The 61241-nt window shown below is 57.1% G+C and overlaps 2 protein-coding genes across 2 annotated transcripts; one reads left to right on the top strand and one right to left on the bottom strand.

Annotated features, from left to right (window-relative positions):
- The first annotated feature begins 7305 nt into the window (after positions 1-7305).
- On the top strand, positions 7306-15362 carry LOC116831928 (chymotrypsinogen A-like). Its single transcript, XM_032792265.1, has 7 exons — positions 7306-7357; positions 10709-10812; positions 11502-11584; positions 12183-12261; positions 12968-13148; positions 14159-14292; positions 15201-15362. Exons 1-7 carry the CDS (start codon positions 7306-7308, stop codon positions 15360-15362), a joined length of 795 nt encoding a protein of 264 aa, XP_032648156.1.
- Positions 15363-19190: 3828 nt separating this feature from the next.
- BCAR1 (BCAR1 scaffold protein, Cas family member) lies at positions 19191-53760 on the bottom strand. Its single transcript, XM_032792255.2, has 6 exons — positions 53159-53760; positions 27596-27757; positions 26777-26890; positions 25087-26214; positions 22630-22719; positions 19191-20622 (listed from the first exon to the last, which is right to left on the bottom strand). Exons 1-6 carry the CDS (start codon positions 53663-53665, stop codon positions 20107-20109), a joined length of 2517 nt encoding a protein of 838 aa, XP_032648146.1. The 5' UTR covers positions 53666-53760; the 3' UTR covers positions 19191-20106.
- Between the last annotated feature and the right edge of the window lie 7481 nt (positions 53761-61241).

Genomic DNA, 61241 nt, shown 5'->3' with positions numbered 1-61241 from the left:
GCACTCCACGCCTGGCTGAGCAAACAGGAAGGGGATTTTTAAATTTCCCGGGGAATATAAAGGGCGGGTCTGATGGTTGGTCACCTGAGGCCAGGGCAGTAAAGTTCGAACTGATGACCAGAGTGGCTAGAACAGGCATTTTGGGATACTGCCGAGTACTTCTGGAGGCCAATCAGAGTGCATTGGGCGGCCACACTGGCACCTAAGTGCAGCAGCAGCAGCGCAACACTCTTTATTCCTCTTGGGGAGGTTGATCTACTGAGGTCCCTTCCAACACTAATAATCTGTGATTCTATGATTCTCTGAGTACCAGCAGCGCTGTAGCCATGGACACACAGCACTGCACGTGCCTTGCCAGTGTGGACAGGGAGTGAGGTACAGCACTGTGGGCAGCTTTATTGCGCTGTAACTCGCAAGTGTAGCCAAGGCCTAAGGTGCCACAAGAACGCCTGTTCTTTTTGCGGATACAGACTAACACGGCTGCTACTCTGAAACCTGTCGCTATGTGAATTGAAGTCTCCCAAACTTGACTGGGCCTTACTGAGAATAGTCCCTTCTCAAGAATCTCACCAAATGCTTCACTGAGGCTACTTAGAATGAAAACCCACTGAGATACAAGTACCTAGCCAATATTCATAACTTCAACTACAAAAATGATACACGCATACAGCCAGCATAATCATAACCAGCAAAGCATAACCTTCTTAGAGACACCTCACACGACAACCGTTGTATAATATTTGCTGCAAATATATAACAGTGGTTGCAACATATATGGTCATAGTTTATGTCAATAACGTCACAAGTTCTTGCTGCAGATCAAGCCCATTACATCTTGTCCTACCTTCAGTGGTCTTGGAGAACCATTGATCACTGTCCGCTTTGTAACAGACCATAACATAGTTGGACTGTTATCTGGTCCCCAACTTTTCTCCAGACTAAACTTGCCCAGGTTTTTTTACCCTTTCCTCACAGGTCAGTTTTTCTAAACCTTGGATCATTTTGTTGTTCTCTTCTGGACTCGCTCCAATTTGTTCACATCTTTGCCAAAGTGTGGTCCCCAGAACGGCACCCAGTATCCAGCTGAGGCCTCCCCGGTGCCGAGTGAGACAATGGCCTCCCGTGCCGTACATACGACACTCCTGTTAATACACCCCAAAGCCATCTTTGCCTTTTTTGCAGATCACACTGCTGACTCCTATGCAATTTGTGATCTGCTAGAACCCCAGAGCCTTTTCAGCAGTACCATCATATAAACAATTATTCCTCATTTTGTAGTTGTGCATTTGATTTTTTTTTCTTCCTAAGTGTAGCACTTTGCATTTGTTTTTATTGAATTTAATCTTGGTGATTTCACACCAATTCTCCAATTTGTTGAGGTGACTTGAATTCTAAACCTGTCCTCAAGGGTGCTTGTGACCCCTCTCCACGTGATGTTACCTGCAGATTTTAAAAACATACTCGCCATTCCATTGTCGGAGTTATTAATGAAAAGACTGACTAGTACCAGACCCAGCACTGACTCCTGCAGGACCATATATACACTGGCCCAGTTCGGCAGCAAACCATTGATAACTACTCTTTGAATACAGCCTTTCAACCAGCAATTGGTCCGTGTTCCCACTTTCTGTAGGATTCCTTTTTCCCTCAGGTCATTAACGAGCTCCATGGCATCGGGCTGTTCTTCCTATCTGTCCTTCGCAGCGAGATAGTTTGCAAGGAAGGAAAAGACTTCGGGCTGGACCACTTATGATTGCTGATACCATTTATTACCTGTATTACGGTAGTGCCTAGGCGCTTAGCTGTGGGCCAGGCACCCGCTGTCCTGGGGGTTGTACATTACTTATTAGTAAGGCTACGTTTTAGTCACAGTATTTTTAGTAAAATTCTACTATATACCCCATCTAAAAATGGGGGGGAGGGGCGGCCCGGGGGAGCTGTGGGTGCTCGGGGAGGGGGGGGCCACCCGGGACCCCACGGGTGCTAGCGGAGGGGAGATGTGGCCAGGAAGCTCTGCACGCCGCCTCCACCCAGAAAGCTGCGGCAAGGGAGCATGGTACAGGGAGCTCAGTCCCCAGCGCGAGGGGTCAGCCAACGGCAATGGGGCATGGCCTGGCAGGAGCAGCCCCACTCTGCTCAGCCCAGTGCAGGGCACTATTTACAAACTGGCAGTTGTCAGACACACAGTGGGCCGCCCAGCCTGTGCTGCCAGCGTGCCCCTTCCCCTCAGGGGCAGACCTATGCCACGCCACACAGCCTGCCCCCCACAACTCCCCATAGGCACCGACTCCATGGGTGCTCTGGGGCTGGAGCTGTGCTAAACACCTCGGCAGGCCTGCTGATCAGCTCCTTCCCCTCACCCCAGCACCTCCTGCCCGCTGCTGATCAGCTGTTCTGGGGGCAATGGGGAGGAGTAAGGGCAGGAAGAGGCAGAGTGAGGGGGGGGGCGCTCTGGGGAGGGTGCAGAATGGGGCAGGAAGAGGCGGGGTGGGGTGGGGTGGAGCGGGCGTAGAAAGAGGTGGGGCAGGGGTTGGGCCTTGGGAAAGGGTGGAGTGGGGGCAGGACATGGGGCAGAGGGGAGTCAAGCACCCCTGGGGAAATTAGAAATTCGACATCTCTGCCTCCCACTCCCTATGGCCAGATCCCCCCGACCCACTATGCCCAAAGCCCCCCAGACTCCCCCAATAATGCCCAGAGCCCTGCACAACATTATCGCTGCCCAGCACCACTGTCCCCACAGCTCCACCAGAACTGCCGAGCTCCATCCCACCAGAACCCCTACTCCCTAGTGCCCCAACACACACATATCTTCCCTGCCCCCTCACAGCCCAGCACCTTCCCAGGTCCCCCAGAGACCCACTCCCTCACACCCTGCCTCCCGGCTACACTCACCGAGCCACCAGCCCTGCTGGGAGGTGACTGTGTCTGCCAGGCGGAGCCGGCAGCGCAGCCAGGTCTAGTCCAGGGGCAGGTAATCACTCTGGCCTGCCAGGAGTGGCACAATCAGCCAGGACAGAGCCTGCCCCAGCTGGGCTCCCTCAGGACCCACTTGCCTGGATGGGACCAGCCAAGCCCCCCCCACTACCCTCCTTGCAACTGACCAAGACTGGCAGGGCCCCACAGGTAGTGGGAAGGAGAGACTGCCCAGAGGCAGGGGGCAGAGAGGAGCCGGCGGTTGGCACCAAGGGGCAGAAAGGAGTAGGCTGGCTGAGAGGAGCTAGTGGTGAGCGGGGGGAGCAGGCAGGCTGGTGGGGTCTCGGTGCGCAGGGCAAACAGAGCAAGCTGGGACCCCTCCTGAGCATGGGGCCGGCTCCATTGCACCACCAGCACCATTGTTAACCCGCTACTGCCACAGCCTTCCTCACCCCGTCCCGTGCCCCAATCCCCTGCTCCCTCCTACTCCCAAACTCTTGCTGCTGCTGGGGGAGAGGGACACAGTGGCCCAGGACTGCCCCACCAGTGGCTAGTGTGACTGACTCCTGTCTGAGCTGCCCCCAGACCAGGCACACCGGCTACTGCAGAAATCACAGAGGTCACGGAAAGTCACAAACTTGCAGCCTCATTTATTAGGTGTATGACAGTAGTGCCTAGGAGGCCAGCCATGGGCTGGGTGCCTGCTGTGCTGGGAGCTGTACATTATTTACAAGGTGTACTTCCTAGGATCCCAGCCACGGCCCATGGCGCTGTTGCGCTAGGTCCAACACAGAAAAAAACCCAGCCTCTGCCTCAGAAAGCTGCCCAGCTATTTCAGGATAGGAAAAACCCCGCAGCCTTTGGGAAAAGGACTCCTCCCGCGTTCCCCCAGCCTAGAGGCCTGCACCCAGGGTGACGGTGAGCCAGGAACAGACTGTGTAAGTGGTGTGCTGTGGTACCTGCTAGCATTGTCAGTTAGATTACAGTAGAATCTTGCCCGGACCAAGATGAGGCCCCATTGTGCTGGGTGCAGGCAGGAGTGAAAGTAACTTACAGGACTTATCGGTATTGCCAGAGTCCTGAGGGGGCGTGGCCTCATCTGGAAGAGGTGTGGCCTCAAGCAGAAGAGGCGGGGCCTCTCAAGATTTAAAGGCCCTGGGGAACAAGCTGTGGCTGGGAGACCCAGAGTCTTTAAATCAACCATGGGCTCCCAATTGCAGAGGTAGCTGGGAGCCCCCCAGGGCTTAGGGGCAAATTAAAGGGCTGGGGGCTTTGGACGCCAGGAGGAACCCCGAGCTTTGCAGGGCTGGGGCAGAGATTTAAAGGGCCCAGAGCTCCTGCCGCTGAGGGAAGCCCAGAGCCCTTTAAATCCCAGCCCCAGCCCTGTCACCAGAGCCGTGGCCGGGATTGAAAGGGCTCTGGGCTGCCCATAGCTGTGGGGAGCTCTGGGCCTTTTAAATCTCAGTCGCAGCCAGGATTTAAAGGGCTCAGGGCTGCCCACAGCTGTGGGCAGCCCAGGGCCCTTTCAATCCCCGCCGTGGAAGTCAATGTGGTCCAACACGGCATACTGGCTCTTGCCGGTACGCCGGACTGGACCGGCTTACTTTCACCTCTGACCGTATGTATGTGTACGTGTATGAATGTGTCACAAACAATACAGCTGCAACCTGCCACCAATCAGCAGCAACCCCAGCAACCGGCCCCTGTGGGCTGCTGCCTGCAGAGAGCCAGCAGGTGCCGCTGGGCTGGGTCTGCCAAGGAGTAAGTAACCAAGGCAAAAACCACAGCCAGCCAGCCAGGGAGGAGCGAGGGGCCGCGCTGGGAGGGTGGAAAGTCAGGGTGAGAAGGACAACAACTGGCGAAATAGCCTTCATGAAATATACAAGATATTTAGAGAAGTTTTATCCATTTCAGCTTCTGCACCTGCAGGCAGGACAAAACAAAAGAGATCTGAGATATTGCACCCGCTGTCCTAAGGACATTTTCAGGTGTTAAATTCAAACTTAGAAAGAGGGTGGATTGGAATGAAAACTACTTTTCTTTCAAAGGGGCAACAATAATTTCCTCTGATATATTCGTTTTCCCTCCCAATCCGTCTTGGTTTTGGGTCTATCGGGGCTATTTGCTTCCCTGTAAATCTTTGTTGCTTTTAAGCAAAATTTGCTTGGCGCCAAATAAACCCTAACATGCACTACACATCTTATCCACGATGTTCTCCAGTTTTTTGTTGTAGTTTTTTTTAAAACAAGTAAACATTTCAAAAGGATTGCAAGCAGTCTTGGACATCAAACCATTGATCCTCTGCCTGGGGAGGACTGGGATAGATTTGAACTTGGAAATGGTTTGCCTGATTTGATTGTGTGTTAGGAGATCGCCCTTATGCCCGGGCAGAAAGATGAACTGCTCTGCCAGGTCACCACAACCCAACAACTGGAGTGAATTAACAAGATGCCAGAAACAGCTCCTAATGCTGGCTGACTTCACAGAGAACAGCTGAGTTAAACTGTTCTTTTGCAGGCAGACATAGCAGGCATCTCGCCAGTCTCTACTGCAACAGCTAGGCTGGAGGAGAACCCTGCTGGGGTTGAGGGAGAACCGCAGAGCTTTGTCTCGCAGCCCTGAGCTGGAAGAGGGGGGGAAACGCAAACCAGCGTGACAGTGAGTTCCCCTTCGCTTGCTTTTATTAGCTCTGGCTTTAAGCTGTACAGCCAAATGCTTGTATTTGTTGTGTATATTAGTATTGGAGAGATCCCCTCATCCCCAGAGGCAGACAGGGACTGCCCCTGCCATGGTCAAACACACCCTCCCCTCGACCCCCTCCCCCCAGCTACTGTGAGTGAAATTAACAAGGATGCCAGAAACCTAGCCCTGGGGGCTGAACCATCAGCGAACAGCTGAGTTTAAATTATTCTTATGCAGGAAGCAGGCTTCTCTCTGTCTCCCTCATTCAGTCTCCTTTTCTTACTGATCCTCCCTATCAGCCTGTACCAGCTTACTTTCACCTCTGGGTGCAGGCCAGATGCACTGAGGGCCGGAAGCGTTAAGGGTCTCACTAGACAAGGCAAAGGGTGGGAGGGGAAAGGGAGACCCAGCGAGGGGAAGGGACTGCCCTGGGTCATGCAGCAAGGTGGTGGCTGAGCAGGGATGGAGCCCAAGTCTGCGGCGTCCGGGCGGTGCCCACAGCTGCTTGGCCATGCTGTCCCATTGAAGGCTGGGAGGGAGCATGTCTGGGCCAGGGGAAGGCCCAGCCTGAGGGCTGCTGGCTCCGTCCCACTGGCGGGGAGCTGTTGCGCCAGGCCTGCTGGGTGTGAGAAGCACAGTGCAGGGAGGCAGGTGTTGGTGTGAAGGCCAGGAGTGGTATCTCGTCCCTGCTGCCTGTGGACCACAGGTGTGCGCTGGACGCTCAGGAAGGCTGGGATAAGGCTGGGAAAGGCAGCTGCTTCTGACAGCAGCGGGGTCAGGACAGGAGAAGAGTTCATCGGCCATGCCCTGGCAATTTGGTGACCCGGGCACAGGGAGCAGGGGGATGGGGTGACAGAGGTGCAAAAGGAGGAGAGCTCCCCTCCCCTAAATGCCCCCCATCAGGGACGAGCCCAAGCCACAGTCCTGGGGCATTGGCATCCTGGTCTAGCCCTGCAGAACTGACCTTGCTGGCCGGGGGCTGTGATATCAACCGGCACCATTTCCCCTCCTGGGTGCTATGCAGGCTGGGCAGAGCACCCTGAAAGGTCCCTGAGGCTGGCCCAGGCGGTGTTGGGGGAGGGCGCACTGCCGGTGGCACCCCCGTGCAATGCAGCCTGCTACAGGGGCAGCGCTGTAAAGAGAATGCAAGGGGGCGTCTCAGCTCCGCCCCCCGCCCTTCTCTCCAGGCATGGGTCGGGGTGTCTAGTTTCCTGCTGTGAGAACCCTGCCCACCGAGATGAGTCCAGGCCCTGCCTGGGCCCCAGAAGCAGCTGATTGTGATGCTCAGTGGAACAGCAGGGGGGAGCAGATCAGGGGAGGCTCTGGTGTTCCCTTCGCACTGGGCCACCAGCAGGGCACATGCAGAGTGTCACACACCAATGCAGAGGAAAAGCCTGTTTTCCTCCTGGAAACGGGCCACATTCGGCGCCCTTCTGATGGCGGCTAACCCCTCTCTTTGCCACAGGAGCCAGCCTGGAAAGCAAACCAGCTGCCCTGCTTCTAAAAATACATCCACTTCAGGAAAAAAGTGCCCATGACTCCTGCCAATACAGTAATCAATCGCGGTATCACAGGGCGGGGGGGCATGTTTGCCTTGCAGCAGATGTTCCCATGGCCTCCAGCCCCCTCACTGGCCCTACTGGGACCCACACTGGCACTAGGGATAAAAGACCTGCAGCCTCGTCTGCCTGCCTCAGCCTCATTGCTAGCATGGCTGCTCTGTGGCTGCTCTCCTGCCTGGCGCTCCTCGGCGCAGCTCATGGTAAGCCAGGCGGGCCCTTTTCTGCTTGGGTTGCAGAATTCATTAAATGACAGCCTCATCCGGGCTCAGGAGGCCCTGTGTGGGGACATAGCAGTACATACTCTGCTGGTCAGGCTGGGAGCTAGAGAGACGCCCGGGACTGGCTGTGTCCAGGAATCGCCTTTAGCTTCATCAGCTGGAAGGCAGTGTGGCACAAGGGACAGGGCACTCTCTTGGGACATAGGAGATGTGTGTTCTATTCATGACTGTGCTGCTGGGTGACCCTAGGCATTGCACTTTCCTGCTCTGTTCCTCAGTTTCCCCTCTAATGATCCTGATCTCCCTTGTAAAGGGCTTTGATCTTGCTTGATTAAAAGCCCTTGAGTCCTGAATCTGATGCTATTGCACTTGTCAGCAGCCAAAATGCTGCACCAGGGTTGTTTAGTCCAGGCCACTTTGGCTAGTTACTTTGTGCCTCCTTCAGTGCCCCTCTGTGTGCTTAAGAAAGACAATAGTCTTCAGTGTTGTCTCTAAAATGTTGTTGGGGGGTGTTGCTGTGGGGCTGTTAAGCAGCTGCTACGTTCTGCACCATAGCTGGCTGCATTTCAACAGCAGGCCAAGCAATGGGTAATGTCTGCTGTAACAGCAGCAGTGAGTGCTGTAGATAAGGGTGCCGCTCTCACCACCTGCCTGCAGCCTGGTGCAGTAACTCTCTGGAGCTCACTCTGGGCAGCTGGAATAGCCTAGGTTTGGCCTCTGCCTAGTGGTGAACTGTGGGAAAGTGGCTCAGCTGCTTTCAGGAGTGCAGAATGGGGTATAAATACGAGGTTCTTGCTGTAAACAGCCTTTCTGTGACCAGCACGAATGGCTGGGAGCTGGCAGGTGAAATGTGGCAGTGAAATATTCCCCACTGGCTGTATCAGCACTCGCATTGTGCTTAATACCTGGGCGAGGGTTAAAATGCTACCATCCAGGCTCCCCCAGTGCTGCTACTGCGTGACGCAGCAGGGGTGGGAATGGAGCAGCGGGAACGATTCTAGCGTGGCTGAGAGCACTCAGGCTGGGAATGGGCTTGGCATGGAGCCAATCATGGTTGTGTCCTGCTCCCCTTTCATCAGCTGTGTAGCCCTGACGCCCAGGACCGTTTCTGGCACCCTAGGCGCCAGGCCATTTCGCCGCCCTGCGCGCGGGTCTTGCGGCTCCAGTGGAGCTGCTGCAGGCATGCCTGCGGCAGGTCCACCAAAGCTGCGGGACCAGCGGACCATCCGCAGAAATGCCTGCGGCAGGTCCACCGGAGCTGCGGGACCAGCGGACCATCCGCAGAAATGCCTGCGGCAGGTCCACCGGAGCCGCGGGACCAGCGGACCGTCCGCAGAAATGCCTGCGGCAGGTCCACCAGAGCCGCAAGACCAGCAGACCCTCCGCAGGTACGACTGCGGCAGCTCCACTGGAGTCGCCTGCCGCCCCCCCCCCGGCAAAATGCCGCCTCCCCCCATAATGCTGGCGCCCTAGGCGACTGCCTAAGTCACCTAAATGAAAGTGCCGGCCCTGCTGATGCCCCAAATACTGTGCTCAAGTGCGTGAATGCCGCTGGGAGGCAGCCATGTACACAGGGGAGCCTGTGCTGCACCTGAGGTTGGTGGACACTAGTCTGCACTGAGCGTGTGCCAGAGATTACTTTCCCCTCTGAACTATTAAAAAGTGCTAAGGCAGGAGAGCCTGGGTGTGCTAAGTTGAGCAGGACCTCCCAGGGCCCAGCTACCTGCTGCTCGGCTGTGGCATGGGAGCTGCTGGGCTTTCTCATGGGAGCTGTGCTCTTAGCTGCTCTGCAGCTGGGCCAGTCAAGCTCCTTCAGCTGCAAGGAGAGGGACTGCTCTGGCTGATCCCCCAGGCACGTGGCACAGGGTGCTCTGGGGCTGCCTAGCTACACCCGGACAGCCTAGGGTATTGACCAACAGCTCTTACCCTCCTTGGCCTGGGCCCCCTTGTCACTGAGGAATGCTGCCATTCTGAGCAGGTGAGATTTGCCACATAAGAACGGCCATACTGGGTCAGGTCAGACCAGTGGTCAGGCTAGTCCAGTGTCCTGTCTTCCGATAGCAGCCGGTCCAGGTGCTTCAGAGGGAATGAACAGAACCAGGCAATTATCAAAGGATCCACCCACAGTTGGCCAGCCCCCAGCTTCAAGCCAACAGAGCATGTGGTTGCATCCCTGCCCATCCTGGCTAATAGCCATCGATGGACCTATCCTGCATGAACTTAGCTAGTTCTTTTTGGAACCCTTTTATGGTCTTGGCCTTCACAACAGCCCCTGCAAAAGAGTTTCACAAGTTAACTGTGCGCTGTGTGAAGAAATCCTTCCTTTTGTTTGTTTTAAACCTGCTGCTTGTTCATTTCACCTGGTGACCTCGGTTTGTATGTTAAATGAAGGGGGAAATAACTCTTCCTTGTTCACTGTCTCTGCACCAGTTCTGATTTTATAGACCTGTAGCATATCCCCCCTCACTCTTCACCCCAGTCATCTGGTTTCCAAGCCTCATCCGGATCGTTCCAGGCCCCTCATCATTTTTGTTGCTCTTCTCTGTATCTCTTCCCGTTCTACTGTAGCTTTTCTGGGGTGGGGTGACCACATCTGCACGCAGTGTTCAAGGTGTGGACGTACTGTGGGTTTATGTAGCATTTTCTGTCTCATTATCTATCCCTTTCTTAATGACTCCCAACATTCTGTTCACTTTTTTGGCTGCCGCTGCACATTGAGTGGATGTTTTCAGCGAACTGTCCACAATGACTCCAAGGTCTCTTTCAGGAGGGGACCAGCTAAGTTAGACCCCATCATTGTGTATGTACATACACTAGCTGCACGGATGCCACAGGGGTCAGTGATGCTGCAGGGTGCCAGGCAGGCTGCCCCAGGGCCATGACTCCCAGACAGGGTCTCTGGCTTTTCATTCTGAATAGGAAGGTGTGTGGCCACAATCTCCAGGGCCGGCGCTTTCATTTAGGCGACTTAGGCAGTCGCCTAGGGCGCCAGCATTTGGGGGGGGGGGGGGGGCGGCCGGCGGCCCCGGTGGACCTGCCGCAGGCATTTCTGTGGACGGTCCACCGGAGCCGCAAGACCCGCACGCGGGATGGCAAAATGGTCCGGCACCTAGGGCGCCAGAAACCCTGGCGCCGGTCCTGACAATCTCACACTCCTCCGCGTAACCCCTTCTGGGCCAGGCTCTGGCAATCGTTCCGCAAGGCATTGCCCATGCTCTCGCCAGGCTGCAGGAGGGATACAGGCTGGAGCTGTCTCTGGTTAGCTGGCACTGCAGCCCCAAGGTGCCAGTGGGGAACGGGTGGAGACCCAGGCTGACTCCCTTTCCCTGCCAGGCTGTGGCGTGCAGGAAATCCAGCCCATCATCAGCGGCTACGCCCGCATTGTGAATGGTGAGGAGGCGGTTCCGGGATCCTGGCCCTGGCAGGTCTCCCTGCAGGTAAGGAGGGTGAGGAAGTCTCTCTGTTGGTGCTGGGTGCCCTGGCTACTCCCTTCACGCGCCCCCCCGCCCCCCCGGGGGTGACTTGAACTCTTTTCTCGCTTGGCTCTGCCGCCATGGCTCTGTCTCATCTTCAAGCCCTGCCCCCATCAGGGCCAGCTCCAGGCACATGCCTTGGGCGGCACATGCTAAGGGTGGCATTCCCTCCAGTCTTGGGGTGGCACAGTCACCAAGCAGCTTTTTTCTTTTTTTGCTTGAGGCAGCAAAAATGATAGAGCTGGCCCTGGCCCTCGTTTCACAAGCCCATCTTCCCCATTTCAGCTCCCAGCGGCTGTGCTCTTGCAGCCCAGACGCTGGGGATGAGCTCGTGGGAAGAGTGGCTCCTGGGCTGTCCTACCTCCACCCCATGGCACACTCTGGGGGAGTTATGAGCCTGTGGCTGCCCATGACAAGCACAGGCCCGTGTAGCTCTGGCAGTAGTGGCTCCTGCTCTGGGAAGGCTGCACGGAGCTTATGGCTGAGGCCAAGGGACGGTGCCCTCCTAGCTGCCCAGGGCCATGCCTAAGCTGGGCACTGCAATTGTTTTCAGTGTGGCTCGACCTTGCTGGCAATATCCGGGGGCATGGGCCCTGGGGCAGGGGGGCATTTCTAGGGTCTTACAGTCTCCCCCTGGTTGGCAATTGCAGCAGTCGGCGACAAACAGCTGGCACTTCTGTGGTGGCTCCCTGGTCAACGAGCGATGGGTGGTGACAGCTGCGCACTGTGGAGTGACGTGAGTGGGGATCCCCCCTGGGGATGGGCAGGGGGGGGCTTAGCAGCCTGTCTGGTGCTGCCTGAAGGGACAATGGGCCCCATGGGGCAGCTGAGTGCTGCTAGCCCAGAGCCAGGCTCCAGACCCAGCCATGGATATGTCACCTCCCCTTGCCCTTAGAGATCACACCTAGTGCCCGGACAGTTGTTCCTGCCCCCCACCCCGTAATGCTGGGCTGCCCCCAGCATGCCAGGCTGCATGGGCTAACCCAGCAAACAGAGCAAGGGGAAAACTGTGCCTGGTCTAGACAGGTAGCTGCCTGCATGGCAGGCCCCAGCTGTGTGCAGGGGAAGGCTCCCTGTGCACAGGTGAACAGCCCCGGGTGCACCTGGGCACTAGCCCCAGTCAGGCAGGAACCCCCGCTGCATGGCCAAGTGCACCAGCTACAGCTCACAGGCCCAATGGCATGTCAGGGAGTGCCTACAGGATCAGCAGGGAAAGGGCTAGCTTGGCACCGCTGGCTGCTAGCTCCCCATCCTACGGTGCCCCACACATTGTCCTTCACTGGGGGTGAGCCCAGCTCTCCCTGGACACTAACTGCCCTCTCTTCCGGCCCCAGAAAATCCAACGTGGTGGTGCTCGGGGAACATGACCGCAGCTCCTCCCAAGAGAAAGTGCAGAAACTGGCCATCCAGCAGGTGGGTGAGCGCTTGCTTGGTGCCAACCCACTGCAGGTGGGGGAGCCTGGCACAGATGCTGAGCCTCTGGGTACAGCCCCACGATGGGTGCCATGAGCCCCCAGGGTTGCTGTCTGCTCGCTGCCCCTGTGCAGCCCTGCTCTGCAGAGTGAGCTCTCCGGGGGTGAGATGGCGACCAGCTGGGAACTCCCATGCTAGCGTATCTGCTCCAGGCCTGGGGACATTGTGCCAGCACCACAGCCAGCTGGGGGAGTCCAGCTGGGGCAGCTACCCCTGCAGGGGTGCAATGGGGTCTCCCCTCCAAAGCCACACAATTGTGCCAGCCACTGCAGTGTCAGGCTATGGCCCTGTCTCGCCTGCCTTCTGCTGGGCACAGCCTGGCCCCCCAAGGGACCTGACTGCTGCTCTGCTCCAGCCATGTGGGGAGTGCCACTGAGTCTGCACACAGCCTGTGCCCCACGGGCCCCTGTGCCCGCCTGAGAGACTGCAGCTCCCAGCAGCCCTCTCTCGGTACAGCAGGCTCTGGGAGCGGTGGGAGGTTGCCTGCCACATGCTGCCTGCTGGCTCTAAGGAGGGGGCTCAGTGGCTGCTCCAGGCCTGGTGATGCCAGCTGGTCTCAGTGCCCGCTGAATGTACCCTGGCCAGGCGCCGTGGGGGAGGGGTGGCTGCAGGGACCTGTCCTCATGGGCCCATGTCTCTGCTGTAGGTTTTCACCCACCCGCAGTATAACTCCAATACTGTCAATAATGACGTCGCGCTCATCAAGCTGGCCACGGCCGCGGAGCTGGGCAGCACTGTGGCCCCGGTGTGCCTGGCAGCTGCCGGGGAGCAGTACCAGAGCAGCCAGCGCTGTGTCACCAGCGGCTGGGGCAAGACCCGCTACAACGGTACGTCCGCCTGGTGCCACGGAGAATGGAGCCTGCATGGCCTTAGGGTTTGGCTGTGACAGCCCTTGGAGCTGGGTCACTCACATGCATTGCGGGGTAGGGCCCAGGGCTGGAAATCACGAGATCAAGGGCGGTTAGTTACCCACCTTATGCTTCAATTGCCCCACCTGTGGGCAGGGACAGTAATGCTGACGTACCCAGCTGGGTGGCTGTGCACACTGATGATTGCAATGCACATTCAGCATGGGGAATGAGAGATGCCCTGCCCCAGCAGTACTGAGCTGTCGGCCCCCTGGGGTTCACACCCTTATTGGTATCGGGGCGTGTTTGTGTCCCCACTCCCTCGTGTGCAGAGCACTCCCTGGGGGGAGGTGTGAGAGACCATTGGGCTTTGTTCCTGTCACCAACCTGGCCTGGCCGGAGCTCCTTCTACGCAGGTGGTGAGACCCAGGACTGTGGCCCTTCTCTAGTGATGTGTCTGGTCTAGCCCCAATGTGCCAGGTGCCCACCGAGAGCCACCCATGGGCGTGGGGTTGGACCTTGAAGCAGTCGAGCATTGGGGCACTGGCAGAGCAGGGCTGGAGCTGGCCGTGGGTGGAGCTAACTCCTTGCATGCAAAGCACTGACTGGCCAGCTGGCAGGCCAGCCCGTGAGCCCACCACAGCCAGGCTGCTGTGGGATGCTGCTTGGGCAGGCCTGGCCAGCTCACCATGTGTGGGCAGGGGAATGCGAGCCAGGGTAAGTGGGGGATTGTTAGGAGCAGGGGATGCCCAGCCCCACTGGGGAGCCAGTGGTCCACTGGCCTGGGATAAGGGGTCCGTGCCTCGGGAGCAGGACGGGCTGGTCACGGGGGGCTCCTGTGCAGCTCACCTGTTCCACAGGGCGTGTTCAGCAGCACACCCAGCTCCCATATGTGGCACATGCGAGCCACACAGGCCGTGCACCATGTCACGTGGAGTGCATGTGGCCACTCCGTGGCGTGGAGTCCTGACACTGCCTTCTCTCCACAGCTTTAATCACCCCAAGCAAACTGCAGCAGACAGTGCTGCCCCTGCTGACTAACGAGGAGTGTAAAAACTACTGGGGTGACGACATCCTGGACTCAATGATCTGTGCTGGAGCAGCCGGCTCCTCCTCCTGCATGGTACGGCCCCAGGGCTGGGGCTGCCCCGTTGGCCAGCCTCCTTCCACCCCCAGCGCAGGCTCACGCCCTTTGTGTCCGCTCTGCCCCTCTACTAGTCCTGCGGCCTTGCCACACATGGCTACCTTGCTTGAGCCCTGCTGTGGTCTTCTGTTCCTGTCCGGGGGTGGGGGTGGGGCAGGGCCAACCAGAGGGTGGGGCAAGTGGGGCCGAGGACCCTGGAGCTTCTTCTGCTCTGGATCTTCTGCGGCAAGGGTCCTTCCGCCCCGGACCCGCTGCCAAGTGCCGGGTCTTTGGTGGTAATTCGGCGGTGGGGGGGCCCCCGCCGCGGGTCTTCGGGGCACTTCAGCGGCGGGCCCGGAGCAGAAGGACCCCCCACCGCCGAATTACCGCCAAAGCAGGGGCCTCCTGCCGCCGAAGACCCCAGGCCCCTTGAATCCTCTGGGTGGCCTTGGGGGGGGGAAGGGCATAGTGATCCCTTGCGGGGTGCGAGACCCTCATGCCTGTTGCATGGGCCCATAGAAGCACTGCCCAGAGCACTGACTGGCCCAGTCACTGCTGCCTGGCTAGGACGGTGCCTGGGGCCCAGGGGAAGCAGGGGAGCGTAAGCTCTTGGCCATGGTTCCCCATCATGAGGGCACCAGGCCAGGGAGAATGTGACAGTCCAGGGCCAGGGTCCTTGTCCCTCGGGGAGCAAAGGCAGGCATTCTGCCATGGGCAGGGGAGGGTCTGGTCTCTCCAGGGCAGCTCCTCCCCAGCGTGACACAGGAGGGTGACATCCAGGCTCTCAGGGGTCCCACTTTGAGAGGATTCCTGGCAGGGTGTCTGGGCAAGGAGCTGGCACTGGACGGCATGGTGCCCAGCTCTCTGAAGCCCTGGCAGCTGAGCCTGCATCTCCATCTGCTTCGCAGGGTGACTCCGGTGGCCCCCTTGTCTGCAAGGAGAACGGAGTCTGGTATCTGGTGGGCATCGTGTCCTGGGGTAGCAGCCGCTGTGCCACCACCTCGCCAGGTGTCTATGCCCGAGTGAGCCTGCTACGCCCATGGATCGACAGCATCCTGGCCAACAACTGAGCCTGTCGGGGGGGGCTCCTAGTGGCTAGGCCCCAGCCCGGCCGCTGCGGCTGTATCCTTCTCTTGCTGCTGGTGACCTAGTTCCACCTGGCTCAGACGCACCCCCGCGGCCTTCCAATAAAACCCTTCTGCAGCATGGTGCCTCTGAGTTCCTGCCATCTTCGGGGCACCAGCACACTGGGTCCACAGGACCGGGCACAGCCTGGGCACATGCCCGCTGCAGCTGACCCAGCAGGGGGCACTCACACCCACCACGCCTAGGCAGGGTCCACACCAGGTGAAGCCTTTAGGCTCCCTGCCCCTCAACTGAGCTTTGTGCCCATGGCCAGGTGGCTAGCCAGGCTGTGGCCTCTGGCATGGAACTGGGGAAGCTGATCCATGAGGGAGGGGTCCCTCCCCGTCCCGGCAGTGTATGGGGAGTAACTAAGGGTCAGGGTGCGCCCATGCTGGCTTCAAGGTCTGCACGGCTCAGCCCAACCCGCTAGGTAGCCCTGGTGTGGGTGCATGGTGCAGGGCCCAGGTCACTGGTTCGGGACATTGGCTGTGTCACAGCTCCCATGTGCCCTCATGATCACAGCAGCACAATCTTGCCTTTTCAGGCCTGGGCCACGCATTCAGTGCCATGCTTGCTGGCTGGGCTGCGTTTGGGCACCGCCCTAGCGAGCTCCCAGTGCCAGCCTCCACTGCCGGAGCTAAACACCAGCTGGTCAGTTTGGGGGTAGCAGACGCCTCAGCTGTGTACCTGGCAGGGCCAGTAGCGGGTGAGTCACACCTGGCTGTGGAGGCTGTTCAGTGCCCCCAGCCACTGCACCTAATGGTGCCCCAGAGAAGCCATCGCCGAGTAAAGCCAGCTCCATGGCTACAGTTGCAGCCTCATGACGCACTTACCTGGTGCAGTCACTGGAAGGAGACACGGCCACGCTGCACTCGGGTGCGACGGTGCACCTCCAAGAGCCGTGATGGCTCCAGCCACAGCCTGTGCAGGGGGTGAACTCAGAGCTGGTGCTAGCAGGTGCCCTAGATGGGACTGGGTCTGCACGCCAAAGTGCAGCCCTCACAGCTTGTGCATGGCGGTGGCGGCTTGTGGGCATCTTGCTCAGGATTGTGGCGCTCAGACCCAGCTCGCCCAGCCTCTTGGAGAGGTTCCCCTAGCTCTCAGGGCACTAGCATAGTGAAAGCTGTGTGCTTTGCCCAGCTCTGCAAGCAGCCTGGAGCCCTCTGAAGAAAACCGTGCTCTGTCCTCCTTGTCTGGACCGGCACTTAGCATTCCTATCTGCTGTTACCCAGCCAGCACGCTCCACACTCGAGGTGGCTGCAATTCAGTGCTGGATGAACAATCCATGTCTAGCGACCAACCGGTGCTCTGGGAGGGACAGCCCTCTAGAAATGCAAGTCCTTGGCTGGCCACTTGTTTCCTCCGTTCCCCAGTGCTGCACCATGTATAACCAATCCAGCTTCTGGTCACCCTGGAGTCACTGTCTCTACCTCCTCCACAGCCCCTTCTCCACCTCTGGTCTGCTGAGCCCACCTGCTTGTCCCAGTGACACCACCCCATGTTGCACTCCCAGACCTATTATCCCCCTCCCTGCCCGGGGCAGTTCCCCAGCAGCCTGCACCGCTTGGCCCCAGTGTCCCCTTCCCCGCTGGTTCCCAGCACTACTGGTTTTGGATGGAAAAACGGCTGTTTTGGGAGCATGGGACAGGGCCCCTTTCAGCTCCCTGGTGGGGTTTCCTGAGAAGGAAAGGACCTTCCTTCTGCCATTCCAACTCTGGTGCCATGCTGGGCGGCCAGCTGGGCGAATGTTTCCAGGAAATTCAGCGTTTTGACAATTGGCCCCGAAAAATAAACAACAAAAATAAAAGTTTGTTTCATTTTCATGTAATTTGGGGGGGGGATGTTGCAAACAGCCCTGCCCCTGCCTCCGTGAGACCCTGGTGGGCCAACACAGACAATCAACTCTGCTGCCTCCTTGGTGCTTGCACTGTCCACAAACTGAGCGGGACCGGCTAGGCTACTGGGGAAGGGAGTGGGGCTGTCTAGCCCCCAAGATTGTTAGTAGTAGGAATTTGTATGGGATTAGCGGCCGGAGACCCAGTCAGGATCAAGGCCCCATTGTGCAACACGACAGTGGTGGCCCTACAAAACCCCTATTGTTCAACTGTCTGTGTCACTTTAGCAATGAGGCCCAGCTCTTCCACAGTGCTTACCGGCACCGGAGCTCTCAGCACCGTACATCCTCCCCATTGTACAGCTGGGGACACTGAGGCAGAGACTGGGGAAGTGACTTGCTCACAGGCATCCTGCCAGCCAGGGGCAGAGGCGGGAATGAAGCCCAGCTCTGCTGTGTCCCAGGCACGTGCACAATACACTAGGCTGCATGGTTTATTGAAAGTGACCCCACAAAATGGCCACTTGAGGTAGGCTCACACGTTGCTCCACGTGGGGCAAAATCCTGGGCCACCATTAGTAAAGCGCCCCTGACTGTCCCCATGGGGCTCGGACTTCACTGAGCCCGAAAGCCAAGCCCAGAAGGGACCACCAGTGTGATCATCTAGTCTGACTCCCTGCGCAGCCCAGGCCAAAGTCCTGCCCACTATCACTCCTGCAGCAGGTATCTTAGAAAGGCAGCAAAACTCCATTTAAAAATGGTCGGTGACAGAGAACTCCCCAGGACCCTTGGTAAATTGTTCCAGTGGTTAATTATTCTCATCACTAAAGACTGACACCTTATTTCCAGTCTCAGATTGTCTAGTGTCAACTTCCAGCCATTGGCCTGTGTGATATCTTTGTCTGCTAGGCTGAAGAGCCCATTGTTAAATATTTGTTCCCCACATGGATATGTGCAGACTGTGTCAAGTCCCCCGAACCTTCTCTTTGTTAAGATAAGCAGACTGAGGCCCTAGGGTCTGTCACTACCAGGCAGGTTTTCTGACCCTTTATTCATTCTTGTGGCTCTTCTCTGACCCTCTCCAATTTATCAACATCCTTCTTGAACTGTGCACACAACTGGACCCAGAATTTCAGCAGCGGTCGCACCAAGGCCACATGCAGAGATCAAAGAACCTCTCTTTTCCTACTTGAGATTCCCCCATTTCTGCATGGGGAGCTCATTTGAGTGGATTATGCACCATGACCCCCAAATCTTTAACCATGGGCAGGAAAGAACCTAGCTGAGGAGAGTGCTGGGAGCTGAGCAAACCTCAATGAGATGCCCAAGCTGAGTTCTGTGGGCATAGGAGTTAGGGATGGAGAACAATAACTTTCACCCCCATAGGGCCACAAAACCCTTGGCCAGCTCTATGCAGTAATCTGCTTCCCTGCTAACAACATGCAGCCATCTCTGGGGTGGAACCTGGCAGCTGTTTACCAGCCACACCTCAGTGGGCTGAACCTGGAGGCAAGTGGAATGCACCCATCTCTTATTGGGTGAAACAGGAGCTTCAGTGGCCCCTTAGTCAGATCCTCTGTGTTGCATTTCATGAGAGCTGACCCAGCAGTATAGCACCTGCTGGCTGGGGTATGGGCTTGATACGGACTTCACAGGATGGGCAACCCTCCAGGGACCCATTCATAGTGACCCAGCCCCACACTGCTTAGCTGGTGAGTACCGAGGGACCACAGAGGGCACTGAGACAACGGCCTTATCAGCCAGATAGCTGGGGGCTTTCTGACTCCAGCCCATGCCTTAGGAGCTCCCACTAGGAGAAGATGAGTTCTCACATCTCCATCTTCCATGGGAATATGGGATCCCATCTCCTCTGCATCCCGGGCAATGCTCACACACCAGCCCCCTCTCCCCCACCCCTAAAACACAACCACAAGGCAGAGGGGTTCTAGGCAAACCTTTATGCTGCCATGCCAGCAGGCTCCATAGCAACGAGTATCCATACAGGCCGTGAGGTACTTCAGAGCTCTGGGAACCCGCACATTTCAAGGCACCAATTTCATTTCGCATTTCTGCTACAGCCGATCTTAGCAAAACCCAACCGTGACACACCACGGTGAGGCACACCTCCCTGTGTCCATCCTGCTGGCCCCGGGGGCTGGCTGTCAGGCCAGGCAATGGACACACAGACACTCCTCCAGCTCACAGTTTGACTGTACTTTCCCCCATTGGACTCTGTCAGTTTCCTTTTCATCTCCACCCAGATACCATTGGATTGATTCATTCTGCACAATTAAACGGCTGTCAATTAGCTGCGAGAGAGCTCGTTAATTAGATCAGGCCCTAAAGTCAATGGAAATCACACTTGCCCCTAACTGTCCGCTGACACTACTGGATTTCCCTTCGATTGCTCCCGCCCGCTATAATTGCATTGCTGATTCAAATTCTAGTTCTTTTTTTAAATATCGCCCATTGGCCTAAAGCGCTCTGAATCCTTCACCGACAACAATAATTTGCCTCTGTGGCTTCGTTATGGGGGACCTGGGGCCCCCTTTTCTTTCCGAGGCCACAGCCTCTGTCCTGGGTCTCCAGCCTTTCACCTCAAAGCACCCTTAACGAATCGCCAGCGTGGCCTAAAAACTACCTTGTTCTTGGGGGGAAAGGGGGAGGAGTGAACAGGAGCCCAGAGTTGACGCTTGTTTTGTGCCCCGCCTCTGCCCCCCCATGGGAGTCTCTTTAAATATTTACAAGCCCATTTACACTCGTCTCGTGCTCTGCTGCGCGTCCACAGAGGCAGTCGTTAATAGTAGACTGATCTCTCCAAGTAGTTCCCAGCGCAGTGTGTGCTGGCGAGGCCGTCACATGGCCGCCAGCTGCCCCAGCACCATCCTGAACTGCTGTGTGCTGCTGGCCAGGTCTTTGACCCGCTCCACCATGTCCTTGGCAGCGGAGGGGGATGGGTAGTGGAGGGCGGCAGCCTTGGTGGTCACCACGATCTCCTTGAGCATGTCGCACAGCAGGTTGCTGTAGTGGGTGACCTTGTGGCGCACGTCCTGCGCCCGGGCCTGGCGTGACAGGGTGTCGCCGATGAACACCAGCTTGTGGGCACTGAGGATGACGAACTTGCTGTGGGCCACGAAGATCTTGGGTGGCTGGTTGGTGCCCACGGCGGTAAAGAAGGCGTCCACGGCGTTGGTGAGCGTGGTGAGGTTGGCCTCGCACTGCTCCAGGTAGAAGAGGAGCAGCTGGCGGTCGGAGGGGCACAGAGTGCTGCTGCCCCGCACCTGGGCGTAGTGCTGCGGTGGCGTCCAGCTGGAGAGGTCGTTGTTGATGGGGCGTGTGACCTCCTGCTCCAGCCGCTCAAACTGCTTCAGCTGGGGGGAGACGGACAGCACGTTAGGGACAGGGTGTGGCCAGGCCTAGCCAAGTACAACAAAGGGCCCCTGCCCTCACCCTCCAGTGGCTAGCTCCCGCAACAGCTACTGACTCAGCCGGAGGAGTCAATACCAGGTGCCTGTGCCACAGCCTGGCATTGTCAATGCTGCCCATGGAGATTAGGCGCCGACTCCCTTGATTCTTGAAAATCTGTTAGTGCTAAAGGCCCCAGGTCCATCCTGGCTGATGGCAGTGGGGTCAGCATGCCCAGGCCTGGCTCTACTTGCTGACTGGGGCACAGACAGACATCCTACTGCAAGCATGTTCAGAGCCCCAGCCCTAGGCATCGAGGGAAAGGGGAGCAATGAGGCTCAGATGAAAGCGTGACCATGGGGAGGGAGCCAGAGTCTGTCCCTGGGGGCCCTGGCCTGGCCTGGCCATGGGGGAGGGAGCCATAGTCTGTCCCTGGGGGCCCTGCAGGGCGTGGCCACGGGGAAGGGAGCCGGAGTCTGTCCCTGGGGACCCTAAGGCGCCTGGTCTGGACACATGGGAGGGAGCTGGAGTCTGTCCCTAGGGGCCCTGCAGGGCCTGGCCTGGCCACAGGGGAAGGAGCTGGAGTCTGTCCCTGAGGGCCTGCAGGCCTGGCCTGGTCTGGCCATGGGGCAGGGAGCCAGAGTCTGATCTGCCTCACGCATTGTCCACAGCATTAATTCCAGCAAGTCAAGAGAGCGGAGTGGGGAACTGCTGTGAGCACTGGATTCTGGACTTGGCTCGACAGCATCCTTCAGCTCCCCAGGGCCGGATCCCGTTACTGTTTACTATTGGTATTACCCAGCCCCTGGAACTGGGCAGCCTCAGGCCCCTCTTGCTTTCAGGAGGACTTCCCCAAAGCCAGAGGATCTCCTTTGGGAGACAGAGCGAGCTGGGGCGGATTCACGAGTGTGTGGCTCTGCCTGACACGGAAGCTGCGCCGTGTGTGTTGGGACAGGAGGGGCCTGGGCAGACAGCTGGGCCCTGCTTGGGAAGAGCCTTCGACAGCAGAGGGCACTTCCCAGACTCCCCCCATCACTAGCTAAGCCCTGCCTGTGCTCCCTAGGCTCCTGTCAGAGTGCTGTGGGGGTGGGAGCTGTCATAAACAGATAGCTAAGGGTTAATATTTCTTTTGCCTGTAAAGGGTTAACAAAGGGAACCAAACACCTGACCAGAGGACCAATCAGGAAACCAGATTTTTCAAAGCTCAGGGAGGGAAGTTTTTGGGTGTGTGTCTTTTGTTCTGTTCTAGTGCTCTCTCGGCTCTGAGAGTGATCTCTCTATCTCCAGGCTTTTCTAATCTTCTGTTTCCAAGTTGTAAGTACAAAGGCAGAAAAACAATAGGCTTATATTGTTTTGTTTTGTATTTACATGTGTGTAGTTGCTGGAATGTTTTAAATTATATTTCTTTTTGAATAAGGCTGTTTATTCATGTTTTCTTTTAAGCCAATAACCCTGTATATTGTCACCTTGATACAGAGACCATTTTTATGTCTTTTTCTTTCTTTTTATATAAAGCTTTCTTTTTAAGACCTGTTGGATTTTTTCCTAGTGGGGGCACAGAGGGATTGAGCCTGCAGCTCACCAGGGAATTGGTGGGAGGGAAAAGAAGGAGGGGGGAAGGTGAATTGTCCTCTCTGTTTTGTAATTCAAGGAGTTTAAGTACAGTAATCTTCCAGGGTAACCCAGGGAGGGGAAGCCTGGGAGGAGGTAAAGAGGGAGAAGGGAAGTGGGTTATTTCCCTTTGTTGTGAGACTCAGGGCATCTGAGTCTTGGGGTCCCCCAGGGAAGGTTTGGGGAGACCAGAGCGTGCGAAAGGCACTGAAATTCCTGTCTGGTGGCAGCGATATCAGATCTAAGCTGGTAATTAAGCTTGGAGGTTTCTTGCTAGCATCTTATTTTCTGAACTCTAAGGTTCAGAACTGAGTAGGAAAGCTATGACAGGAGCCCCCCAAGCGAGTGCTGGGCCCCAGTACCTGCTGCTGCTCCAGTTGCCCCTTGCCCTGCCGCATGATGTTGCCTCTTTCCAGCAGCTCCTTCTGGGTTTTCTCAAACTCCTCCTTGCCCTGGAAAACGGGAGGCCAGAGGGTGAGTCATGGCCATGGGGGAAGGTCCCTTCATCACAGCCCACAGGGGGGTTCCCCTGGTGGGAGCCCCTCCCACACCAGGGCAGAGATCCGGGACACACTCTCTCCGGGGTGGAGCACAGTGATGAATGGGGCTGGCCTAGCACAGTCACCCCCTCCCAGCCTGGGGTGCCCTTGCCCTGGGAGACAGCTCTTAGCCTGTTCTTAGCCCCTCTCCTCCAGAACGGGCAGGGGCTGGCTCTTCAGCTGCCAGCCACTCACCCCTGGGGGGTTGTGAAATTGTTCATAACTAAAGTTTTATGAATGAAACAACATTCATTCATAAAACCGGTTACCCCAATAACTGGCTAACTGACAATGAAGATGCTTGTTAAGAGCCATAGCTGTTTAGCCGGCTGCTCTTGTAAGTTTCACTTTCAATCCAATTGCTGCTTAAATCACTGAAACTTGCACTTTCAATATTGTAACTTCTGCTCATGGTTTGCCATTCATTATACTTGGCCAGACTGTAACTCATGCTCTATTTTAAAACGCTCACTCCATTTTGTAAAAGCTGCTGCAACCTTCATTTTGCAAAACCCTAATGTAATCTTATTAGTTTAGTTTAGGTGTGTGAATGAGGTATGAATGGATGATGGAATCAGCCTCCAGCCCCAGCCTGTCCTGATGAAATAAAGTTCAAACCCCAGCGGCTGAAGATGCAGACAAGGGCCCTAACAAAGTAAGTCCACCCTAAAAAAAAAAAAAAAAAGGAAGCTCAAAGCCAGGTCCGGGGCTGAAAGTCAGGTCTGCAATTGACAGGTGATCAATCACACCAACTCCAGAGGCAGCGTGACACAGCAAATCCTATAGACTCTGGATTCAGACTAAAAGCCTATAAAAAAGATGGGTGAGATGGAAGACTTTGGGTAACATTCTGCTGCCAACATGGGAGGGCATCGGTGCGCGCCCGACACAGACCCAGCCCTTCCTCATGCCTGGCTTTCCTGGCCATTTAGCCACCACGAGCTACGATCCCAAGCTGCAAAATCAAGCCATGAACTCAAGCTACGTGTAGGACTGGTAACTATCCAGCAGTTGCAGAACATTTGATGTGCGTGTGTGTGTGTGTATAAGTATTAGGTATTAGCTAGTGGTTATAGATCAAATTATCATCATAATAAACGTGGCATCTTTGCCTTGTCCCCTGAAACATTCCCAGCCTGCCTGCCACAAGGGCTCCCGAGAGAGGGTGGATTGCAGCCACCCGCTGTGAGGAACCCGAGAGGCAGCTGCCTCACTGCAGCTCCAGCATGCAGTGCCCCACCCCTTAGGTGGGACCAGCACACCCAGCCCTCGCAGTACACACCCAGCTGGCTTTAGTGCTGCAGCCCGGGTGCAGTACTGCAGAAGGCCAGGCAGTGGCGCTGCATGCTGGTGGCAGTGGCCGGATGGCTGGAATCCTGCCTAGGCTGGCTGAGATGGGTTCCAGATGCCACACGCTGAGCTTGTCAAACTGCACAGGCTGGCTGGGTGCCCAGCCCATGGCCTGGCCAAGGGGAGATGCCCAGCAGGGGACCCGGTCAGGCAGGAGGGAGGCAGGTTCACCCCCAACATAACTGGCACTAGAAGCGGCTTGGCTAGCGCCAGGCAGAGGCTGCGTCCACACAGTCCCCCAGGGCTTGCGCCCTGGGAGCAGCTATTGCAGAGGAAGTGCAGCCAGTGCATGGGCACCTGGGAGGTGCCCAGGGCTGGTTATGGGGCATGTGGAGAGGTTCCCCAAGGACACAGAAGACTGAAGGACCCCTTCAGCCCCCTCAATAGTGGGAGGGAGCCCAACAAGCATGGGCTTCTGGGCTGTCAAAAAGGGGCAAGGAATCTTACCTCCATCACAGTGTGCAGCATCCTGGCCTTAGGAAACCTGCCCATTCCAGGCTCACCCCTGGCACCCTGCTGCCCCCCACCTGGCTTGGCAAGTGGTAACCCCCTGGCCTGGGCAGTGTGCCAGGGAAGGAAGCAAAGGTGCTGGGTGGGTGGCAAGCAGCAGGCACCAGTCCCTACTCCCACAGCTTGCCCAGGAGTCAGTCCCAGCTGGACCCATTGCTTCCCTGCTGGGGCTGGATGCAGGGGCATCGAGCGCGTGACGCCCAGGCACATTTCAACACACCCTGGCCGGGGGCACCAGCTCTGTGCCTGGGGCAAGGGCCAGTGGGGGCAATGCTGGAGGGAGAAGCAGGAGGAAGAGAGAGGCCTCATGTGAGGGGGAGGGGTGAATGGGGGAGGCCCATCTCAGTTGGGGGGCAAGCCCAGCCCCCGCTCTACCCTGGGGTGCCCCCTCCGTCTCCTCTCTCCCTCCCCACTGCCCACCTGCAGGTGCACGTAGTCGTAGTCTTCCATCCAGCCGCTCTCACTGTTCTCGTACGGCCCGTCAGGCGAGTCCTGCGCCAAGAACTTGGGTGGGGAGGGCAGGGGCCGTGACTGGATGCTGCTGGCCTTGTCGGCGGGCGCCGGCGGGGGGTGGCTGGCAAGGAGCAGATTGGAGTCCAGGCTGTCCGCCGGCGGCTTATCCCGTCTGAAGAGCAGGGAAGCGTTGCCGTGCAGGAAGGACGCCAGCTGCTTGGTGTCGTCGGGGATGCCCCGTGAGTACATCATCAGGCGGTCCAGGTCGTCGGTGCCGCCTGGCTTGCCGGCTGCCAGGGCACCAGGGGCCCAGCCACAGCCATCCAGTGCCTGGCTGTGCCGCAGTAGGGCCTGGTACACGTCCTCCATCTTCTGCAGCTGCTTGCTGAGCTTGGCATGCAGGGCGCGGTCGGAGGCCTGGGCCACATTTCCCACGGCCCCGCGGGCGAACTCCAGCAGGTCCCGCAGTGCCTCCTTGATGCCCTCGGCCGCCGCTCGGAGGCTGGGCGCATGGAGCTCCAGCTGCTCTGGGCTGCGCCAGCCAGTGCTGATGAAGGACATGAGGTAGGAGACGGAACTGTTGATGTGGTGCTGCAGCCGGGCCAACAGCTCCATGGCCGCGTCCAGGTCCAGGCCTAGCTCCTTGGGTGCATCCTTACCTGGCCCCACATCCAGCGAGGAGCTGGAGATGTTGCTGCGGGTGCTGCCCGTGCTGGAGGCTGAGAGGCGCTTGGCATCACCTGCCCTGGCCTCCCGGTCCACCTGCGGCGGCACGTCATAGATGTACTCGCCCTCACTGTCCAGGCTGCCAGCGTGCAGCTCCCGGGGCACATCGTACACGTCCTGCGCGGGCCCCGCCGGCTTCCGTAGGCTGGGCAGCACGTCATAGATCTCCTGCGGGAAGGGGGCTTCGGGGGCGCCCTTCCCTGCTGCCGGTGGCACATCGTACACGTCCTCAGGCAGGGCCAGCTCCACCGGGTGCCGGGGCAGGTCCAGCACCTTTGACTTGGCAAAGGCGGGGGGCACATCATAGGTTTCCTCTCGGGAGGGGCCGTCCGGGACGTCCTTGCTCACGGATGGGGGGACATCATACACCTGCATGGGGGGACAGCTGCTGTGAGTGCCGAGCCCTGCCTGCGCCCCTTCCTGCATACAATGCTCGGCCCTACCCGCACCCCTTCCTGCCACCTGTGCCTAGCCCTGCCCATGCCCCTACCTACCGCCTGTGCCCCTTTGTGTCAGAGCAGACGTTGTGGGAGAGCCCCGAGGGGTCAGAAAACTGCCCAATATTTATTATGTTTTAAAGTCTGGTGGCTTTGAAGCTGCTCTGATGGTTGTGGGGCCCGCCTGGAACTTCTTGGAGGCTGGGACCTGCCCTCCAGTCCCTGCTCCCAGTTCCTGTTGAGCCCCTTACTCTAGCAACGCCAGGTACCCGCCCCTGCTTACCCATGGCACCGTCTGAGCTTGCCAATGTTGTGCTGACCCCACCTGGAGGAAATCCTGCGCTGCACCTTGCCATGGGGGCTGGCATGGTGCCACTGTGCTGCAGAACCAGGCAAGGCTTAGTGCTGGGCCATGCCAGGGAGCACAGGCTTGGATCCCAGCCCTGGGGCAGGCAAAGGAATTCCCAAGCCCCCCCGCCCCTGGCACCACTCACAGTTTGAGGAGCCTGGTGCAGGGCCTTCTCCACACTGGGCGGCACGTCGTAGATCTCCTGGCTGGGCTCCCGGCTAGTGGGGCCCTTCACTGCCATTGGGGGCGTGTCGTAGACCTGTGAGCACAGCGAACAATGGCATTGGTTCCTGCAGCTAGCAGATGCCCAGGCAATTTGCCCATAGCCATGTCGATCCGTAGGGACACTGGGACGGCTAAATGGCTCAGCCCCACCGCCCTGAGCCCAGGAGCCTCCAGTTGAGCCTAACTGCCTTTGCTAATACTAACTATGAATCTCTCTGAAGCTTGCTACAGTCTAGATCATAGAATCTCAGGGTTGGAAGGGACCTCAGGAGGTCATCTAGTCAAACCCCCTGCTCAAAGCAGGGCCAATCCCCAGACAGATTTCTGCCCCAAATCCCTAAATGGCCTCCTCAAGGATTGAGCTCATAACCCTGGGTTTAGCAGGCCAATGCTCAATCCACTGAGCTATCCTTCCTTCCCTCCCCAGGACATTTCATGTGGTGGGGAGTTCCACAGGCTAATCATACTGGAATCTGCCCTCTTTTCAGCATCATTGGGCATCCCTTGTTTTCGCACTGGAGACTGTCCCTCAGACCAAAGACGAGAGGAGAGAGCCCCTGTCCTGCACATCATCCGCTGCTGGACAAGCAAGGAGTCAAGATCCAGAGAACCCCTGAAGAAGCTCTGCCCCCAGGCCCAGGTGGACAGGACAGCACCTATAAGATGAGGGAGGGGGAGGAGCAGCTAGCTAGTCATGCCAGGCCTCTCAGCCCGCCCATCTGCTGGCGCAGGGCCTCACCTCCTGGCTGTACTGGCTGGCAAGCACACCGCGGATGGGGGGCACGTCGTAGATCTCCTGGGGCCCAGAGGCAAGGAGGTGCCGTGGGATGTCGTACTCATCCTGCTCGCCTTTGGGTGAGTCGTAGATGTAGACCTGCCCCACGCGGGTGGGCACCACCACCTGGAAGAGAGCACAGGGGTAGGTGAGCAGGGCGCTGCCATGCGATACAGGTGCCCCACGGCCCGGGGGGGAGCAGAGTGCTGCCACATGGCACAGGCACCACGGCCTGAGGGGAGCAGAGTCTCCCCCGGTATGAGTGGGTGGCAGTTGTGGGGAGCAGAGAAGAGAAATTGTTGGGAGTCTCAGCAGTTCCTGCTTAGGCACTGAACAGGGAGGCAGTGCCCAGAGTAAGTGCTCCATCCCAGCTACAGACTGATGGGCACCTCCCCCCGAGCACCGGCTGTTGCCTGTTCACACTGGTGCTCTGCAGCCAGCTCTGCCTCCTGAACCCCTTCTCCTCCCCGCCCTGCTCCTGCTCGCAGCACTGTCAGAGCCTGCAGCTGAGCTTCCCTGCCATGCTGACAGCAGGTGGGAGCTGGGTCTCGGGGGCAGCACCCCTCCAATGCAGTTGGGCACATGGCAAGTAGCAGCTGGCATCACTGGCCTCACTTGAGCGGCCAGGGCCCCAGTTGACAGCCCAGGGCTAGTGGGAGAGCCCCTCCCCAAGACCTCACGTGCCAGGCTGGCGAAGAGAGGAGCACCACCCTGTTTTGGGGGGACTGAGGCTCAGAGAGACCATGGGGCATGGCCTGGGTGCCACAGAGAGACCATGCTGAAGCCAGGAACCCAGGCGGCCCGAGGGCCATGGCCGCAAGCCCAGCCTCCCTGGAGGCCATGGGTGGGACTCACTATCAGCCCAAAGCAGAGCCAGTCCAGCTTCTCCCGCTATCCACCCCAGCCCCCTGAGCCGGCAGGAAGAGAGAAGGGCGTGAGAGCAAAGGGCTCCATGCCCGTCTGTACTATTGGGTTTCTGGGAAGTGAAGTAAACGTGCGCCAGGGTCTCCCTCACGCCGCAGAAGGGGCAGGTGTCTGGGACAGGGGTAAACCACGCTAAGTACACGCTCATGCTCACGGCCCCATGGAGGAGCCGCCAACTGATATCCCCGGCGGGCCTCGGGACCAGGGTAGAGTATAGGCTGGCCCACCAGGGCTCCTCACCCTCGAGAGGTGGCAGAAGGTCCTGCCACTTTGTGTCGGGGCGGGACACGAGGGTGAGGAAGTGAAGGGTATGGAGCACAAGCGTGTAGAGTTGTTTCCTTGGCGCGGTTTGAAAACGGACCGGCTGCAGACCATCCCCGTCTGTACTATTGGGTTTCTGGGAAGTGGGCGGCGGAAGCCCGCCCACTGCTAAAGGATCCCCCCCCTATCCTAAGGGGAGGACCCACAGGACCTCATAACCCCACTGATTGCGGGGGACAACTAATAAAAGAACAGGGACAGGAGTGAGGTCAAAGGGTCATAAGAAGGGAGCCTGACGGGGACACCGAGCAGAGAACCCCGGACAGCGCCCACTGGTCCTCGAAGGCATCAAGGGAGCCAGTGGACGCCTCCCAGAGGAACTCTGCCCGGACACGTGAACGGACCAGGGACCGGAAACAAGCCCCACAGTCACCGGAGTCTCCATCGGCCAACCTCCTCTCCCTGGTTGTGTAGATGGCCATTTTAGCCAGGGTGAGGAGGAGGTTGACCAGGAGATCCCGCGACTTGGTGGGGCCACGGATAGGGAGTGTGTAGAGAAGGAAGTGAGGGGAAAAGTGCAGCCAAAAATGCAACAGGAGATTAGTGAGGAGCCAGTATAGGGGCTGCAACCTGGCGCACTCTAAGTAGATGTGTGCCAGGGTCTCCCTCATGCTGCAGAAGGGGCAGGTGTCTGGGACAGGGGTAAACTGTGCCAAATACACGCCCGTGCTCAAGGCCCCATGGAGGAGCCGCCAACTGATATCCCCGGCAGGCCTCGGGACCAGGGTAGAGTAAAGGCTGGCCCACTGGGGCTCCTCACCCTCCAGAGGTGGCAGAAGGTCCCGCCACTTTGTGTCAGGACGGGACACTAGGGTGAGGAAATGAAGGATGTGGAGCACAAGTGTGTAGAGTTGTTTCCTTGGCGCGGTTTGAAAACGGACCGTCTGCAGACCATGCCCGTCTGTATCTATTGGGTGTCTGGGAAGTGGGCGGGCGGAAGCCCGCCCACTGCTAAAGGAACCCCCCTCAGCCTAAGGGGAGGATCCACAGGACCACAGAAGCCCACTGATTACGGGGGACAACTAATAAAAGAACAGGGACAGAAGTGCGGTCAAAGGGTGTCACGGAGTCCCCGGGCGATGCTCTGGAACTGCTCCCCACTAAGCCAGTCAGGACATAGGGGAGCCTCCTCTCCCTTGGAGCAGACTTGTTCAGGGCAAGAAGCTCACACGTCTCACCCTGGTCCTGGAGCATCAGCATCCCTGCCCTCCGTGTGCTTCCCACAGCGAGCCCACCCAGGCGGGTCCTGGGAGAGCCACAGGTCCTGCACCCCACTTTGCAGTCAGACGTGACTGTCAGCCAGCTAGTAACACAGAGGTTTATTCGATGACAGGAACAGGGTAAATAGAGCTTGTAGATACAGCGAACCAGACCCCTCGGCCGGGTCCATCTGGGGGGGCAGTGAGCCAGATCCCTAGTCTGCACTTCACTCCTCACCCAGCAAGCTCCAGACTAACCACCCACCCCAGCCCCTCCTCTCTGGCTCAGCTCCTTTCCCGGCCAGGAGGCACTGATCCCTTTGTCTCCAACACCTCAGCTGGCACCTTTGCAGAGGAGGGCCCAGGCCATCAGTGGCGGAGACAGAGTGCCAGGCATTTAGGTGCACGGCCCTTGCTCTGCAGCAATCACACACCTTATCCCACCACCTAGATACTTAAGAACTGCCTAGGGGACACGAGGCACCAACACAGTATTCAGAGCAAACATTAAGAACAGTCCCAGTCGTCACATCATAAGAAGGAGCCTGATGGGGACACCGACAGAGAACCCTGGACAGCGCCCACTGCTCCTCGAAGGCGTCAAGGACCAGTGGACGCCGCCCAGAGAACTCCGCCCGGATACGTCAACGGACCAGGGACCGGAAACAAGCCCCACAGTCACGCGAGTCTCACATCGGCCAACCTCCTCTCCCTGGTCGTAGATGGCTTTTTAGCCAGGGAGGAGGAGTTGACCAGGAGTCCGGGACTTGTGGGGCCACGGATAGGGAGTGCGTAGAAAAGGAGATAGGGAAAAGTGCAGCCAGAAACGTAACAGGATATTGGTGAGGAGCTGTATAGGGGCTGCAGCCTGGTGCACTCTAAGTAGACGTGCGCCAGGGCCTCCCTCACCGCCGCAAAAGGGCAGGTGCTGGACAGGGGTAAACCACGCCAAATACACCCCGTGCCAAGGCCCCATGGAGAGCCGCCAACTGAATCCCGGCGGACCTCAGACCAGGGTGGAGTAGAGGTTGACCCACTGGGCTCCTCACCCCAGAGTGGCAGAAGGTCCGCCACTTTGTGTCGGGGCGGGACACGAGGGGGAAATGAAGGGTATGGACACGAGCGTGAGAGTGTTTCCTTCGGTGGTTTGAAACAACCGGTTGCAGACCATGCCCGTCGTATCTATTGGGTTTCCGGGAAGTGGGAGGGCGAAGCCCGCCCACCGCTAAAGACCTCCCCCCAGCCAAGGGAGGACCCACAGGACCACAGAAGCCACTGATACGGGGACAACTAATAAAAGAACAGGGCACGGGAGTGTGTCAGAGGGTCAGAAGAAGGAGCCGGACGGGGACACCGAGCAGAGAACCCCGGACAGCGCCCACGCTCCTCGAAGGCGTCAAGGGAGCCAGTGGAGCCGCCAGAGGACTCCGCTCGGATATGTGAACGGACCATGAACCGGAAAAAACCCCACATCACCCGGAGTCTCCATCGGCCAACCTCCTCTCCCTGGTCGTGTAGATGGCCTTTTTAGCCAGGGCGAGGAGGAGGTTGACCAGGAGGTCCCGGGACTTTGTGGGGCCACGGATAGGGAGTGCATAGAGAAGGAGGTGAGGGGAAAAGTGCAGCCAAAAACGCAAAAGGAGATTAGTGAGGAGCCAGTATAGGGGCTGCAACCTGGCGCACTCTAGGTAAACGTGCGCCAGGGTCTCCCTCACGCCGCAGAAGAGGCAGGTGTCTGGGACAGGGGTAAACCACGCCAAGTACATGCCCGTGCTCAAGGCCCCATGGAGGAGCCGCCAACTGATATCCCCGGCGGGCCTCGGGACCAGGGTGGAGTAGAGGCTGGCCCACCGGGGCTCCTCACCCTCCAGAGGTGGCAGAAAGTCCCGCCACTTTGTGTCGGGGCGGGACACGAGGGTGAGGAAATGAAGGGTATGGAGCACGAGTGTGTAGAGTTGTTTCCTTCGCGCGGTTTGAAAACAGACCTGCTGCAGACCATGCCCATCTGTAGTGGGGCGAACACCCGCTCCAGCCCGGAAGGGGTTGGAAAAACCCTGCAGAGAGCTGGGACTGGGGAAGGGAGTGAAACCCCAGCTGATTGGGGGAAGTGGCTGCAGCTGGGGCCATGCCCCAAACAGACTAAGGTGGCCTTATAAGAAGGCCAAGGCAGGCAGCAGCTCAGGACACTCTCTCTCTGCTTGTAGAGAGAAGGGCCTGGCTGCAGGGAGCTAAGCAAGGTACCAGGAGTGGAGCAGGGCTGGGGGAAGGCTAGAGGAGCTCTGGCCTAGGAAACCCCCAGGCTGTGGGCCTAGCTGAGGGCCTAAGACCAGTACTGGGGCAGCCTAGCTATAGAGGGAAGCATCAGGTCCAACCCACCCTTGCCTGTGATGAGTGGCTGACACTGCAGTCTGCCCCAGGGAGTAGGGCTAGATGGTGACTGGCAGTAAGCTTACACTGAGGTGAGGTGTGGTTAGTGAGTGGGGAGGAGAGACTCAGAGTGTAGGGGTACTGCCAGGGGGGGAGCAACCCAGAGAAAGGGGCACTGGAGTCCTGGGAGGGGCTTGGGGGCCAGCAGTAAGGTGGATCACCAGCCTGCAGGGGGTGCTCCAGGACACTAGAAGAGCTAATTCCCATGGATGACCAGCAGGAGGTGCCATCGGGGTTAGTCCACTCCCTTACACCGTCTGTGTCGCTCTCCATGGCTGGGCACACACAGGCTCATGTTCCCTGTGGCATGGCAAGGAATGCACCAGCCGAACGCCTGGATGAAGGCGTTAGGGGTCTGGGTGAACCCTGCTATGCCACACAGCTTGGACCAGGGGGGGTCCGCACATGGTCCACATTTACACGCCAGTGGGGTCTGATCATTGAGCTGCTGATCAGAGCCAGCTGGAGCTAGGGTGGGGCTGCGACACTCCCCATGGAATGGGACAATGTATGGGAGATGGGAGTCAGCTCCTCTGGGAGCCTCCCTGGGTGGGCAGAAGGCAGAGAAGGGGGCCGCATGTGGGGAGGGGAGAATGGGCTGTGTGAGGGAAGGAGTACGTGCGGGGGAGGGGAGATGGGGCTATGCATTTGAGAGCACATAGTTGACATGCCCAGGCCAAGCTCAGCTTGTGAGGAGAGGGCTGCCAGAGAAGGAAGGAGAGCCCAGTGATTAGGCTGAAAACTGGGACTTGGCAGACCCAGGTTCAAACCCTAAATTGACCATAGACATGCCCTGATGCCCCTGGAGATGTGCCTCAGTTTCCCCTACTGCTGAGTGGGAGCACTAGCCCTGCCAAGCCTGCCAGGGGCTGTGATGAGAACTCCACTGAAGAGAGCTAGGTACTGCCCTGCCACAGGGAGTGCGGCACAGTGGGTGCAGCCAAGCCTCAGCCAGGAGCAGCCAGCAGCTGGCAAAAGGGCAGTGGCTGAAAAGCAAAGGAGCAGCCAGGGCTGCCGTCCCCTGCACCCACCGAGGCAGGTGCTGCCAGCATTCTACCAGCCACGCACGGTGTAAAGCTGGCCTGGCCCTCCCACTCCCCTATAGCCCACCCATGGGAGTTGGGCACTGCCGGGCCCAAGTGACAAGACCATTAACCTGTGGGTAGAAGGGCAGCAGCAGAGCTGGGCCTGGGGTTGGAATAGCAATGGGTCGGTGTTTGCACAGCTGAGTGCCTGACCCCGTGCTGGGCAGGCAATGCCCTGGAGTGGCTCCTCGTGCCTGGGGAACCAGGCCTGGAGCTGCCTGCTGTCTGCACCCCTTGCCCTGCATTGCTGCATGCTGGCCACAGCCAATTTGGACTGAGGGATTGCAGCCCTGTTTCTAGGGCCTGGGCCATGGGGAGCAAGCCCTGCAGCACCCCTGGGCTGGCTTGCAGGTCGAAGGGTGCCCAGTGCAATCCCAGCACTGACAGCACGCTTTGCTCCTCACCAATTTTAAAGCCAGAAGAGCCATCTAGTCTGACATGCACATCGCAGACCACAGAACCTCACCTGCTCACTCCTGTAATAGACCCTTGACCTCTGGCTGACTCACTGACATCCTCAAATCTTGATTTAAAGACATTAAGTTACAGAGAATCCACCATTTATTTAACCCAGCAAGTGACCCTGCCCAGTCTCTGTCAACCTGACCCAGAGGAAAATTCCTTCCCCACCCAAATACAGTGATCAGTCAGACACTGAGCATATGGGCAAAACCTAGATAGTTGGGCAAGAATTCTCTGTAGCAACTCAGAGCCTGCCCTGGTCATTAGGGATATTCGCTCCTTATCCACGTTCGATTCCCCAATTCATCCCCAGCTCCTCCTGTGTGACTAACAGCCCCCCCGGCTCTGTCTGATGCCTCACTGTTGTTAGAGTTGCAGGGTGACTGACCTGCTGTAAAACTGGGCTGTAGTTTATCCCCATTGCCTTTCGCCTTCATGGCCTTATCAGGGCAGCAGAACTGCCCTGCTCCCAGCGTGCACAGCTGGAGTGCCAAGTGGAGCCAGGATTCTCCCTGAGCCACACCCAGACATGGGTCATGTCTCCTCCCCCGTGCCTGTGCCAAGAGTGCTGCCAGGGCCATTCTGGCAGGGGCTGTTAGCCTGGCGCCAGAGCCAGCCTCTGCCCCAGAGCTGCCCCCATCCCAGGGAGCTTTGCCATGGACGATCAGCCCACGCTGGCACCCTGGCACTGTAGCTGCTGCCTTGGTGCACCTGCTCTGGGAAGCATGGGCCAGGCTGGCTCCCTGGCCAACCCCAGGGAAGTCTGCCCCCGGCTGGGGGGAGGAGGATTATGCCCAGTGTGCCCCTGCACTCGAGCCTTTGGTCCTGGGGTCAGCATCCCTGTAGCAGCAAGCGTTCCCAGCTCACCTGCCGTGTGCCCTGCTATGCGCGTCTGCATGTGTGCCTGCCTGCCTGCTTCTGGGCGTTGGCATGTCTGCGTGTCTGGGTACATGCAAGCATCTGCACGTGTGTGCCTGCCTGTGCATACGTGTGTGCCTGCATGTGCTTGCCTGCTTCAGGGTTTGGGTATGTCTGCGGGCGGCCATCTGTCTGCGTGTGGCTTATGGGTGCACCAGCACAGTGAGTGAGTGGGGGTCCGGCACCATCGCAGCCCTGGGTGTGAGTGGGGGGGTGCCACTAGCTGTCTCGCAGCAGAGAGAGTTAATAGCATTGTAAACATACTGAATGGCAAAGAGAGGACTCCAGAGCTGGCTGGCTGGGACCCCTCCCCTGGGGGGCACAGACCTAGCACACTCCACCCTGCTTTCCTTTGACTCCCCCATCTGCCAGGGGCACCTAAGGGATCTGTTAGTGCCTGGGACTCAGAGCAGCCCCTGTGGGCAGGAGTTAGCTGGGGTTCCCCTGAGCGGCCGGGGGGGGTCATGGGGCATGCATCTCTGTGCACATACCTTGCACGGTGGGGGGGAGGGGCAGGTATCTAGGCAAGGTCCCTCCCACAGCCCCCCACTATCCCAGCTCTGCCGATGTCCCTCAGTCCTGACCCGTAGCCTGCTGCCATCCTAGCCAAGGCTTCCCAGCCGCATCTGCCCCCCGATCCCAACCAGCAGATGTAACATATGCACTCAGGTGAGAGCTGATGCCAGAAATTCAAGGCTTAACAGATCTGGGAGCAGCAGCCTCTGGTCCCAGAGTGTACTGGTGAATTTCCCCCACACCCCTGCAAGACAAACCCCTGGGGGCAGGGACGTGGAGGGTACCAGCAGCCAGGCCAGTTGCCAGCCTGGGGTTTTGCTCCCTGGCCCCTGTAAAGGCCCAGCCGGGCTGCTCTGATTAGCTGCCCTGGCACCGAGGGACTGGTGGGTTTTGCTTCTCTAGGGCATTCCCTACAGCATTCCACGGCCCTGCCCTGTGTACTGAACCCCGCAGCACCAGCAGAGAGCCCCAGGCCAGCCTGGGTGGTGCTACCTCCTGTGGGCTGCCCTAGGGGGCAGGGGTGGGGGTCGGCTAGCCACTCCAGCCAAGGGCCCTGTCCCCTCACTCCAGGGGAGGGTGTGATGAAGTGGGACTGTTAATGTTTCCTCTGAATACTGTGTGGGTGCCAGGTTCCCCTATGCATTTCTTAAGTCTCCAGTGTGTATAAATGGCCGACACTCTGTCCTGGCAACAAACGGTCAGGGCCCTTCCCCCCTGCAAGGGAATAGCTAAAGGTAAGCAAAGATCAGGTAACCTCCAGGCCAGGGAAAGAGATAAAGGCCAGAAAGGAGGGGCTGGAGGGGGTGGCACTCTGGAGCTGGCTGGGGACAGGAAGTGAGGATAGATGTGGGGGTCTGCCTCACTGGGCCCCAGAATGGACCCTGCTGAGGGGTCCCGTTCTCTGTACCTACAAGCTCTGTTTTAGACCGTGTTCCTGTCATCGAATAAACCCCTGTTTTACTGGCTGGCTGAGAGTCACATCACACTGCAAAGTAGGGGTGCAGGACCCTGTGGCTTCCCAGGACCCCGCGGCTTCCCCAGGACCCCGCCTGGGCGGATTTGCTGCGGGAAGCGTACGGAGGGGCAGAGGATGCTGAATGCTCCAAGGAGAGACCCAGGAGGTGAAGCCATGTGAGCTTCTTGCCCTGAAGACAGTCTGCTCCAAGGGAGAGGAGGCTCCCCAAAGTCCTGCCTGGCTTTGTGGGGAGCAGTTCCAGAGCATCACCCGGGGACTCTGACAGAGGGGCTCGGGCTTTCGGAGCTCAGGGTTCCAGTTCTCCCCACCCCGGGTGACACTTGGAGCAGGGTTTGGCAGCAGCACGTCAAGCCTATGAAAAGGGCATGTCCTGGAGCCTGCCCAGCCCGGGGCTGTACAGGGAGGGGATGAACACCAGGGCGATGGGGTCAGCCTCAGGGCAACACTCACAGAACAGTCCCACATCCCAGCTGCCAGGCCCGCTGGATGCAGGGGCCTCGGATCCCGGCTGCTTTCAGGATGGCATGAGAAGCTACTCAGACTCTCTGGTTGGCTCATGCCCTAGCACCCTGAACACACTGTACACACCCTCTGTCCCCCTCCAGCCCCACAGACACCCCCCTGTTCCCCTCTGCTGCCGCCCCCGCTCCAGCCCCATACACACCCCTTGTCCTCACCAAACCCCAGCCGTACACACTCTGTCCTCCACTCGCACCCTCCAGCCCGACAACCTGCCGTCTGCCTCGCAGCTCGACCACCATCCTCCTCGCCTCCGCTCGGACACATCCTCGGCCCCCTCCTGCCCGTACATACCATCCCCTCTGGTCGCCACGCACACACCATCCAGCCCGCGAGACACCTCCTCTGTCCCTCAGCCTCCGCACCCCCCGCGCTCACACACCTGTCCCTCTCTCCTCTGTCACAGCCACTCCAGCTCCCTGTAAGCACCCATCCTCCACTCTGCACCCCGCTCCAGCCCGTACACGACCTCCCTCTCTCCTCGCACAACTCCAGCCCCGTAACACACCATGCCCCTCTGCCCCCCCACCAACTCCTCAGCCCGTACAACCATCCTCCTGCCCTCCAGCCGTAATCCTGTTCCCCGCACACACTCCAGGCCAGTAAACCTCCCCTCTGGTCCATCCACGTCTTCCTCCTGCCCCCCTCACCCATACACACCCTCTGTCTTCTCGCTCTCCACCCTTACATACTCTGCCCCTGCACCACACAAACAACCCTGCCAGTGACGAGCCTCGTACCTCCGCACCCCTCCAGCCGAACACACTTTGCTGTTTCCTCCAGCCCCCTGTACACATCCCATGGGCCCCTCCGCCACCGCACCCCTCCAACCCTCCGTACAACACCCCTCTGTACCCCTCCACTGCCACATCCCCTCCAGCCCCCTGTACACATCCCATGGGCCCCCTCCGCCACCGCACCCCTCCAACCCTCCGTACAACACCCCTCTGTACCCCTCCACTGCCACATCCCCTCCAGCCCCGTAAATACCCTTCTCTCACCCTCCACCACTGCACACCCCCAGCCCTCCGTACACATACCTCTAGCTACCCAGACACATCACACTATCCCTGCATCCACCCCCCCATCCCTCTCTTACCATCCACACCCCTGTACACATCCCTCCAGCCACTCTCCACCCCCAGCCTTCTATCCCCCCATCTATCCATTCTGGGCATCTCAGGAAGCAGAGCAGAAGCTGGAACAGCCCTGAGTCCGCTCTAACGTAGCTGGGGGCCGGGCAGTGCAGAAAGGTGTCTTCCCTCCCCCTCCCTGGGCAGGGATCGGGGACTGAAAATCTCCAATGGGGGTGGTGACAGTGCCCCTCACTCCAACAGCCCCCCACCTTTCCGCCCAGTGCTGGCTGTAGTCCAGCCAGGTGGAGCCACCGAGCACAGCCAGGCCTTATGCCAGCTCCCCACCATGCCCCCCACTGCGATGTGAGCTGGGGGAACAGAAGGCCCCTCTGGCTCCTGCTACAGCTGGTGCTTGCCTGCTGAGGCCAGCGGCTGGGAGCAGGCCGGGAAGCTAACTGACTCCGGACTGCGGGCTCAGCTGGCCACAGGCCAAGCAGCAGCATCACGTGCTCAGTCTTGGCAGCTGCCATGTCAGGCCCAGCCTCAAGGTCAGGCTGCCGAGGAAGGGCAGGTGGGGTGTGGCCTGGGCTCCCGCCACAGCTGGGAATCCAGGCCCTGATCCCGCCCATGGCTGAGCCCTCCTCCCCAGCCATGTGGACCCCAGAGCAGTGCAGAATCGGGCCCCCAGGCACGGCTGCGCTGACCCCACCGAGACACCCTCTGCCAGGTGCTGGGGGGGCCCTAGGTACACGGCCTTGGCACAGAGCCCCCGGGCAAGCAAGTAGGCAGGACAGCCTCCCTCCGTACCTCAGTTTCCCCATCTTACAGATGGCAACACTGACCCTGCACTGGAAAGTGCTCTGAGATCCCCAGCTAGGGATTCGCATTAATGGGGCTCTGCAAAAAGCTTGCTAACTTACGGGCTTTTCCTGCCTGCGCAGCCCTGGGGCACGCTCACTTGTACAGAAATGGCCAGAGATTTTATGACATGCATCTACATCTGGCACATGAACCCAGACCAGGAGGCTGGAGCGGCTACTCCCCATTGCAGAGCTTGACAGGACAAGCGTCACTGCCTCCATTTGATAGGTGGGGAAACTGAGGCAGGGTGGCAGCTAAAGTCATCAGCAGAGCCTGGAACAGAACCCGGAGCTCCCCACCCCTAGGGCCGGGTGTTCACTGCAGACCCAGCTCAGACCCGGGGCGCAGCAGGCCAGACCTCAGCTGCCAGCAACCCCAAGATAGCCATTGCTTGTGACTGCTGGGATGCTGGCTGAGGGCCTTGTCTCAAGCACAGATGTGAGCTGTCCCGCACCCCAACATGGCCAGTGTATGGCGGAGAGGCGCCTAGTTCCCTGACCCACATGAGCTCTCCTGCCTTCTTCCCTCCCCCAGGCCACCTGGGTTGCTTGGTGCCAGCTGCGCTTGGCTAGGCCCTGGGGTACCAGTCGGTTTCCCCAGTGCTGTGGTCAGACCACAGGGCCTGCTTGCCCCCTTTCCCCATCTTGGCTGACGTTGAGGGTCTGTAACACTCCAACATTAATCTGGCCCCTCTTTAGGGCTTCCCACAAAGCTCCCAACAGACAGGGCTCTGCCCTGCGCGGTGCCAGTGACTCAGTGCCCATGGGGCTGAATTTCCCATGGAGCAAAAGACTCACTGAGCTGTGCCCCTTTGAACCTCCAGCTGGGGCATGGCAGGCCCTTTATCTGGCCACCAGCACTCTGCCCATGGGGCTCAGGAGCGGTGACTCTCACCCCGCGACGTTGTGAGCAAAGGACATACTGGGCACCTGGCAGCAGTGCTCACCAGGCCTCTGCTGGAAGCAAAGATGCAAGCTAGGGCTCCTGTTTACCACCTCACTCCCTCTGTAGCATACTGCCCACAAATCCTTCCCTGCGGCTGGCACAACCATCAGAGACAGGCAGGAGGGATGGGCCCAGCCCAGCCAGCACCTCTCACCAGCTTCAGCTCCATCCACGGACTGGGTGCCACAGGCATGGGTGGGACTCAAACCCACTTCCGGGACCAGCGGACCCCCAAACACAGACCCTCCTGCTGCCCCAGCGGCTTGGTCTGGACCCTCTGCCTCCTGGAGCTTCCCAGTGCCCGTCCTATCCCCCCAGCCTCATAGCAGAGGCCACAGGAGACCCACAAGGGACCAGCAGGCCCCCTGCTCTGCAGCCGGGGAGAGTGCTGCATGCCCAGGCGGTGATCTCTCTCCCCAGAGCTGCCACGCTGCCCTCCCCACTTCCAAAGAGACCTGGAGCTAGTCCCGCAGCTGCACCCCCAGGGGGTGCTGGGCAGGAAGACAGCCTGGAAAACAGCCCAAGGAAACACTGTGTCAGGGCTCCTGTGCCCAGGTGTGCCAGCCCCTGCCAGCAGCCTCTGAGGCCTGCCCAGCTGCTGGGCATCCTGTGGTAAATGACCCCTGCTAGATAACACTGGGCAAGGAGGTGCCCCCTGGTGGGTGCTGGTGCTGCTACTGGCAGAGGGGCTTGGCGGGGGCACACATGTCCCTGTCCAGCTCATTAGTGGGTCTAACAAAGTCAGGCGGCATCAGAGCACGGCCCCGCACCCATCACGGCCCGGTGCTGGGATTCAGCACAGCCCGGTGCTCCGTTAACCCAGCCATACCACGCCGCACTCCTCATCCCCAGCTCTAACCGCCAGAAGGCACCGCCAGGCCCCTGCACCACGGTGTGTCTGTCCAGGGAGAGAGCCCCGTGGGGTGGAGATGTACCCCCAAGCAGGGCTGGCCTTACCATGAGGCAAACTGAGGTGGCCGCCTTAGGTGCCAGACTGTGGTGGGGCCACCACTAGGACCCAGAGTGTCGAAAATTGTGTCTGCTGCTGGTGCATATGTATTCTCCCTGCTCTAGATGCACAGAGATGGTGGAGTGCTGTGCTGGAGGAAGGAGGGCACGAGAGACATAACAGAAAAGGGGAGAGGGAATAACAGAAAGCAGCAGGAGCCTCTTATGTCCCTCTCTAGCACCCCCAAGAGCCTGGACCGATAACACCAGCTTGTCAGGGAGCTTCCTGTCTCCTGTTGCTTCTCTGAACCCACTTGAGGAGAACAGGAGTCAACTAAAGTAGTAGGAGCCAGTTAGGCCCTTAAGATGCTGATTTCTTCCCTCACTCAGGCCCTGCTACCACCTGCTTATTTGTGCCCTTCAACTGAGTGTTGAGAGCCACTATAGCTGGCACAGAACAGCAGTCATGAGTGAAAGAAGAAAACGCCCCTCTGGGGCAGCATTCAGAAAAAGAAAGCAAGCAAAGGAAGCTTTTCTCTCTAAGCAGGAAGGAGCTCTCCTGAGATACATAGACACAAATGTTCACGCTGAGCCTTCCAGCCCCAGTGAGGATGGGAGCAGTGAGGAGATGCCTGATCAACGAAATAAGAATCTCAAGGTTGGAAGGGACCTCAGGTGGTATCTAGTCCAACCTCCTGCTCAAACCAGGACCAACCCCAGATGGATTTTTACCCCAGTTCCCTAAATGGCCCCCTCAAGGATTGAACTCACAGTCAGTCAGAGTGCAGGTTACCTGGCAGCTAAAGCAGCATCTATATCTCCATCTCAAATGGATGTAACTGTGACGAACTAGGAATGTTCTTAATGTTTTCTCTGAATACTGTGTTGGTGCCTCAGTGTCCCCTATGCAGTTCTTAAGTATCTAGCAGAGCAAAGGGCCAGTGCACCGAAATGCCTGACACACTGTCTCCTAGCAACTGATGGCCTGGGACCCTCCTCCTCTGCAAGGTGCCAAATGAAGGTGTTGGAGACAAAGAGACGAGGTGGCCTCCTGGCCCGGGAAAGAGACGGGCTGGAGGGGGTTTTCAGTCTGGAGCTGGCTGGGGATGAGGAGTGAAGTGCAAATGTTGGGGTCTGGCTCCTTGCCCCTTAGAATGGACCCGGCTGAGGGGTCCGGTTCTCTGTACCTACAAGCTTTGTTTTAGACCGTGTTCCTGTCATCTAATAAACCTCTGTTTTACTGGCTGGCTAAGAGTCACGTCTGATTGCGAAGTGGGGGTGCAGGACCTGGTGGCTTCCCCAGGACCCCGCCTGGGCAGACTCACTGTGGGAAGCGTATGGAGGGGCATATGCTGAATGCTCCTAGGAGAGACCCAGAAGGTGACGCTGTGTGAGCTTCTTGCCCTGAAGACAATCTGTTCCAAGGGAGAGAAGGCTCCCCAAAGTCCTGCCTGGCTTTGCGGGGAGCAGTTGCAGAGCATCGCCCGGGGACTCCGTGACAACTGGCGGCAAAGGTGGGATCTACTGCACCCCGTGGACAGCGCTTCCTGCAGTAAGTGACTGGGGAGCAGTAAAATGAAGGGGGATTGAGGGGGACCAGATGTGCTGAAGATTCAGAGAGAGATGGTTTCGGGGGGTAATTAACCCCTGGGAGTGTGTGACCAGAGAGGACTTTTGCAGTAACAAGTCCTCTGGGAGATTGCTGGGAGATTGCAGCAAGCAGTCCCAGGGGCGGAGGAGTCTGCCACTCGACCCTGGCAGAGAAGAGGTGACCTCAAGGAGGGCTGATACACTAGGAAACTTCCTGGAAACTGTGGGGAACGGCGAGCACCCAGGCCTGCGAGTGGCCAGCAGGAAGATGTATGCCAAGCGGCTCAAGAGCAACCTGGTGGAGCTGTGCTAGCAGAGGGGTCTGCGGCTTAGGAGCGACCTGGTGGAGCTGTGCTAGCAGAGGGGGCTGTGGCTTAAGAGCGACCTGGTGGAGCTGTGCAAGCAGAGGGGGCTGTGCAGTGGGAGGCTCACCAAAGACCAGCTGATTGCCCACTTGGAGGAGGGAGATCACTTGAATGAACTGATCCCTGTCTCTGAGGGAAGCAGCCTGGCAGATGCAGCGCAGGCACCAATGTCTGTCCCCCCTGGGAGTGGTCAGCCGGCTGCTGAAAACTTCCCAAGACCTTTTCCTTCCTGTGCCTAGGGGAAAGGAGCCCAGCGAATACCAAGGGCACCGTGACCCCTCCCCGGCCAGCAGGGGATCCTCCCGGCAAAGCTCGCTGGCCAGCAGGGGATCCCCCCCCCCCGGCGACACTAGGCATCCGTGGAGCGGAAGTGACTAAAATGGGAGAGAGCTAAAAATGAGAGAGATGGAGGATCGTGAGAAACAGAGGCTGCACGAAGAGAGACAAAGGCAGCGGGAGCTGGAGGAGAAAGAGAGACAGAGGCAGCATGAAGAGAGACAGCGTCAGCATGAACTGGAGCTGGTGAGGCTGAGGAGCAGCGGGCCCCCGGCTGCGGTGAGTGGAGCGGGAGGCCAGGACTGCACGGAGCTTTGATAAGTGCATCCTGGCCCAGCGTAAGGAGGGGGAGGACATGGATGACTTCCTGGTTGCCTCTGAGACGGCCTGCGAGCTGCACCAGGTTGATTCTGCGGACAGACTCCAGGGTCTCACCCACTGGACCCCAAAGCTGTGGCATTGTACCGCCAACTGGAAGGGGCGGAGAAAGGGGACTACGAACTATTCAAGCAGGCCCTGCTGTGCGAGTTTGGGCTGATTCCTGAGATGTACCGGGAGAGGTTCCGGGGTCAGGATAAAACCCCTGAGGTCTCATATCTGCAACTAGCCGTCCGCATGGAGGGATATGCCAGCAAGTGGGCAGATGGGGCCCAGACGAAGGGGGACCTGGTTAAACTGCTGGTACTGGAGCATTTGTATGAGCGGTGCCCATTCAACCTGAGGCTGCGGTTGAGAGACCAAAAGCCAGAGAACCCACGACATGCAAGGCGGCTGGCCAGTGAGTTTGTGAAGAGCCGGACAGGAGGTGGCAGGGAGGAGTCCCAAAGGAACAGGCCTGCTACGATGCAGAGAGGGAGTGATCCTGGGACCTCCCATAAGGAAAACATGGAGAACCCCCTCCCAAAGGGGACATCCGGCGTCAGGGCCAACCGACCAGCTCGAAGGGACCAATGGGACAGGGGCTGCTACTACTGTTAGAGAGCTTATTCCTTCACTCTCACCCTTCCCTGGTCCTTCTCGCATGGACAAAGAGCAACAATAGCCGAAGTCTGAAGGTGCAAACAATTCGATGTTTATTGGGATGAACTTCCAGCAAGCTTAAATTTAAGTTCCTTTTCCTTATTTTCCGAATCCCAACTTACTTCCTGTTTGCCCCTAATTTATATAGTAATATTTTTAGCTATACCTTAACCAATCATTCTACTAAAATTTACCTAACCAATCCTAAAGTATTGTAACGTGATTAGCTAACCAATTATATCCCTCCACCTTAATTAGTTTACACCTAGCAAAATTAATTATATAGCAGACAGAAACAATCACAGAACAGACAGAGACCATGCAAATAAACATATAAAACAATACAGAAGTAAGGATTTCACAACTACATCTATACAGATGTAAGGGTTTTCCAGCTGTGTCTATTGATAAGTGAGTTCTTGCCAGACAGGATGTGATCAAACTAAGTTTCCTTTTACATTTTCTAGGCTCTTCCCTTTCTCTGGAGGCGATAGATCGAATCACCTTCCTAACAGCCCCAGACTGCCTTATTTTAATATGACTAGTTTGGAATGTGAGGACTTGACCATACATTTCCCAGTTTATGGCTGCTAAAGAACCAGGCCTCAGACTGTCACAGTAAGAGAAGGCCACTACACAGACAGTGATTTTTGATTCTTTCTTTTATACCTCTATAACTAGCTAAGTGATAAGTCTTAAAGTATAGGCCTTTGCAGACAGGCCTGAATATCTATATCCTAACACTCCACTCCTTTTTTTCCTCTTTTTTTTCTTTTGGGATCCTCCTGCCCAGGTATCCCTGGAAAAGCATAGGACATATGGCGACAGATTTCCTGATAGGGCCAGGCATCCAGGTGGACGGTGTTGATATTTCATTTGTCCCACTGCCCCTTGTGTAGTTCCGTGCCCTGCACCTTCTCTCGTACGGGCGGCCACACCTGTTCCAATTAGAGTTCCAGACTCCCCATTATAGTGGCCCGAGAAGGTTGGGTCCGGGTTGTCTAGTGCACTGAGGGGGAGGGCTTACTCCATTACGTATAGGTTATAATTAGTGGCTGTTCACTAGGGGGTTGTGCCCCCCTTAATCATTTTTATATACAAAGTGACACAAATATAGTTAACAATACACCAGCTGCTATGACAATCCACAGCAACACAGAGTCCTGACCACTGCAGTATGGTCCAACATCCTGGCCACCACCAAAAACACTGCTTCTCCTCCTTTGATGGGATTAGAATTTTGTCAGCGCCATCCTGTAGTGTGTATTGGAATTGGCTAAATCCAGTACAAGTCCCAGCTTGTGTAAATCTCCTGCCCCTAACAGATTTAGCACATCATTACAACCCCACGTAATCTCCTCTTCCCCCCAGACTCCTTTGATCTGTCCCCGCCTCAGGGTTAACTGTGTCTCCCCTCCCATTGCCCCTACAATTGTCATAGTTCCTTCTGAGGGTCTCCCCTGCCCCCATGTGGTTAAGCTGATGGCTGCTCCAGTGTCTATCAAAAAATCCCTCATGGGACTCCCTTTGATTGCTCCCTGGAGCGTGGGGCGACCAGATGCATCCCGTCCTAAACTGAGAACATGGACAGGATGCCTCCCAGGGCACCCCTACATCGCAGCGCCCACCTCTGTCCCTCCCACTGGTTCACAGGGAGGGTGGGGTCCTGGCACCAAAGATATTCCTGTCTCCAAGCAAAATTGTGTGTCTGGCATTTCAGGCAGTCCCAATCCCCTGGCCTCCGGGGCCACGTTCCCCCTGATCTGGTAAGATCCTGGGTAGTCAGTCTAGCCTGCAGTCTCTGGATCTGTTGCTCTATAGCTGCCTGCTCGTCCCTGACTACCCCCACAAAGCCAAGACCTCGCCCTCTACCTCCTCCCCTTCAGGCTGACCCACCCCTTTCCACCTTGTACTGATCCCCTTCAGTAATAACATGGACCAGCTCTCCCCTCGATGCATCTGCCCCCACACATCTGCCTGTTCCAGAAACTGGGGCAGCTGATTGGGAGTAAGTTCAGGATGCTGCAACCTTAAATGTCCCACAAACTGAGGATCCCTACCATGCTCCACACCCCCACCAGGTCCTGGTGCCCCTGTCTGGGGTATCACCCATGGACCGTCTAGGGGATCTACCCAGCACCGTGCCCATGCCTGTATGTGATTAAGTGCATCTTGCCCCGTTTCCCCAGGGATTCGCTTCATCTTATTCATCCCCGCAATACGAGAGTACACCCCAAACAACTGTTTTGCCACTTGTCCAGGGATTAGAAATGGGTGTGCCACTCCTGCCACATCAATTTCTAAGGTGCCCTGTCCCAAAAGACTACACCATATGGTCACCTGGTCCTCACGAGTTAGACCCTCCATCTTCCTGCCCACCTCCAAAGCCACAGCACAAACTGATCCCAATCCTCCTGGGGTACCTTTCCCAAACGGCCCAGTACTGCCTCCCGGTCCTTCAGGGACAAGGGGCGGATTTCTGCCTGTTCTACTACTTGTGGGGCATGATCCCCCCACCCTGCAACTGGGGCCACTATTCCTGCCTCCTGTAGTTCCTCCCGGGTAGCCTCTCTCACAGGGCTGTAACAGTGGCTTGCTGGCTTACAACGTCCACTGGCAGTGGTGGGTACAGTGTTTTTCCAAGATAGGGTGGTGGAGGTGTCTCTTTCAGCTCCATTAGTGGGGTGGATGGTCTGGGGTCCCCAAGTCCATTGCCCCTATGTTTACATTGATACAATTCCTCCTCTAAGTCTCCTACTCTCCCCAGCAGTTCATCCCTCTCTCTCCGGATTGCCTCACAAGACTCCTCTGTCTGTGCACCATCCCGTGCCTTCAAATCTGCCACTTCTACTGCTAACACAGATTCTTCTGTTAAAATCCACTGCTGATCCACAATCCCCTCCAAACCCTTAATGTGTTGGAGAAGATCAGCTTCCCTTTTTACCCAGTGTGTCATCCCAGCACACAAACTTTGTAATACCATTCTCTTTTCCCTATATTCCTTTCCCTTGGGGTCTCCCAAAACCTCCCCTATCTCCTTCTCAATCTCATCCCAGGTGGATCCCTGCACCTGATATGGGCCCTGGTTCTTCCTTATCCATTTGTTCAAAAAATCCTTTATCCCAGCTTGCCAGAACCCGCAACTACCATCATGAGAGTTCGCCATACCCATTCCAAGCAGCTGCGCGGACTGTTGGAGAGGGGGACTCACAGGCTGCCACTCACCTATCCAATGCGATGCATCTGGGTCACGGCACCAAGATGTTAGAGAGTTTATTCCTTCACTCTCACCCTTTCCTGGTCCTTCTCGCATGAACAGAGAGCAACAATACCCGAAGTCCAAAGGTGCAAACAATTCGATGTTTATTGGGGTAAACTTCCAGCAAGCTTAAATTTAAGTTCCTTTTCCTTACTTTCCGAATCCCAACTTACTTCCTGTTTGCCCCTAATTTATATAGTAATATTTTTAGCTATACCTTAACCAATCATTCTACTAAAATTTACTTAACCAGTCCTAACGTATTGTAGCATGATTAGCTAACCAATTATATCTCACCACCTTAATTAGTTTACACCTAGCAAAATTAATTATACAGCAGACAGAAACAATTACAGAACCAGATAGAGACCATGCAAATAAACATATAAAACATTACAGAAGTAAGGATTTCACAATACAGAAGTAAGGATTTCTACATCTATACAGATGTAAGGGTTTTCCAGCTGCGTCTATTGATAAGTGAGTTCTTGCCAAACAGGATGCGATCAAACTAAGTTTCCTTTTACATTTTCTAGGCTCTTCCCTTTCTCTGGAGGCGATAGATTGAATCACCTTCCTCACAGCCCCAGACTGCCTTATTTTAATATGACTAGTTTGGAATGTGAGGACATGACCATACATTTCCCAGTTTAGGGCTGCTAAAGAACCAGGCCTCAGACTGTCACAGTAAGAGAAGGCCACTACACAGACAGTGATTTTTGATTCTTTCTTTTATACCTCTATAACTAGCTAAGTGATAAGTCTTAAAGTATAGGCCTTTGCAGACAGGCCTGAATATCTATATCCTACCAACTACTGTAGCCAAAGAGGCTACATACAGACCCAGTGCCCCAGGCTCAGGCACAGACCGAGCAGACTGGACCCACAGAGGGTTAACTGAGTAAAGGCCAAGCTGGACGAGGGGCAGGCTTCCCAGGCAAGGGGAGCTGGCAGCTTATCAACTGTTCAGGAGGGAGGAAGGCCCCAAGCCAACAACTCCGCAGAGCTGGATGCTCCGGACATCAGGTTTTCTGTTTACAGGGTGGGCGCAGGACTGTCCCTGTGGAGCGAGTGCCTTGTTCCCCTGGAGGTGGATGGGAGGAAAGTCTATGGATACTGGGACACGGGCGCTGAGGTGACACTGGCCTGGTCCAAGGTGGTAGCTCCAGAGCAGGTGATGCCCAACACCTATCTGACCCTGACAGGGGTGGGCAGGACCCCATTCAAGGTGCCCATGGCGAGGGTACACTTGAAATGGGGGGACAAGAAGGGCCCCAAGGAAGTGGGGGTGCACCCCCATTTACCCACTGAGGTGTTAATGGGGGGCGGGGGGACATGGAGAACTGGCCAAGCAACCCCCAGGGGGCCCTGGTCATGACCCGTAGCCCAAGCCTGCAGGGGACACTTTGCCCTGACCTCGGGAAGGGTACCTTGCCCGAGAAGCAGGACCTTACCCTGGTAGGGAGGGAACACCCAGAGACACAGCTCAAGGAGGCTGCGGCTTCAGATCCAGTTGGTGAGAGAGAGCAGGTCCCCATTCCTGCCCCAGCTGCTGAGTTCCAGGCCGAGGTGCAGAAAGATCCCTCCTTGCAAAAGTTAAGGGACCTGGCTGACCTCAGTGCGATACAGACCATGGGGGGAGGTTGCCAGAAAAGGTTCTTGTGGGAGAAGGGGTTCCTGTACCGAGAATGGGCTCCCCCAGGGGAAATGGAGTCAGGGGGGACCAGGAGGCAGCTGGTGCTGTGCCGGGCCCATGACAGTAACCATGCACATACTTGAAGAAAAGTGTAGATCAGAGAAGAGTGTGTTGGAGGTGCAAGAAATGGCTGTTGCTGAGTTTAGTTCTTTAAGTCTAGATGATCCAGGACTATGGACCACTTGAGCAGTAGCCTGAGGGACTTCCTTGTGCTGCATGGGCCACAGCAAATGAAAAACTTCATGTTCCCCAAAGACAATGAAAATAGAAGTTTCCATCCAACACATTACTGGTGTGAAATCCCCAATGGTGACAAAGTGGAGAGGCCATAGCTTATGTACTCAAAAACCCAGAATGCTGCTGCATACTGTTTTGTTGCAAACTCTTCCAGTCTAATGTTCCAGCCACATTGGGTTCTACAGGAACAAAGGACTGGAAAAATCTAGAAATCTGGCATGCCATGAGAAGGCAGCAAATCACCAGAGAGCATTCCATAGGTGGAAAGAGCTTGAGATGAGGACTAAGGTTAAAGGCCACCATAGATGATCAGCATCAAGAGAAGATTGCACTCAGAGCTCTCTTGGCAAAAAATGTTCTGAAAAGGCTCATTGCCATTGTGGAGAATGCTTGCTACCCAAAACCTAGCACTGTGGTGGCACTTCAAGATCAGCTGTATGCTGTCCAAACAATGGAAAGTTCCTTAAAATTGTGGAGCTGATGCTGAGTTTGATGCTGTAACTCCAGGAGCATGTAAGAAGAAAGTCACCACCCAAGAAATGTACACACACTGCTTGGTTGGAAAAACAATTCAAAATGAGAAGCTCATATAGTTACTGGCAAACAAAAGTCAAACAGAAGATTGTGCAGAAATCTGAAAAGTTGGCAAGAATCACTCTGTTATTCTGGACTGCACACCTGACATCATGCAGCCATGGAAGAACCATAGTGACTTTAATGGTGCGTTATGTAACAAACAACAGAACCTAGTGAAAAATGTCCCTGCAGGCAAGACTGTCCAGAGGTGCACCATTTAGGCAAACTAGGCGGACTGGTCTGGAGGCAAATTTTCTTAAAAGCTAGTACCGGAATTGATCAAACATGAAGGTAAAAGTCCAGCCCATTCCTCAGCGAGGAGGTGGAGTGGAGAAAGTGAGCTGGAGCAGTGGGCACTGGGGGGCTGCCCGCTCAGTAACAGGGGCGGAACCAGCAAACTGAAGACTTCCCTTGTCCCAGCTAAACCTCCCATTGCCTTCCTCCGCTGAGCACAAGAAGCCTGCCTAAGTCTCCTCCAATCAGCGCTTAACATGTGAGGGATGAAGCTTGACGCCAGATGATGCCAGTGGACCAGGCTCTGGAGGAGGTTTAGCAAAAGCTAGAGCAGGGTTATAAATGGAGTTGCATAAAGTCTCAGGCAATGATTAGCTGCTTGGAGGGGGGTTAGTCTTCCCAGGTCAGGTGTACTGTGATGCCCTTTCAATGGAAGTGAGGAATCATCCCCCTCTGTGATCTATTAGTCTGCCACAAAAGTAAAGACTGCAGGCGGAAGTTCTCAAGCAAATGGCAGAAGATTATTTCCATAGTGACATCGACGGGAAAGGCCATTAAATGCTGTTGGCAGTTTTAATGCTGTAGTTGGGGATGGCTTCCCAAAACTCTGTTATTCTGATGGACTGCAAAACTGGTATCTTTAGCCATACTTTGAACAAAGCTTTAATGCTCTGAAGTTTTGCCAAGGACAACAGAACTTCTTTTTGCAGATGAAATGTCCTTGCAATGGTGACTGTCAGAGAGCATTTTCTAGAATTTTTTATTGACATTGATGATACTACAGGAGCTGGGATAGACAAATGTGCTTCTTTAAAAAGCTGGAAGATACAGGAATGGAAATAACTGACATGATGAGATCATACACGATAATGGTGCCAACATGAGAGGAAAGGAACAGAGGAATGCAGACACAGATCTGAAGTTAAACCCTGAGCTTTTTTTGTCCCATGCAGTTCTCATTCATTGAACTTGGTGGTCAGTGATGCAGCATCAGCTTCTAGTGAGGCTGCTGAATTTTTTAAATGTAATTCAAAGCAGGCTATGTATTTTTTCTCTGCATCAACTCATCGATTTGGCAAATTTTGAAGCAACATGTGCTGAATATCTCTCTGACACTGAAACCACTGAGTGCCACAAAGATGGGAAAGTCAGTGGAAGCATAAAAGCCTATCAAACACCAGATTGGAAGATAGATGATGCCATAGTTGCCATTGGAGGATAATGCTATGACAGGAACTGTCATGTGAGAACAGGGGGAGGGAAATGATCACCAGAAACATCAGCTTCAAATTTCTGTGTGCGTGTGAGCTGAACATACTTTTGAAATAAATGTTCAAGAGCATCTAGGTAGTTTTTCCTTGATAACTCTGAGAATTCTCATCTGGAGTACTGTGTCCAGTTTTGTGGATGTGGAAAAATTGGAAAGAGTCCAGTGGAGGTTAGGTTGGCTATTAGGAAAAAAATTTTCATTACGAGGGTGTTGAAGCACTGGAATGGGTTACCTAGGGAGGTGGTGGAATCTCGTTCCTTAGAGGTTTTTAAGGTCAGGCTTGACAAAGCCCTGGCTGGGCTGATTTAGTTGGGGATTGGTCCTCCTGAGGTCCCTTCCGACCCTGATATTCTATGATGAATCACCAGAAACATACATAACTTCAAATTTCTGTGTGGCTTAATGTTGTCGCATGACACACTGTTTGAAATAAATGTTGTAAGCAAGAGACCTTGATATATCTGGAACAATGGAACAACTGGACAAAGCAAAGTGATACCTATAGTCTTACCGGTCAGATGAGGGATTTCAAAATGTTCTGAAGAGCGCACAGAAGCTGGTAGAGGAAATTCACACTGAAGCTATTTTCCCACCCATTCAAGAATACAAGAGTCACCGAAGAAGAAAACATTTGATTATGAGGAACAGGATAATCCCTTAAAAGACCTCAAACAACAATTCAAAGTTGAATTCTTTAACCAGGTGCTAGATTGTGCAATACAGTCACTGAAGAACATTTCATGCAGCTCAAGGAACAGAGCAGTATATTTGGCATGTTGTAGGATATTCCAAAACTCCTTACTATACCTGAAGATGACCTACACCAGCAATGCAGGGCACTAGAGACAGTGTTGACACATGATGACATGTGAGATATTGATGTGAGTGATTAGCTGATAACTGAAAAGATACATTTCAGCAGGATCAACTCCAAAGGCTGTTCTGGAATATATGTGCATAAAAAAAGATTTTTCCAAATACTTTTGTTGCTCTGCACATACTTCTAACACTTCCTGTAATAGTTGCCAGTGGAGAACGCAGATTCTCCAAGCCAAAGTTAATAAAAACACATCTACTCTCCACAATGACACAGGAGAGGCTGGTCAGCCTTACAACCATCTCAACAGAGCACGAGCTGGCCCAGACTGTGGACCCTCAAGTAGAATAGGAAGATGGCAGAATTGAGACTTTTCAAAGTTTTGGCCCAAGCAAGGGGGCATAGGGGCATCATTGGAGCTCCTGTCTAAGGTGCCAAAATGTTGTGGGCCAGCCCTGCCCTCGAAAGCCCGCAGTGTCAGGGAGCTGGCACACTGCCCCTACCGCTGGCACAGGGGGCATGCAGGAGGGTGCCCTTGGGGGCCACAGAATAAGCCCAAAGGAGGGCAGCTCGCAGGCTGCTGCAATGTGCATGGAGGCCAGGTGGGCGGCAGGGGGTTAATGCCCATTTTGGCCCCCTCCCCTCCTGGCCCCAGGCACAAGTGAACACAGACTTGTGCCCTCCCATGCTGGGAGGCAAGATGCCCTGGTGAGAGGCATGGCGCTGAAACCCAGCCTGAAAGGGGCGGGGGCCTGGTTGTGCGGACGTTTCCCCGAGTGCCCCGCAGCACCCCCCAGAAGGGAAAGATTGCCCCCAAACTCTCCAGAAAGCAAAGGCTGGGGAGCTCCCCCACAACCCAGGGGTACCCAGAATAGAAACATCCCCTGCCCATCATGCCTGCCTCCAGATCCTGCCCCAGCACTGGGAGAGCTGCCTGGATCCCCCCATGGGGCCCCTGGGCAATTTTCAGGGCAGAACTGGGCCCTGGACCATGTGGGGATGCGTCCTACCTTTCCCTGGGGTTTCGGCCCTTCCCAGCTCCTCATGTCCAAGGACGGTGGCACCTGGTAGATATCCTGGCCCAGCCCCGCAGCGGGGGGCACCTGGTAGATCTCCTGTGGGGGGCTGGTGGAGATGTCCGGGGTGTGGCTCAGCGACGGAGGCACCTGGTAGATGTCCTGGCAGGCGTGGGGCGGCGGCTGCTTTGGATACATCAGCGGCTGCTTGGCTGGAGGTGAGGGGAAGGGGGCCCCTGGCGCAGAGCCTGGGTAGAGGCCCAGCTGCCCCTTGCTTGGGGCTGGGATCAGGTAGATGCTGTCCCCTGGCGGCCGGGTGGTGGGATGCAGCGGGTGCTGGTGGGAGGGTGGCTGCCCTTGGCCAGGTCCTGCCTGCTGCTTCTTGTCATACATGCCCACCAGGATCTTCAGGCGGTTGCCGGGCACAATGCCCTGGCGCCCGTGCAGCGAGCAGAGCCACCAGCCATCCAGGCCCTGCGTGTTGCGCTCTAGCACTGTCATGATGTCGCCCTTGCGGAAGGAGAGCTCGTCCGGGGATTCGGACACGTTGTCATACAGCGCCTTGGCCAGCACGTTCTGGGGGGGGACAGACGAGGGAGGGTGAGTCAGCCGCACGGGGACCCTGCCTTCCTGCCCCTTGGCCGCCCATGCCACCTGCACTGCTCAAGGCCATCGCTGGGGACAGGGCACCGAGAGACCTTGGCCTTCTCTCCCCCAGTGCTGTATGGACTGGGCCTTCCCCTCCCAAAGCATTGAGCTCCCTGCCCCAGTGCCTGCAAAGCAGCCACAGGTGCTCACTGCTGCCAGGCTCCCCTGAGAGCTGGAAGGTCCCCGTGGTGATCCCCGCCCTGAGCGATATCCTTGCAGCCCATGCGGTTGGCAAAAGGCCTTTGTGGTAGCCCTTCATGAGAGGACCCCGCTTGGTGACACTCGGTGGCCCAAGAGACCAGCAGGGTCAGCCCACAGCCAGCAGCCCCGGTCCAGGATCCCCTGTGCACACAGTCCAGCCATGCCCCGGCAGGACAGAGACAGGCTAGCGCTCGGGCTGCAGGGCTGCCCCTGTGGATGAGTGACCCTGGTCAGAAACCCACTGGCTGGGCTCCGCCAGCATCTCCCATGGCCTGCCTGCATCCCCCCACCCTGCCCTGTGCTCTGCTGAACTCCCACTGGGCACGATGCAGCGGTTGCCAGAGATCTGCTGGGAGATAAGCAAGGCGTGTGTCGCACTGTCCCTTAACAGGGCACTGCCAGCTCACAAAACACGGTGGTTGGACACCCAGGTCTCATTGAAGGGAACCGGAGCTGGGCACCCAGATGCTGTGTCCTCCCCATCCCAGCCCCACCAACTTAGAGCCCCTCCCCCAGGGGAATCGGACATTAAGGCTTTGTGAGAGGCATAGAATCACAGAATCATAGAATATCAGGGTTGGAAGGGACCTCAGGAGGTATCTAGTCCAACTCCCTGCTCAAAGCAGGACCAATCCCCAACTGAATCATCCCAGCTAGGGCTTTGTCAAGCCTGACCTTAAAAACATCTAAGGAAGGAGATTCCACCACCTCCCTAGGTAACCCATTCCAGTGCTTCACCAACCTCCTAGTGAAAAAGTTTTTCTAATATCCAACCTAAACCTCCCCCACTGCAACTTGAGACCATACTCCTTGTCCTGTCATCTGCCACCACTGAGAACAGTCTAGATCCACCCTCTTGGAACCCCCTTCAGGTAGTTGAAAAGCAGCTATCAAATCCCCCCTCATTCTTCTCTTCTGGAGATAAACAATCCCAGTTCCCTCAGCTTCTCCTCATAAGTTATGTGCTCCAGACCCCTAATCATTTTTGTTGCCCTCTGCTGGATACTTTCCAATTTTTCCACATCCTTCTTGTAGTGTGGAGCCCAAAACTGGACACAGTACTCCAGATGAGGCCTCACCAATGTCAAATAGAGGGGAATGATCACATCCCTCGATCTGCTGGCAATGCCTCTACTTATAGGGCCCAAAATGCTGTTAGCCTTCTTGACAACAAGGGCACACTGTTGACTCATATCCAGCTTCTCATCCACTGTAACCTCTAGGTCCTTTTCTGCAGAACTGCTGCCTAGCCATTCGGTCCCTAGTCTGTAGCAGTGAATGGGATTCTTCCATCCTAAGTGCAGGACTCTGCACTTGTCCTTGTTGAACCTTGTCAGGTTTCTTTTGGCCCAACTCTCTAATTTGTCTAGGTCCCTCTGTATCCCATTCCTCCCTCCAGCATATCTACCACTCCTCCAAGTTTAGAGTGACCTGGTGGTGGAGATGGGGATGCCTGGCTGCCCTGTGCTAGGGCTCCTGTAGGGCTGCAAGTGCCCCAGATCAGGCCCCAGGTATAGAGACCCACCATTTCCTGCTCCCTCCCTGGCCCAGGGGCACTGATAGTCAATACTCGCCAGCGCTCCTCAGGACCATGACATATTGGTTATGCTTCCAAATATAACTCAGCCTGGCCCAGGGGCTGAGTGATGGAAAGAACCTTCAGTGCTCGGCCATGCACAGTCACTCTGCTCCCAGCCCTTTGCAGGCAGAGATGCCGGCTGGGGATTAGTCATCCCCACACCGCACTGCTCTGCTTCCTGGCCAGCCCCTGCTTGCTGCTGCTACAAATGGCACCTGGCCTGAGGCTGGGATCTAGGTGGGAAGAGGAACGCAAGGCACTGAGCCCATACGCAGCTCCCTCCACATGGCCCCCCGGGGGCACAGCTACACCTGTCACACAGCCCCTCCACTGCCCCAAGATACAAGGGACTCCCCCCACCCCTTCCAGACCCAGCTGCCTACAGACCTCATGGGGTAAAGCCAGAACGACCCGACTGGCTCAAATGGAGGCACGTCCCACCTGCCCATCTCACGAAGAGTCACACCTTCATCTGTGATTCTGCAAAGCGAACTGTTCCAAGTGGGACTGGGGGGCACCAGCAAAGCTGGGTGCAGGAGCAGAGAGGAGTCCAGGGCTGGGATAGCTGGGGCTCTGGGGCGATACTGAGGGGAACCGGCAGAACTGTGGGGGGGAAGCCCAGGGCTGGGAGACCACAGGGCTGTGGGGCACTGGCAGAGTGGGAGGGAGCCCAAGGCTGGGACAGCAGGGGGTCAGGGTTGAGGGGCACTGGCAGAGCTGTCTGGGGGGAGCAGGCCCAGCTCCTGTCTGCCCTGTCCAGGCTAGAAGCAGGTGGTTTCCCTGCCCTCTCCTGAGAGCCCAACTGCTCTCCAGCTCTATTTCCCACCTGCCCCAGACAGAGGGGGGTTCCTAGCAGCCGGGGGCTCCCCCATGAGGGGGGGTGACGGGGCTCAGCCATGCTGGGAATCAGGGACCAGTGGGCAGCCAGTCCCAGAGAAAGCCGGATGCTGGGGGTCAGCCATTCCTCCCACACCCCTGCTCCAGCAGCACCTGCTGTGAAGGCCCCTCTAGGGGGGCAGGGAGGGGCCCAGGTGCGCAGCGGGGGAAGCAGCAGAGACAGCGCCCGGCCGAGACCAGCGACCTCCTGCAGCATGGCTAGTTCACAGCGTTTGAAGTGAGCCAAGAAAAGGCCCCTTCACTCTAGGGCTGTCTAAAGAGAGGTCTGATCCTGCTCTCACTCCTCGCAAGGCGCTGAGCCCATCCCTGGCACCATGTACGGCTGGGCGGGCGTTGAGTGTGGTGAGCTACAGGCCCCATCCCCACCTGGGAGCAGCTAGCGCCAGATCAGAAACGACAATGGACCAAGGGTCCTACCCTGCTGAGTGCCTCCCCTAGCGGCTGAGTACCTAGCGGGATGGGTCTGTCAGGCGTGACCCCACTGGAACGACACTGGTGTAAAGCCAATGGGAACTGACAACTGAAGTAAAGCCGGAAACTGGGACATCCCACTCCCACGGGCTTCAAATTCACCCCCAGAGCCAGGCCCAGCGGGCCCCGAGGAGGGAGAGCAACGGCAGGTGGGCCTGCCTCTCACACATTTAGCACCAGTTCGGGATACAAGTGCCCAAGCCCCGGCTCCGGGAGTCCTGTGATGATGACAGGATCTCAGCTCTGGTTTATTTCCAGCCGGTCTCTAGCCCATGTCACAGTGGAGAAAAGCTTGGAAACATGACTCACACGCACCTGGGCTTCAAAGCCAGATGCTTAACCACAAAAAGCCCCAAACAACAAACCAACTGAAATTCCCCATTGGAAAGCCCATCTTGTGATCCCCAGGAGGCTCTGAGCCCAGGGCTGCCAATGCTGCCTTAGGTTGGGCGGACCGTATGGAGACAGAGCAGAGCTCGAGTCACTCGTTTGCTCCGGGGCGAAAAAGCAGAGTCATTACACTGCTGCTGAGGTCCCCCCCCCACCCCCAGTGGCTGCTGTGGGAGCCAGGGGCCTGGCTCAGGGGAGTGGGCCAGGACGGAGCTTTCCCTAATATGGCCTTTTGCCTGCTTTTCCTGCTCGGAAGAGCTCACATCCTGTCCAGATCCGCCTGCGGGGAAGGGAGCTGGGGAGAGGGGGCAGAGGGGGCTGGGCCGCCTGGCAGCAGGCTGGGCCCCTCGCATCACGCTCCCACCCAGCTTGTGCTTCCATTTCAGGTGCCTGGCTCCCCCTCCCCCTGCCCCTGCCAACTGGACAGGAAGTGCCAGCGCCGTGAGAAACCCCAGCTCCAGCCCAGCCAGCGAGCTGACCCCAGAGAACACAGTCTGCTTGCATCAAGCCTCACGGGGACAGGCTCTGGTCACCCGATCCAGCACCCACTAGGCTGCCATCCGCCCACGATACCAGGAGGGGTGCGGTGGGGGGGCAATGCCTTAGCCTCCTGAGGGTAGATCAAACGTGGTCAAAGGCTGGGGCTCGCAGCACGTGCACTGGGCCTGGTCCTTTGAGAACTGGGGCTCGATTTCCACTACCTTGCCCCTTGGGTTGGCAGCCTGGGCACAGCCCACGAGGGCAGGGGAAGCAGGAGGCTCCAACCCCATTTGATGCTCCAGACCCGAGGCTGCCTGTGTCGAGCCAGCCTCCTGAAGGCTGCTGAGAATGACACCAGCTGCCAGCAGCCCTGGGGATTTCTGAAGCACCCTACCAGCTTCCCCGTTCCCCCAGCAATGCCATCCCCAGGGCGGGGGGCACAAAGGCCATGGCACTGACTACTTGCTGGGAGTAGCTCCTGTGCCAGGCTATACATCACCCGAGCCACCTGAGAGGGGGAGCAGACAGCTTTGGGGACTGGTGGCAGCTTTGGGGAAGCTGCAGACTCACAGAGCCATGAAGCAGCCCCCCCCCCCCACTGGGGGCGGAAAGCAGCCCTTTGCCATGGGAACAGGGCACAGGCAGGAGGAGTGGGGGCTGGGGCGGGTCATGGATGTGAAGGGCCACTGGCAGCACTGACCTCTTGATCCCCCCAAACAGGAGGCACTTGAGAAAGCCAGTCCAGGATCATCCTTCCTCCACTACAGATGGGGAAACTGAGGCACCAGGGGACGCTTGAATCACAGAGCTCCAGAATCCTGACTCCCAGTCCCAAAGACCTCCTGTTGCAAGGGCCCAATTCCGGTATTGGTCTCACTGACTCTCCAGGGCACTGTGCCCATGTGATTGAGAGCAGAACAAGGGCCCTAGCTGATGGACCCTAGCTGGCCCTGGCTGCTTGCCCCTGTCCTGTGCCCTTTGGGAGGGGAGGGGGTCTCCAATATTTTCCCCAGTAACTCTAAGGGTGACTGCACTGTATTCACTAGCAGCGCACAGCGCTAGGCACTGGTGTCTAATGGTTAGAGCAGAGAACAAGGGGCTGGGACTCCTGGGCTCTGCTGCCAACTCTGGGGGACCCTAGGCAGGACGCTGCCTCACTCCGCACCTTAGTTTCCCTGTCTATAGATTGCACAGACACAGGGGCTTCCTCTTGCTGGCAAAGCACCTTGGGAACTTCCCGGCCAGGTGGCCTGCACAAGTGCCAAGCGCTTCCCCCACAGACAGCATGGCACCGTACAGTGGGAAGGGCAGACGGAAAGCTGGGCAGCCAGGATGGCAGCATGGTGGGCGAGGGGCTGAGTGGGAGCAGCGCTTGGGGCACTGGAGTCTCCCAGAACTAGCCCAGCTTGGGCGTGAGGCCCTGGCTTGTGATGGCAGCCCAGGAACCTGAGCGGGGTGTGGAGGCCAGCATTCGTCCCCACACGGAAACACCTTTCGACCCTGGGGTCAGTGTATGACCAACCAAAATCCACGAATTGGCCCCACCAAACCAGGCATACAAATTGTTCCATTTCAGACTACAAGAAATGCCGGGTTCTTTTCATTTGTCTTGTCTCAGAGCCTTCACAGCTCCCACTCTCTCTGCCACCATGAAGACGGGACAGTTAATGATCTTTCTGAATGAAAGCCGAGTCTCTCAGAATCACATGCTCCCGTGAGCTGGGGCTTTAAGACCCGCCCCCCTCCAAAAGATCAGCAGCAGAGTATGGCTCAGTACCAGCCCTGATTGCTGGAAAACCCAGCGACAGCTAGGCTAGAACCTCTCTGGAGAACGGCAGGCACGAGACAGAAAACTGGGAAGAGACAGCTGCGAAGGAACCTGCCAGAAGCCCCGCCTGTCCCCTACTCGGATTTTCACGTGAGCGGCACTTACAACCAAGGCCAGATTTTTGCTCCTGGCCTTCCGCGGGCGTTTCGCAATGAGCATGCCACTCACCAGGAAGGGCATCCGCGCCTTGCCAGCTCACCCCTCCCCCACCACTGCTCAGCCTGACTTCCCAGCAGCTCGCCTGCCAGTGCCGTAGCTAGGAGCTACAGAAGGCTCCATGCCAGCTGGTGGTCACCAGCAGCAGCAGCTTGCCCTGGGTGCATCCTGGTATCAAAACAGATGGAAACAGAAATCCACATCCACATGGATGACCCGATGCTCTGCTAAGGAGATGGGGGGAAAGGGATGACCCCCAGTTATCTTAAAGCACCACTCATCCATCACTGAGTCCAGCCTCACATTCCCTGCTGGGCCCCAGGGAAGAGTCATTACCTCTATGTAACAGACGGAGAAACTGAGGCACAGCAAGGGAAAGTGACTTGGCTGAGTTCACAGAGGACAATGGCTTCCCAGTGGAATAGGACTTCCCATGGCTGCCCAGAGTGGTCTTCAGGTCCCACATGGGGGAATTTCATCCTCCCCACCACAGCTGTCCGAAGCATGTCCCCCTCCATTCCCCATGGCCATTGCACCCCTGACCAATTCTGCTGGCATCCCACACGGCAAAGCAACCATTCCTATAAGCTGCTGGAATGCAGCACACTAGGCAAACCCCTGGATTCACGCCGGGGTTACCGTACTGGGAAGACTCCCCACACTGACCTCTGCGGTGGAGGCTGCTGGCACAACAACAGCCTCAGCTATGGTACCCCCAACCTGCCACTCCTTCAGCTTCCCCCTGACCATTCGCAGGTCCCTTGGAAAGGAAAAAATCCAGCCCAGGATTAATTGAGGGCATTTTGCTGGCACAAGGCCCAAGCCTGGGCAGGGGGACCCTCCTGCTCGCAGCCCCATGGAACAATGCCTGTTTGTGCCAGGGATCAGCTCCGAGACCGTTCCCTGGAGCCGGCAGTGCGGTCGCCACGCGGAGCAGCACTGCTGGCACTAGAGCCCTGTGGAGACTGACACCACCGGCACACCCTTAATACCAGCCCTGGGTGCTGCCAATCCCGGGGTCACGCTGGAGCTCCCCTCCCCCTGTCGCACCCCACTCCCATCATGTTCCCCAGATGCCTTTGTGGAAACCTCCAGGAGCAGGACCTGTGTGTGTTGTTAATGCTCCCACCTCACAGCTTCTCTAGGGTCCCATCACCTGGCGGCAAGCCAGCTGCCCCCATACCCCAGGCACAGCAGGGTACAAGACTGGGCCCGTTGCCTCCCTGCAGCATGAGCCCCACAGAGGGGAGCACACGTCTGCTCCTCAACAGCAATTGGAGTGGGTGAGGCCTGACCATGGGGCACCTTGGAGGGGCGCCTGCTGCTGTTCAAAGGAAGGGGGAGGGGACACGGGCAAGTCAACCCCTTCCTGCAGCTCGGGCCCAACTGGTGGCTCTTTACATCCGGAATCCCAATCCCGCAAGTCA

This window comes from Chelonoidis abingdonii, chromosome 19 (assembly GCF_003597395.2).
Source record: "Chelonoidis abingdonii isolate Lonesome George chromosome 19, CheloAbing_2.0, whole genome shotgun sequence".
NCBI lineage: Eukaryota > Metazoa > Chordata > Testudines > Testudinidae > Chelonoidis > Chelonoidis abingdonii.
Note: the sequence above shows the minus strand (reverse complement) of the source record. Positions and strands in the feature narration are given on the sequence as shown.

Bases quoted from the DNA above. Each gene is read 5' to 3' on its own strand.
- BCAR1 (XM_032792255.2), bottom strand. From the start codon at position 53,665: ATGACAGTGCTAGAGCGCAACACGCAGGGCCTGGATGGCTGGTGGCTC. The intron at 26,891-27,595 runs GTGAGGCCCTGC...CTGTGCTCACAG, and splicing joins CCAGCCAGTACAGCCAGGAG to GTCTACGACACGCCCCCAAT. The intron at 20,623-22,629 runs GTACTGGGGCCC...GTCTCCCCCCAG, and splicing joins GGCAACTGGAGCAGCAGCAG to CTGAAGCAGTTTGAGCGGCT.
- LOC116831928 (XM_032792265.1), top strand. From the start codon at position 7,306: ATGGCTGCTCTGTGGCTGCTCTCCTGCCTGGCGCTCCTCGGCGCAGCT. The intron at 11,585-12,182 runs GTGAGTGGGGAT...TTCCGGCCCCAG, and splicing joins GCTGCGCACTGTGGAGTGAC to AAAATCCAACGTGGTGGTGC. The intron at 14,293-15,200 runs GTACGGCCCCAG...TCTGCTTCGCAG, and splicing joins CCGGCTCCTCCTCCTGCATG to GGTGACTCCGGTGGCCCCCT.